Source organism: Poecilia latipinna, unplaced genomic scaffold (assembly GCF_001443285.1).
Source record: "Poecilia latipinna isolate Pla-1442-1.1 unplaced genomic scaffold, P_latipinna-1.0 Scaffold1881, whole genome shotgun sequence".
NCBI classification, from domain to species: Eukaryota; Metazoa; Chordata; class Actinopteri; order Cyprinodontiformes; family Poeciliidae; genus Poecilia; species Poecilia latipinna.
In genome coordinates this window covers 1-71282 of record NW_015114497.1, presented here as the reverse complement: position 1 = coordinate 71282, position 71282 = coordinate 1, and the positions used below count along the sequence as shown (strand labels likewise).

The 71282-nt window shown below is 39.7% G+C and overlaps 3 protein-coding genes across 7 annotated transcripts in view; all 3 read left to right on the top strand.

Annotated features, from left to right (window-relative positions):
* The window catches only part of ssuh2rs1 (ssu-2 homolog, related sequence 1), a 9435-nt gene extending 3181 nt beyond the window's left edge, over positions 1 to 6254 (top strand). For all 5 annotated transcript variants that reach the window (XM_015015079.1, XM_015015078.1, XM_015015080.1 and 2 more), the window contains 10 exons: positions 1340 to 1415; positions 1537 to 1666; positions 1788 to 1848; positions 2212 to 2333; positions 2885 to 2947; positions 3041 to 3123; positions 3224 to 3316; positions 3571 to 3676; positions 5013 to 5120; positions 5219 to 6254. In XM_015015079.1, the coding sequence (XP_014870565.1) occupies positions 1340 to 1415; positions 1537 to 1666; positions 1788 to 1848; positions 2212 to 2333; positions 2885 to 2947; positions 3041 to 3123; positions 3224 to 3316; positions 3571 to 3676; positions 5013 to 5120; positions 5219 to 5359 (983 nt within the window). In that variant the 3' untranslated portion in view covers positions 5360 to 6254. The remainder of the gene's footprint in view (positions 1 to 1339; positions 1416 to 1536; positions 1667 to 1787; positions 1849 to 2211; positions 2334 to 2884; positions 2948 to 3040; positions 3124 to 3223; positions 3317 to 3570; positions 3677 to 5012; positions 5121 to 5218) is intronic.
* A 479-nt stretch (positions 6255 to 6733) lies between these two features.
* Positions 6734 to 22466, top strand: dcaf1 (ddb1 and cul4 associated factor 1). The gene is made up of 25 exons (XM_015015077.1): positions 6734 to 6959; positions 8332 to 8455; positions 8561 to 8637; positions 8731 to 8804; positions 8913 to 9026; positions 10597 to 10734; positions 10889 to 11485; positions 11900 to 12001; positions 12087 to 12245; positions 12621 to 12800; positions 12960 to 13169; positions 13284 to 13453; positions 13530 to 13654; positions 13914 to 14149; positions 14711 to 15795; positions 15873 to 16071; positions 17199 to 17281; positions 17706 to 17790; positions 17898 to 18131; positions 18829 to 18922; positions 19353 to 19457; positions 19669 to 19742; positions 19827 to 19922; positions 20011 to 20302; positions 21418 to 22466. Exons 2-25 carry the CDS (start codon positions 8343 to 8345, stop codon positions 21471 to 21473), a joined length of 4698 nt encoding a protein of 1565 aa, XP_014870563.1. The 5' UTR covers positions 6734 to 6959; positions 8332 to 8342; the 3' UTR covers positions 21474 to 22466.
* Positions 22467 to 25583: 3117 nt separating this feature from the next.
* On the top strand, positions 25584 to 70373 carry LOC106934919 (dedicator of cytokinesis protein 3-like). Its single transcript, XM_015015087.1, has 40 exons — positions 25584 to 26345; positions 34618 to 34701; positions 37886 to 37926; positions 39964 to 40019; positions 42812 to 42908; positions 45219 to 45367; positions 46242 to 46326; positions 47590 to 47631; positions 49488 to 49642; positions 49822 to 49903; positions 50539 to 50599; positions 50686 to 50833; positions 51840 to 51928; positions 52940 to 53065; positions 55002 to 55126; positions 55225 to 55387; positions 55500 to 55606; positions 56780 to 56951; positions 57034 to 57131; positions 58184 to 58267; positions 58370 to 58470; positions 58589 to 58670; positions 59098 to 59268; positions 60562 to 60754; positions 60869 to 60996; positions 61757 to 61903; positions 62022 to 62120; positions 62263 to 62357; positions 62534 to 62609; positions 62738 to 62838; positions 62961 to 63019; positions 63708 to 63856; positions 63960 to 64045; positions 64151 to 64177; positions 64271 to 64366; positions 64440 to 64500; positions 64595 to 64688; positions 68047 to 68195; positions 69829 to 69915; positions 70182 to 70373. The coding sequence occupies exons 1-40, from the start codon at positions 26309 to 26311 to the stop codon at positions 70356 to 70358; spliced, it is 4179 nt and encodes a 1392-aa protein (XP_014870573.1). The 5' UTR covers positions 25584 to 26308; the 3' UTR covers positions 70359 to 70373.
* The last annotated feature ends 909 nt before the right edge of the window (positions 70374 to 71282 follow it).

Genomic DNA, 71282 nt, shown 5'->3' with positions numbered 1-71282 from the left:
AAGAGCTTGATGACCTTTTTTTTTCTTTAAAGAAAAAAACGGTTAAAATGTATATTTTACATTAGAAACAGCATGGCAAACTTGTAGAAATTAATTCTATAGACAATCCTAACAAGTCATAACAATGTTCAGCATTGGCTGTACTCCAAGGTGTGCCACTGGATGAGTGAGCTCCTGACCTTATCTGACCTGTAGGGTTAGGCTGGGTGATTTCAGAAACTCGTATCTTTAATCTTGTTCTTTCGGTCTTGATCCATATCTTACGGTCAAAGGTCGGTATTAGAATGCGGATATATCAGTCAAATAAGAGTAATGCTGTTTGGCTTTGGTGTTTTGTTACTGCGACAGAGTACAACTGTGTCGGCATTAGACAAGATGAGACCCTAACCATCCATGCATACCATCGCTCAAGATTAAGATGCTTTAATTCTTTTTCTGGAGGTTAATGCCAACACTTTTTACTTAAGTTAAGGTACAATTATTTATTAGTCTCCCAAAGGAGAAATTTGTTTAGGAAGCAATGGCTAAACTGCAATACGACAATGAAAACAGCACACCCAAAAAGGACAATAGTCATAAATACATAAAAACAAACAAACAAAAAACAACAACAACAAAACAAACACACAAAAAAAGAAAAAAAACAACAACATAAAAACACAAATGTCAGATTGGCAGTACATCCCCATCACCATCTAATTTCCATTCACAATACAATACATTTTTTACAAGAAGATCTATTATCTTTATCTTATCCTATCTTATCTTATCCCCCCCTCCTTATCTCTCCTTAAGATAAGATAAAGACAGTAGCAACTGTTTGTAACTGTATGCACACTGGAGGGAGCAGTCCAAAACTTTCTTGACGAATACCATGGAGGAACTGAGGCTTATCCTGCCAATTTCACACATTAATAATTGCAAAAAAAATAAAAAAATAAATAAATAAAAAAATAGGATATGTTACTGCTTTTTCAACTGTTTGCCTTTTTGGTGGTGACTCATAAAAAATAAGCAATCTGCAGACAGTCTATTAATACAATGTGACCCGATTATTGAATTTACTGGTAGTTAAATGTATTCAGCAATAAAAGTCTTGGATATAACTTGAAGTGAAATAACACCAAAGAGTAATGGTTGATTCACAATTATGTGAATAAGCATATCCGTTTATGCTTATTCACAAACACTTTTGGAGATTTAGAAACAGTAATACAGTCCAGGTAGATGAAAACTGTTCCTTTACAAGAGGCTTTGGACAATAACATCTGAGATCAAATATTCTTTTCCCGAATAAAGTAAGAAACCTCACTGAAAGGACTTTTAATTTTTGTTACAGGTGGGTTTCTTCCACCTCCCATGCCTGCTCAACCAGTCCCCCAGCCTTCACCTGGACCTGAACAACCACACTGGAAGTAATGCTGACACCATGCCCCTTCTTTTAATTAGGATTAGGATATTTAAGACAGCTGTTAGTTAATTTGTAGATATTCCAATGTGTGTGACATGTTGCATATTATTGCTTCTTGCTTGCAGTATCCCGTCTATAAGTGAAGATACTGCCAGGGATGCCTTTAGCCTGTATGTTTCCAGCAAATGTTGCTACAGTTCTGCGCCAGTAAAGGACGGTGTTATCATCAACATGGAGTCATTCAATACTTACAGGGTAAGAGAGTTTGTGATTTAGAAATGTTTTGAAAAAAGCTGTGAGAACTGAATAAAAGTGAACGGTTGTGGCTCATTAGATTTTTCCTACTCTTTTTTTTAATTTTTTTTTTTTATTGCAGTATCGCCTGGAAACATTTACTGAATCCAGATCTACAGAGTGGAGCCATGAGCCATTCCACGGTGTGTTTCTGCTAATGTCTAATGTCTTCAAAAAAAATAATAGGGTGACTGTGACAGTTGGACCAACGGCCTACACCTAAACCACCACCACCACACAAACTCAACACAAAAGTGGTACACGTACACAGGAAACAAGGAAGAAGCCTTTTTGCCCAACCACACTTGGTCAACCACAAGTTTCCATTAGATGCTTGTCACTATTCCTGCTGTGGGTTCTTGCAGCTCACAATGTGGCATTCTGCCATGTTAATGTAATAAGTGTAAAAGTGTACAGATTATTAATTAAATACTCGGGGCTGTTTATTTTGTTAATTCATAATGTTTTGACCCATATGACAGTTTATATTTGTTAATATTGATCAGGCCAGCCAGTGGACGCCTATGTTCAGCAACCTCCAGGACCGTGGGACCTTCCGGCCAAAGCACCCACTTTTTTTGTGGACGGCGAACAGAAAATGAAGGTTCCCTACACCTCTTCTATGAAGGTAAGCTACACAAATCATGCATGATGGGGGGGGGGGGGAGTTTTCCCTGTAAACATCATTACACATGTATTTTTATACAATTCTTTATGTTTGGATTCTTTCTTTAGTCTTATGGTAACGAAGGCTTCAGTTTTTTTTTTTTTTTCTTCTTTAGCAAAACTTCTTTGAACTGGGTTTTGGCTGAGGGCAATAGGTATTCCTTTGTAAGAAGCCTGAGAAAAAGATTCCCTGAGATGAGGGGGCTGGATCAGAGCTGCTGTGTATGTGACTGAAGAAGATATTAAAGAGAATTGTGTTAAGTTTAACTTCTTCCTCTCCTTCCTTCCCTAAACTCTCTCTAGCCTGCTCTCTGAGGATACATGATTTTGCTGTTAATCTGATTGTCTACATAAAGGCCTAACAGACAAATACACATTTCTCTGATTGACTCGGTGTTTCACTAATTATCAAAATAATATTTTATTACACAACCTAGCTTCATTCTGAATATACTCTACCTGATGTATGTTTCTAAATGACAAACACGTGTGTTGTTTATTCTGTTGTTCTAGCCTTGCCATGATTGTGTGGGAATGGGGAAGAAACCATGCAAAGACTGTGCAGGCTCTGGTAATGTAAGTATTTTCTACTCAGTTAGGAAATATTGGAAGTTCTTTAGTGTGATAAAATCAAAAGTGTCTCTCTTCCCTTTTTTTTTTCTTCAACAGAAAGTGTGTTGGGTGTGTAATGGATCTGGTTTTCGTCATGGAGATGATCGATGCCATCACTGCAGCGGAAGAGGGAGGGAAAAGTATGCATTTTATTCCTAAAGACTTTACGACAATGGGGAATATTTAAAGAACTCTGCTGAATGCTGTATTTGTATTTTGAAAGTTTCTCTTTTGTTTCAGTTGTGCACAATGTCATGGGCAAGGATCAACGCAATGTACCACATGTCGAGGAAAACAGCAGCTTTTGGTCTTCATCTGCCTCACTGTGAAATGGTAGAGTATTGTTAACCATGTTTATCTACCAAAGCTCTTGATTTCCTGATCCATTTGTATTCTAACCCTCAGAGAGAGCAGGGAGCAGAACCAAAAAACATGAGATTCTATGTAGAAGTAGCTTTGTAAGGTGACCAAGCTCAGCCTTGGTGATGGGGGCCTACAGAAGGCTCCTCTATATTAGAAGGAGTTTGCTGAGGTGGTTCCAGCATCTGAAGATGTTGTAAAGTGATCAGTTGTGTTTGTGCTTGCAGGACAAACAACTCTGACAATTATGTTGTTGAACAATCGAGCGGTCTTCAGGTGTCAAACCTTAGTCAAGTGTCAGGCAAGGAGCTCTTCAGGGACTCTCAGTACTTGGTAAATTCTCCTTTTTATTTTGTTTTTGTAAAAAAAAAAATATGGCAACATTATATATTTAGGTCTTTAGAAAGAGGTGAAATTGTTGCCTGATATAAATTAATCTTTTCATTGATGGATGTTGTTATAGTACTATTAAAACGTATTAACTCCCTGTGCTTTCAAGACAATTTAACTTTCCCTCTATACAAGATTAACTACCATTATTAGCATTTGTTTACTTTTATCTGTCTGTCTGTCTGTCTATCTATTTTCCTGGAGGTCCCCTCTGTTTCTCTTTCCTCATTACATGCTTGTGTACATAGCTAACTCGATGGAAATGGCAATACTGACATGGTTAAGTTGGTTAAAGTTGAAAAGCATGTAGTGGTTATTTTATTTTATTTACTATATATATATATATATATATATATATATATATTCACCTCTGAATGGCTAAAAGAAAATTGATGTTTTAGAGTGGCCTAGTCCAAGTCCAGACTTATTTCCAATTGTGTTTCTGTGACATGACCTTACAGTTTGCTCATCCTCAAAAATCCTGCAAAAACTGGCTAAATGAAAATAGTTCTACATTAATGGGTGTGTCAAAATGCCTTCGCAGCAATGTAAAATAAATACAAATGCATTGCAGCAATTGTGCATTTTGTATTTTCTCTTTTTTTGTTTTTGTTTTTACTGATAACATTAGTTTGCTCTAGAACAGGGGTGGGCAATCCTGGTCCTCGAGGGCCTGTGTCCTGCAACTCTTAGATGTCTCCCTGGTCCAATGCACTTGAATCCAACTGCTGAATCACCTCCTAAGTGCAGTCCAGTTCTCCAGAGTCCTGCTAACAACCTCATTATTTGACTCAGGTGTGTTGAAGTAGAGACACATCTAAAAGTTAAAGGTGTCCGGCCTTCGAGGCCTGGAGTTGCCCATCCCTGCTCTAGAACCTGGAAGTCTGTTAACAGGCAAAAGCAGAATAAACAAAGTGAGGCAAATACGTTTTTCACTGTAGACACCACAGTGCACTATTTATTTTTATCTTAACCATATGTCTATAGGGTAAACCAACAAAATTTTAAATATTAGACACAGACTGTACCCTTTTAGAGCTAAGGCCATGTAAGTCATGTATTTTTTACATGCAGCAATTGTCCCAAAACTGTGAAAAACAAGTTGTCAAACAGCTTCTCGCAACGAGACTGACTGCATCCTGTGTGAGAGTGGTGGAAACCACCAGGAGCTCTTGAAGCATAACTGAATGCATTTCCTTCACTTACATTGACAAATGTCTGTGCATGCCCCTTAAACAGTGACACCACTTCAAAAATATTTATTTAATACCCTCTACAGGTGTATCCAGTCATGGGCTTCCCAGACCCTATGATAGTGCAGGCTGCACAGCGCCTTGTTGGGGATCATCAGGGCAAGTTCTCACGGACGTCACGTATTCTACAACAGGTATTCAAAGATGTTATCACATAATGGAGGTTTGTTGCCATACAAAAGGTTCACATTTGTTTTTTTGTTTTGTTTTGTTTTTTCTTTTTTGTCTGCAGCGTCAAACCATTGAATTGATCCCCATCACAAAGGTCACCTACACATGGAAAGGAAAAACATATGTCTACTTTGTGTACGGAAATGAGTTCAAAGTTCATACGGATGACTATCCTGCTACCTGCTGCTGCTCTGTAATGTAACTGAGATGAACATAGCATTCTGATTATATAAACAAAATTAAGAAATCAACTATTTACAAAATCCTTTAAAACATAGATGAGACATTTTTGAATAGGGAGTCAAATTACTGTTGTCAACTAAATAATTTGGAAAAAGCGTCAACTGAGGCAGCAGTTGTGGACCAGCTGCATCACCTCGTCAAAGTTTATCAAAGTTGAAATTAGGCAATCTGGTAATTTAACAAATCCATAATTTTGTGTCTTTGTTAGAAATTGACAAAATATATTTGCTTCCAGGTTAAAGGGACCATTTTGTTATCTGCGCACCATGCAGAAGACAGTATTAATGTTGATACAAATGTGTAATGACACTATTACTCTTAATGATATCTACGAGTTTAAAGGTTTTGAAACCACCTGCGCTGACATTACAAAGTGAGGCAATTTAAGAAAAAGACCACTATGAGGTGCACTGGGAAAGTATCTGTTTTGTCTTTTTTTCCCACCCCAGCAAAGTACAAATTCATGGAGATATTGCATGTTAATCTTTATGTTGTCCGTGTTTTGTTGTTTGGATGGATTTAACAGATTGTCTTCTACTTTTGTTTATGATAGAATTTGTTGTAAAATAAATGAAGAACACCACTTTATTGGAGAAAAAATAAGATTTAATCTGCATTACTTTGCATTTATGTAAATCGATGGATCTTTATGAAGCAATTCACATTTAATATCCATTTCAATTTAGTCTGTAACAGTAACTGGCACATGTATTCTAAATGTAGAGATTTCCATTAAACATTATGCAAGTATTTTACAACAATGTATTTCATGTAACATGAAAATTCTGTTTGTAAGAAAATATTGTGACGCTTATATTAAAATTCTTGCATTAAAATAAAGGCTATTTTTGCAACATTGTGTCGACATTAGTGATGGGGTCGGTCGTGAACGTTTCGGCTATTAGAGCCGGCTCTTCACTGAGAGCCGTTTTTTCATTATGAGGGGCGGGGTTGCAAACACAGCAGTGCAATGAACAGCATACCATAGGAGAAGTGGAGAGAGAGAATGAAAGAGAAAAAAATAATGTTACTATTATGGGTCTTTGGTAGATGTGTTTGCAATGTTCATTTGTTTTTGATTAAAATATACCAAAGTAATAATGTGTACTTTTGTAGCAGAGCAAATGCATAATATCAAGGAATTATAAGGCTTCATTGAATGTAAAAAGGATTTGTCATGCAAAACATCTCTATTTCCCAAGTTATACTGAAATACGAGGCTGGCGATGATAAAGAGCCGTTTGGGAGCCGAAAGAACACCCGGTCTTCTTTGGGAGACGAGCCACAAGAGCCGGCTCTCGGAAAAGAGCAGAAATTCCCATCACTATTCGTCATTAACGGTGGACAGTCGCCTGTGAAATGACGCGAAGAACGTGTTCGCTATCATGCTAACAAACCGTGCACTCAAAGCTACAGTGAAAATATATAAAGCAGTGCCTGAGAGACGGCTGTCGATGCGCTGAGATTCGGCAAACCATAATTAAGTTGGGGCTTGTGTCGGTGGATTTAAGTCTCGGTGTAACTTTGCAAACGAAGCAAGAACAGAGAGGAAAAACGAGGTAAAGTTAGCATGCTGGCTAAATAGCCAGGTTTTTGCTAGTACCTTGTAATGCCGTGTGTGTGCCATTGCAGGCAGATTTGACCGGTCCTTATATTCTGTAGATTCTGTGAAATAAGCTGCACGTTCCGAGGAGTCACAGAGCTGTGACGGAATGCTAAAGTTGTGATTTGAAAGTGTGGTTGTAACAATAATGAGGTTAGCTCTCTTGTTTAGCCACTTTTCAAGTAGCCAAACATCGCAGTAGTGAGCGGCGTTTCCAGCTGCCTGCTGCGTTGTAAGTAAACAGTACCTCGTTAAACAATACACAGAGATACATGGCACGCATTCGGACTGTTGTTTCATAATTATTGTATAGTATAGTTCTTACTTAATTGATATTTTAAGAAAAGAGGCGAAATTGACAAAATTTGACGGTTGTGTTCCCAAGAGAACTGCCGCACCTGCAGCAGAAGAGCGGATCAGCTGCGTCTGTTTTTGGTTTGCAAACATCAGCTGGCAGAACTTCCTGTGAGACCGTCAACATGTTCTGTTGTGTTTATGTAACCTTCGCGTTTTCAGCATCAAATTGAGTAGCGCTGAGTAGAAACCTCCACCAAGATCACTGTTAGAGAACAGCAGATGAACTTTGAGCAGGTTATGTGAAAACAGTAATTCCTGATAAGAAATGTTCAGCTCTGGGACAACATGCATGACCAAAAACAGGAAGTGAGAGGAGATTTAAAAAAGCGTGTAAAAACACAAGTGCAGAGACCAAGAGTGGAGAGTGTCTCGACTGCCAAGCGGAAAAAGGGCATCTCAGTCCTTTTTGGAAATTGAAGTAAGGGGTAGTTGCACAGCAGATGAGCTACTGTGAAAGGGTATTTCTTGAAAATGTGAAAAGAACAGCAACCACAAGAAAGCTTGTCCGACATTTTCTGCTGGGTTACCTTTTCTCATTGTAATTTGCGCAGATCATTGAGCTGGTTATCTTTGAACCTCCCTCTAGTTAGCCACTCATTAACTAACCCATGTGTTTTCTTTATTTGTTCTAATGTGAGATTTTTCCATTACAGTCAGAGTTATAAGGTAACTGGTTTTGAGGGCATCGGGTAGTAAGGAGAATCAGCATTTTCATTGTAGCTCAAATTAGCTCAATATTTAAATTTTACTATAGGCTGAATTATCAGTTGTAGGGAAGACTGTTTCTAAAAAGTTTGCATCAGTCCCTGGAATCTCAGTATGACCTGGAAACTTGTCCAAATGAACCAGCAAAGAGAATATAACATGGGAATAAAGTTCTTTCCTGTTCTCTGTTCTGCTGTAACGTACAATGCACTTTAAATACATATTTCTGGTATTTTACATGTTTTGAGCACATTTTGTCCTTGCAGGTTGCGTCACCATGGCGTCAGCATCTGCCTCCGTGGACTCAAAGGCAGAGCTGACTGCTCTGCTGGAACAGTGGGAGAGGGAGCAGCAAGGCAACACACAGGAGCTGGTCAACATCCTCACAAAGTAAGTAGTCGGCTTGTGTCTGATGTATGTGATGAGCTGTAATACTGTTAGAATGAATTAAAGGGTCTTTAAGAGTGTTTAAGGTGGACTTCTGTTGACCTTTAGAATCTCGGAGCTTGTTGAAAAGGAGACGGAAGAGTACCACAAAGCGGACCCTGACCCTTTTGATGATCGGCATCCTGGTATGAGAAAGAGGAAAACAGATTTCGTAACTGCAAGTCCTCCACGGATTTAAATATTCTGCATATTTTTGACATACCTCTCTTGGCCACTAGGGAGAGCTGATCCAGAAGGCATGTTGGGGCATCTTCTGAAGATCTTGTTCAAAAATGATGAATTCATGAATACAGTAAGCATTAATCAGTAGTTTTGAGTTATCTTCGTGAGCCATATTTAACTGTATTTAGTATCTTGGTTAGAAGTTAATTTAAAACAAAGTAAATGCTTCCTTTAATAGTTGGTGAACAGCTATGTGATGACCAGCAGAGAATTTGCTCTAAATGCTGCAGCTTGTCGCCTGCTGCAGAACATCATGCCTGGGCTGGAGACAGCCGTGGTCTTTCAAGAAAAGGTAAAGTACATCTACCCTCATTGTGTGTGTGTGTGCGCTTGTGTATGCGTATGTTTGTGGTGTATTTTTTTTCATATTTTGCTGAACTTTTAAACATTTCAGTTCACTCAAACTAACAACAAGTCTTTTTAATTGTGTTACTGCTCCATCAAACTGACAGTTGGAAACAGGAAGTAGCATAATACTGTGGCAGCTGTTATTGCTAATCAGTTCATGATTGCGTCGCTGACGCTTCTCAGATTATTTCGGCTATCCAGAAAATGTAAAACCTCATGAAAAACAATCCTGTACTTATTTTTATACTGTTTTGGGTGTTTTTGCCTATTTTTAGATGGTGAGATTGAGAGCAATCAAAGTCAATACATTTTATGAATAATTTTTAGTACTGGCCCTTCTGATTCTTTTAATTTATACTCTCTTAGTTGAATTCCAGGATTTGCCAGACCCCAGGATAATGTATTTTACTGCCTCTATTTTGCTTGAAAAGTTACATTTTGTAGAATTGTGACTGTTAAACCATTGCATTTCATTTCCCTTTTCCTTTTAACTTACTACCTCAACAAGTTAGGAAAATAAATTGACATAGAAGTCTTAAAAGCAGACATATAAAATAATTTAGCTGTATATTAGTGTCCGAAAGCTTTGCATTACTACTTCTTCCATTTATTGTGATTTGATTATTGTCTAGATTTGTGAATTTCTATGAAAAATTAAAGATTGTGATCTTGAGATCAAAGCAACCTCTTAATGTTAATTCAGTTTATTGGAGACCTAGTTAGAGAAAGTTATCTTAAATTGCTGGTTATCAAAGTTGGTACAAAACTGATGTCAGACTTTGTTTTTTAGTTTTTGCATCAAATCTAGAATAAATGAAAATATAATTCACTGTCCCCATAGGAAATTATGTTGTGGATTGTACCCTGTGCATTTTGATACTTTTACATCAACACAAACTTGCAAGAGATGACATCATCTCACCTCACAGCAGTTTGCAATAAACACTGATTAAAAAAAACAACAACAAAAAAACAAGCAAATAACTGTATAATCAGCACTCCACTGTGTTCTTTAGGAACATCATGGCATGTTGGTTATCCAGTTTTTTGTTTTTTTTGCCATTCTTCATAAATGTGCCCCCATCTATTCCCCTTGTTTTCACCTTGGAGTTGTACACTGACCCCTCTTTCTGCAGTAAACATTAGAGGATCAGACATAAAATGTATTACACACACCCAATACACAAACACTTTGAGCTATTGCTGTTTGTATTTGATTTAAGCAGCTTTGTTTAAGAATTTGATGGAGACTCGTAAACTGCTCGCTTTGATGAGCTTCATGTCGTCTACAAGATTGCTGCATTCTGTGTAGAGAATATATGGAGGGTCATCCACTATCCTCTGTCGGGAGGGACTGCTATTCCTCTATCGCCGTTTAGTTATTTCACAAAAACACTTCAGACATCACATATACAATCAAACATAGTGCTTTGTATTTTCTCTGATTCATTCTGTTGATCTTCTTAAGTTTATGTATTATTCACCATATTGCGTGCGTCTTTTTTTTTTTTCAGGAGGGCATCGTTGAAAGACTTTTTAAGTGGGCTCAGGAGGCCGAACAGCCTCTACGAATCTATGCCACAGGCCTGTTGGCAGGCGCCATGGAGAACCAGGACATTGCTGCCAACTACAGAGAGGAGAACTCTGTTTTGGTCAGTAGGGGGTGTCCCCAGTCTCTTATGTCACTTTGTATTGATGCATAATTCAGAAGTTTATAGTGAAAGACAAATGATATTTTGCCCCACAGTTTGTTCATAAGGATTAGTAAGGGTCCATTTGGTTGTTATTTGTGCTTTACTTTTACAGGTGCCTTTGATGCTGCACAGGCTGCGTGAGCTTCAGGATAAGGATGCTGAGAACAAACGGGAAATCAAACGACCCAGCCCCAGGAAGATTCTCGGCGAGCCTTTGCTGCCTTTAGATGAGGAGGCTGTTGATGGAGGCTTTGAAGACAAGCCCTTCTCTCCATGTAAAAATGCAGACGAAAAGGAAGCACTGGGGCCGCAAGAAGACGCCGAAGTTCCCTTCTCAAGCGCCGAGCCTGAAAACGAGCTGTCGTTCCGTTTCAGCTCGCCTCACAGGACGAGCAGCCGTGCCAGCTCAGCTGTTAAAACCATGATGAAGCCCATGTCTGCCCCGGGTTCACTGACACACCCGGGCATGTCTGATGGCAGCGGCTACCTGCGGAGGAGGATGGAGAGAGACAATGCCAGAACCTCAAAACAGAAGCTGAATTTCTCTCTGCCAGAACCAGAAAGGAATTTAAGCGAGCTTTCCAACAGCAGCTGGTCGGAGATGAGTCCCTGGGTTATTGGCAACAACTACCATCTGGACCCTTTGACCCCAGAGATTGAGCAGAGGCTCATTCTGCAGTATCTCACCCCTCTGGGAGAGTATCAGGAGGTTGGTCTCATTCAAATATGAGCATAGGACTTTACAGCTTGTTCAAAACTATTTTGATCATGTTCTTCTTCACTTAACGTATAAATATCAGTGTTTGAAAGGTGAGGTCATATTTGCATGCATGAATGGAAGCAAAATCACCTTTAATACATATACTCTTTATGGTGGAGCGCAATTAAGTATTTTATATAAATCTAGTAAAAATAATTTTGTATAGACAAGAGAATGTATTGCTGTCATGCTGTAAAGTCACCAGTAGGTGTCAGCCTCCCACTTTGATAATTCAGATGAAAGAAATAATTTAAGCTACATAATTGTTTAGGTTCAAGGAATTAACTCTATGTTGTTTAAAATCATTTTGGACGTTTTTAAAGTGTGGTAAACTGTCGCTGTTTATTCCTTTACGGTTTGCAGCTTCTGGCAGTATTTATGCAGATGGGAGCCCGTGAGCTCCTCATGCACTATATGGACCTAAAGCAGACCAATGATGTCCAGCTGACCTTTGAGGCTCTGAAGGTAAATCTTAATTTCTTTCTCTGACTCTTCCTGTTACTCAAACAGCGTGATGTTCCTTAAGCTCATGCAGTTTCCCTTCTTACAGTATCTGGCTTCGCTACTATTGCACAAGAAGTTCGCTGCAGAGTTTGTTGCTCATGGAGGCGTTCAGAAATTGCTGGAAATCCCGAGACCTTCGATGGCTGCTACAGGAGTGTCACTGTGCCTCTATTACCTCGCCTATAACCAGGACGCAATGGAAAGGGTATGAAGGAGATTACCACACAATGCAACTCAGAAGTGATTCAAATTGAAGTAGCTTAATTTTGGAGTATTTCTGTGTCAATGCAGCATTTTGGCAGAGCGAGTTGGTAGCTTTTGAGAAGCTCAGTAATGTCTTCTTACTATGCAGCCATACTCTTGTGGCTGATAGGAGCCAAACGCAAAGTAGTTATATTTTGGTTGCTGTTAAAATTGTTGTTTTTGAACTGGTATTGTTTTCTTATATCGGTCATACATGTCATAAATGCTACAGAGATCCAAACAGCACAGCGTTACTCAGTATTGCAGAGTTCAGTGTGTTATTTTTTTTTTGTTGCTGTCCTTATTTGTATTCAGGACTGTGCTCTCTCCACTCAAGGTGTGCATGTTGCCCCACTCCGTCTTGTCAGATGTGGTTGGTTACACGCTGTGGCTGTTGGAATGCTCGCATGCATCAGGCTGCTGCCACGCAACCATGTTCTTCTCCATCTCCTTTTCGTTCCGGGCCGTCCTCGAGCTTTTCGACAAGCAGGACGGACTTAGACGGCTCGTCAATCTGGTTAGTAAAAAAAAAAAAAAAAAAAAAACCCCTCTTTCCTCATCGTAACTGTGTAAACCTACTCATCTGTGTCATGTGACGAAAATATTGACATCCAAACAGCCAATACAATGTCAAATTGAATAGATTTAAAGTTTGGAATGGATGAACTGCTTTCAGATCAGCACATTGGAGATCCTGAATCCGGAGGACCAGGGAGCGCTGCTGAGCGATGATGAGATTTTCTCCAGCAGGCAGAGAGCCAAGCACACCTGCATGGCTCTGCGCAGGTACTTCGAGGCCCATCTGGCAATCAAGGTGGAGCAGGTGAAGCAGTCTCTGCAGCGCACAGAGGGAGGTGCCCCCATTCACTCACAACCATATTACAAGGTAAACGGAGGATATATTTGTGCATCGGAATAAAAATAATTTTTCGCATTTATTTGCTTTAGTTGTGAAGATGGTTTCTGATTTGGCATTCTGTGTGCTTGCCTCACTCGTCAGGCGGTCAGCTACACCCGTGAACAGGTGGTGGAAATGATGGAGTTTCTGATCGAATACGGTCCACTCAGACTGTACTGGGAACCAGCAGAGGTCTTTCACAAGCTGTCTTGTGTCCAGCTTCTCCTGCAGCTCATTTCTATCGCTTGTGACTGGAGGACCTACTACGGCAGGTACTGACGAGTCCCGTTAAACGTTCGCTAAACTTATTTGAACGCGAGTCTTGAGTTGTGCTCTCTGCTGATGTAGGAGTGATACAGTACGATACGCCCTCGACATCCTGAGTATCCTCACAGTCGTTCCAAAGACGCAGCTGTTGTTGTCTGAACCTGTTGCAGTGCTGGATGAGGGAGGATCCACCGTTTCTACTGTTGGTAAGTTTTCCTAGAGGATGATTTAATCTAAGCCGCTTAGTTATAACCTTGTTGCCAAAAAGGGTAGTTTTACTTTTGTGTTGCCAGTAATCTTAGTTTTGTTTTTTTTTTCTTTTAGATTTTCCTTACTCTGTTGGTTGCTAAGCAACTGTGTTTTGTATTATAGTAAGAAAATCAACTCTAGCCCTTTAACAAAAATCTCTTTATTTAAAAAAAAAAAAAGTAGCAATGTGCATGAACATTTATTTTTTTGTCTTAGGCATGAGTATAGTCCTGGCTGTGGCGGAGGGAGAGGTCTTTGTGAACGATGCAGAGATCCAGAAGTCGGCTCTCCAGGTCGTCATCAACTGTGTGTGTGCGCCAGACAAACGCATGTCCAGCATTGGCAAATTTATCGCGGGGACTCCCCGTCGCCGCCTGCCGCAGCAGACGAAGGCCAACGAGAGCGTGCTCACCAAGATGTGGAATGTTGTGCAGTCCAACAACGGGATCAAGGTACACTTAAAGCTCACCTGACATCTATGTTACTTTTTTTTTTTTTTTTTTTTATGAATAAATGTTTGTTAAAGTATTGACATATCTGATGTTTCCAGATTCGCATCATTACAATTACAAAGTTATTACAAAATAACTTAAAGAACAATATGAAAGCTGTACCCCTTTACCCTGACACCCCTAAAGAAAAACCAGTGTAATCAGTTGCATTAGGGGTCACTTAATTAGTAAATGAAATCTGTTGATGGGTCTCATTAGCATAAAAAAAAAACAAAAAAGATTTGCTTAATTAAATAAATTATCTTTGCATTTCCCATATGGCAGAAGGTACAAATAAACACTTCAATAAAATTGAAAGCGTTTATTTGCTTTTAATTAGTTTGTTCTCTGAGCTGTCAGATATAGAGCATGCTACCTTTCTAAGTGTTGATAAAGCTTATGATTTCTGCTACTATCTAACTCCTTTAAGCAGTATCCTTATGAGAAAGCACTTTCAGGCATGCCGTTTGCTTTGCAAGCCTTTTATTTTCTTTAAACTTACACTTTGTGTCTGTCCTCTAGGTGCTCCTGTCCCTGCTGACTGTCAAGATGCCCATTACAGATGCCGATCAGATCCGAGCTCTTGCCTGCAAAGCTCTGGTGGGGTTGTCTCGCTCCAGCTCTGTCAGACAAATCATCAGCAAGCTGCCTTTGTTCAGCAGCGGACACATCCAGCAGCTCATGAAGGAGCCCGTTCTCCAGGACAAACGCAGCGAACACGTCAAATTCTGTAAGTTTGCAGCGGAACTGATGGAAAGGATCTCCGGGAAGCCGTTGTTGATCGGTACGGATGTGTCTCTGGCGTGGCTGCAGAGGGCCAACGTGGTTGCTCAGTCCAAGATCACCTTCCCCGAGAAGGAGCTGCTGCTTCTCATACGAAACCACCTCGTGGCCAAAGGCCTGCACGACACAGCAAACACACTCACCAAAGAGGCAGATCTGCCCATGACATGCCTTTCACATTCATCTCACTGTTCACATTCAGCCTCCTCTTTCCCTGCTGTTGCTCCTCCCCCTGCTGCCTCCCCCGTTACTACGCTCCCCCGCACCCCAAGGCTGGCCAACGGTGTGGGCTCACGACACGGAAGCCATCCCTCACACTCATCCACCGCGCCGTCCAACCATCCACAAGCGCGCCCCTCCACATCACAGTCGACTGGACCGCCTTCTAGCGCCATACCGTCGACGTCTGCCCCACACTGTAACAACGGCTCGCCGTTGATCGGCCGCATTGTTTTCTCTCGTGATCGGCAGACGCCGTGCGGAGCCATAAACTGCAAAAAGAACCGAGTGCTTCGACAGAAGTCTGATCATGGGGCTTTCAGCCAGAGTCCAGCCATGAAGAAGCAGTTTGACAGACACTTACCTTCTCCTCCTGCCTTGGACAGTATTATCACAGAGTATCTGAGGGAGCAGCACGCCCGCTGTAAAAACCCTGTTGCAACCTGCCCACCTTTCTCTCTTTTCACCCCCCACCAATGCCCTGAGCCCAAACAGAGACGGCAGGCGCCCATCAATTTCACATCGCGGCATTCTCGTAGAGTTATATACCCAAAATACGGAGGCGTGGACGGAGGATGCTTTGACAGACATCTCATATTCAGCAGGTTGGTGTCATTCCTCTTTCCTCGCTGACCCTCCTCCATGTCTGTTCTCGACATTCTCCGTTTCTGTGTTTGTGCAGGTTCCGTCCCATCTCCGTGTTCAGGGAGGCGGATGAGGACGAGAGCGGATTCACGTGTTGTGCCTTCTCAGCTCGTGAGCGGTTCCTGATGCTCGGGACCTGTACGGGCCAGCTCAAGCTCTACAACGTGTTTACAGGCCAGGAGGAAGCTAGCTACAGCTGTCACAGCTCCGCAATCACTCACCTGGAACCGTCACGGGTCTGTAGAGAAATCTGATGTCACACGGCTGTAGCTCAAGAAAGTAAAATATAATTGAAAAATTGATGTTTGTAGATCAGCTTGAAAAAAAAATCCAGTGTGAAATATTTGAAGTATTTATTTCTGTTAATTTGGTAGTTATGGCTTGCATATGAAAGAATTTAGAGAACATTGGATAAGGCTTACAGTGTATGGACTGAGTACATGGTTGAAGCTGCTTTTGCAGCCAACCGGTGGCTCTACTGAGGCCTTAAAGAATCTCATGGCACTAAAGCTGTGTTGGTACTTTTAGCACTTTGGGCAAATGCCAAGACCTCCTGGAAAACTAAATCAAATCTTCAGAAAGTTTATCAGCAGAAGGAAGCATGCAAGCATTCCCCTAAAGTTTCCTGGTAGATGACCAAGTTGACGTTGCACTTGATAAAACAGTGGACCAGTGGAAGTCATGGCTCCCAAAATCATGACTGGCTATAAAAATGCTACATTGGTCTGTAAGCAGCTTATCCATTGATCTCCCAGCTTATGGGAATTAGATTTTTCTTTTTTTTTTGCAAACGTAATGAGGTTACGTTGCATGAAACGGTAACCCCACCTGCAAAGCCATATATTTTCATCTCCTAGGCAACTACCAAGGCATAGAGATACAAGGGCATCATTAATAAGCCCCACCTGACAGTTCAGTCCTCCCACCCATCTGTTGACCCGTTCATCCAGCTCTGGACATCTTGCTTTCGGCCTGCGAGTAACTCCTTGGTCCATGTGTGTCAGTGTGAATCAACGTTTAACGCATCGGTCAAAAAAGCCTCCACAAAGAAGAAAAAATACATGCAAGTCACACCCAATTATAAATCGTAGGACTATAAAAACTATGAAAAGTATGAATTATAGTCTGGAAATTACAATAATATAATTTTTCTTAAGAAATTGAATTTAGGATTTTAATTTGGTGTTAATGTTTAAAAGTGCACCACTTTGTATTTTAAGGATATTCAATGTGTTTCACTTTCTGAATTGAATTACTGGGGGAAAAAAAACACTTTTGAAGAGTTTCTTATTTATTGAGATGCACACGTTTGTTCTATAAAAGTAATTATCGGTGAAATCTGATCATATTTTGCCCTTTTTAGGATGGTTCTCTGCTCTTGACCTCAGCCTCATGGAGTTACCCTCTTTCTGCACTGTGGGGCATGAAATCTGTGTTCATCATGAAGTAAGTCTATTTCCCAGCTCCGTGTGTTGAATATGCTCCTTGTAAAAAAGAACTTGCACTTTCATGGAGTTTAAAATTGCCCAAATCATTACCATATAATTAATGTCAGTCAGCAATTAACTTCCCTCTCTTTTATCCTGGTTCCTCTATTTCTGGATCCTCTCGACTCAGTGCAACAGCAGCTTTATTCTGTTAAAAGGAGCTAACAGACACACTACATGTTGTTTAATTATGCACACTAACAGCCCGAGAGCTACCGTCTTCAGTCCCTGAAACTCTTTCGCTTGGATTCATTTATTCAAACGGCTGAACTCTGATAAACCACTTCTTGCAGTCTGCAGTGACTTTATGGCACTACTTAATTTTTAGGTGCTCAGCCTTATTCTTTATGTTTTAGATTAAATGTTGCTCTCCTTGCATCCAGGCATTCCTTCCTGGGTGACCATTATGTGGAGTTCAGCAAGCTTTCACAAGACCGTGTCATAGGGACAAAAGAACACGTAGCACGCGTATGTATATTCCACGTATTATCAACATAGCCTCACAATATTAAAATAACGACATACATTACAAAGTTGAAGCGTCAATTTTCACTGTAAGTGTTCCTTTTTCCTAGATTTATGACATACAAACAGGTCAGGTTACTCTGACTCTCAACAACCCAGACCTGGCCAACAACTACAAGAGGAACTGCGCCACCTTCAACCCAACAGACGACCTGGTCCTGAACGACGGCGTGCTGTGGGACGTACGCACGGCTCAGGCCATCCACAAGTTTGACAAGTTCAACATGAACATCAGTGGGGTTTTTCATCCCAACGGCCAGGAGGTCATCATCAACACAGAAATTGTATCCTTCAGACACTGAATGACACGCATGAGGTGGAACTTGTAACCACATTTAATTTCCCTCCCCCTCATATCTATTATTTATGCACTTTTCAGACGATGGTAAATGCTGATCTTCTCAGATCCTTTAACCTATATATGATCCTTTTTTTTAAAAATATCGCTGTGGGCAAAATACATCAATACTGATAAGAAGCTGTGGAAAAATCCTAAATTAAACGAGCTTTAAAAATTTTGATACCCATGAATTCTTATAAAAATATGTACTTTTTGACATGAATCATTTCCCACTGTGAATAAATGCACTCTGTTAGGTTAATCAAAATTTTTTCCTTGTGACGATATGCTGCTGCAGTAAGACATATTTACACTTTTTTTTTTTTTTTTTTTTTTAATAAAAAATTACAGGATTTGCAGCATTATCAGATCTCAATAACTGCCTGCTTTACACTGGAGACACTGCTGTGAACGCAACATTAAATAATTCCGTTGGTAATTGAATCTGAAGCTGTTCCAGTGATGAGTTGATGAATGAGGATTTATTTTACTGCTTAGCATTAAATATTTATCCCACTAAGAGTCTGTTATTTCCCAGTAGATGGTTACATAAAGAGGCACGTGATCGTTGTTTAGTGTAGCTGAACTTGTAGCAGACGCAGTTGAAGACAAACGGTATGTTTCTTAACCGCACGTCTCAGTGGGACCTGCGGACCTTCCACCTCCTCCACACGGTTCCTGCTCTGGACCAGTGCAGGATAGTCTTCAACAATAGCGGCACCGTCATTTACGGAGGTACATTCATGAGTTATTTAATGATGGAAGGGCAAAAAGCGTGTTTGGCATGAAGTGTACAACTCTGCTCCCAGTCCAAGTGTGAAATTGTTGAGGCTGTTTGAAAGTCTGGTAATTATCAAGCTAACCTAGACTGTGTGTATTTGTGGAAAGGTGTGAACAGAGCTCATAGAGGTGTGTGTGTGTGTGTGTGTGCGCATTTTGAAGCTCTTGTAAGTCTGACCCACGTAGGCAGACTACTCGATGTTGGCATCAAAAATAAGCACCTTTTCACAGGATAGCGGCCCCTCACTGGAAGAGGCGCAGGCATGCAGAGATGGAGCTGACTGCTGCCTGACCGTTTCAGGCACTCAGAAGCCAGAAATGTGGCTCGCCAGTGTTCTCTGTTCATTTATTTACCATCGCTCTCTGTGGCTCTTTGTGTTTGTAGCAATGTTGCAAGCAGATGATGAAGATGATATGATGGAAATGCAAATGAAAAGTCCATTTGGTTCATCGTTTAGGACCTTCAATGCCACAGATTACAAACCAATCGGTAAGATCTCTCTCTCTCTCTCTCTCTCTTTTTTTTTTAAACATCTGCTGATCTTTCCCAATTTTTAAAAATGTAATTGTTTTTTTTTTTAATGATCAAGCAGTTTTCCTGGTGAAACTTGTTGGTTTTACTCAATCACTGCAGTACAATGTTTATATTTTGGCCCTCTTGTAACATTTGTGGAGATTTACATGCTCTTTTTCTTTTTCAGCCACAATTGATGTCAAGAAGAATATATTTGACCTTTGCACAGATACAAAAGACTGCTACCTCGCTGTGATTGAGGTAAATAATTGATGATTCATATTTTATTCATAAAACAGCTCAAGAAGTTACCATTTAAATAAATCTCATCCTCATGTCCTGCAGAACCAAGACTCTGTGAACACCGACACCGTGTGCCGACTTTATGAAGTTGGACGGCAGCGACTTGCAGAGGAAGAGGAGGAAGATGAGGAAGACCAGGTTCTAACTATGTTGTAATCTTGAAGCAGCACCTCTTCTGCTTCTTCACGCAGTGGAAAAATGACCTTTTGTCTTTCTGTGTTTTCAGGAGGACGATGATCAGGAGGAAGACGACGACGATGACGACGACTCGGACGACGACGTCGACACGGATCCTCTCATCGGCGAGTTGGAGAACGATAATGGAGGTGAGGACGAAGATGATGACGATGGGAACGACGAGTTCTCTCCTTCGGATGAAGAGGTGGCGCGTCTTCTCGAAGATGACGGCGACGGCGGAGATGACGACGACGAAGATGGTGACGACGACGACGATGACGACGACAATGATGATGATGATGATGACTCCGATAATGATGTTGATCTAGACGGCGACAACGGTAAGCCACCTTTAAAGTTAACTGTTTCTAATCTCTGGTTCTAATTTTTCATTTTGATTTTATAAGTGGACGACGGCGAGGAACGATCGATAGATACCGAAAGTCTGTTTTTCTTTGGATTTTGTCGTAGAATATTAGACGGGCATCTTCTCTTGCTATTTGTAGTTTCTTTTAAAACCATTTCTTTTCCCAACTTTTAATTTTTATTTTATTGTTTCTGTTTTGGTTTCTCTGTCTTTGAAATGTTGGATAATTGTGCATCCCCTTTTTAATTTGTTTCATGTTTAAATTGGATTTTGATTTTGACGGAACAAAGAAGATGCAGAAACGCCGAAACGCAGAAACTCTGTTACTCTTCCCTTAATCTGAAAAAGTAGCATCTGCTTTATAATCCCTGTGCTGCTGCTGTAATGGTTGACAGTTAATTTGGATTAATTTAGGCGTTTTCAGGAAAAGCCTTCCTTCTGGTTCTTGAGGGCCCTCCATGAATTATATGGTTTAACAAGAAGTAAGAAAAAATGACCAATCTTGCTAGACAAATTAGCCTTAGTTTGTAAACCATCGCTATTAAGATCTATTACAACCAACATATGCGGCAAACGGTTCAACAAGAAAGAAGCATTAATAAGCTTGGAGGATTTCCCCCATGTATTTCATGCTAATGAGGGGAAAAAAGCTTGATTTTTGGAGAATTACACATATTAGCCATTTACTTTAAGAGCCATAGTCCCGCATCACTAAGGTTTCATCTCAAAGGACTCACTTTAGGGTAACATAGTTGCGGAAATATTAAAATGACCTTACTATCCAACTTCAAAAGGCTTTTCTGGCTAGTTTATAATAATGTATGCAAAGTTTTAATTGAGGAAAACTAAAGTGCTCGTCGTTTCATTCCTCTCTGGTCAGCCTGAAGACTCCTGTTTTAGTAAGAGTTTATTCCAAAACTCAACAAAGTAAAGCAAAATTTGCAGAGGGAAACAAAAACCAAGATGTCATCTCGCTAAGCTGGCGTGTTTTTTGCCGTTTTGGCACTTTCTGCCCTCGCCCACTAACCTACTCAGCAGAAAATCTCTATTCCCAATTTCTGAATCTGTGTTTGTCTATCAAACAAACAGACAGCTCGGACAACTCTGACCTTGAGGATGACATCATCTTATCCCTGAACGAGTGAGGATGTGGGCCATCAGCATCTTAAGAGCAGAGATCCAGAGGAGATGTCACGGTTTCCTCCTCACAGACGTTTGATCTGCAACGGATCAGTCCCAAAAAGAGAAAACCAGCGGGTAATCTACTTGGAGCACTGCCAGCTTAAAACTGTACCGGACACAGTGAGTGTGTGGAAGAACAGAAATGCTTGTAAATGATATAATTTTCTATAGGGAAAAAAAAAACAACAACCTTGAGCTGCAGGGTGAGCGATGAGATCTGGGCGAGGAGGTGGTGAAAGAAAACATTAGCTCTCACTTTTATGGGCTTTTGATGAGCCTCAGCATTTCATATGAACTTCAACACTTTGTAAACATCTGTTTGGCCACAGGTAAGAGTTTATAGATGAAAGCGTTGAAATCCACAAGTCTAGGACTGTTCTTGGTTGCTTGTTTGGTCAGGCCGACTTAACTAATCACCAAAAAGTCGTGACGTTTTCCTCAAACCTTCAGGGTCCTGCCTTCAGCTTTTATTTTCAGCAAATCTGTACCACGCCACACACAACAGTGCCATTTCACATGAACTCTTGATGGTGTGAACACTGTAGTAAAATCATTTGTCATGCAAACACTTTTTTATATTATTTTTCTTTATTTGTTTCCAAACAGTATTTAGCACAGTGACTGATTTTATTAAAAGACTGGTCTGAACTTAAATGGTTCTCCTAATTTTCTGGAGCATTTAAAATAAATCTGCTACACAATTTAGCAAAAGAAATGAATGTTGCTTTTCCTTTTACAGTAAAAGAAAAAATCTGTTATTTTGTGTATAAAAAGTAAAAAAAAAAGTCTGGCACATGCACACTTTTTGTGCAGTCATATTTTCCTCATGTTTTTGCTTTTAGTTTGGTTTTTAATTTTATTTTCCATTAGGAGACTTTTTGAGGTTCTTGAGATTTCCTGTACAGATTGTATGTATCGAAAGTATTTTTACTATAAATAAAGTTGCAGAATTTTCTCTTTTGTGTACTTATGTGACTTATCTGGTATGTTTTAACTTGTCTTCAATAGTCTAAGCTTGCAAGTTCATTAAGACTTGCAGTAGTCTTAATGAACAGGGAGTTTTAATTTTAGTTTAGCCAAATTTGGGCTATTAAACAAGACGTGTCAGAGTTTAAGAAACTGAGTTTAGATACGCAACATATGGCTCAAAACCTATTTTTAGCCATTCTGAGAAGAACTTGGTGCTGTGTGTTGTCCTGCTGCATATCAAAGTGCACATGATGAACTGAGATGATATTCTGGGCTCTTTAGCAACATCCTGGATACTGTTTGATATTTTGGGTAATGGTTCTCACTGTGATTCTCTTCTGCCCAACAGCCTTAGAAGTTGCTTTATAACCCTTTCCTGATTTGTTGTATTTTCAGATATTTTTGCATACTTGTTATGCAGGTTCTATGGAAGTAATTTCTATACTGAACTTGTATGTCAGTGATCAGGCCTGAGTGGGATTAGGGCAACTCTCAAAAAGTTGATGTATGATTTACCAGGAGAGGATCACATTTTCACCCTGGACCTGATTTGGTTTGGATAACTTTTTACCCTTGATAAATTTAAAACCTTTTTCCATTTATTTTGATTATAGTCAAAGTTTTATGATCTGAGGCTTTCAACTGAGACAAATATATATATATATATATATATATATATATATATATATTTGCTCTTTGTGCAAACCGTGTATTTACTCAGCTGCGATGGTTTTCAATTCCTTTAATCAATAAACCTGATGCATACGTTACCGACCGAGATTCTAAACTTAGCCGGAGACGTGGCATTGTGATTGAGGAAAAAAACTGACACAAATATAATATTCACCAATATTTACAGAATTGCATGCCGTCTAAATGGGTGAGGTGGGAAGAGATGCTTTTTGGCACCTTTTCTGTTTGCTGTCCACTTGATTTGGGAGTGCTGAAACTGTCGAGCAGACCGTGCTTTCAGTGGGCAGAGAAGGGACTAAAATGTAGGAACGGCAAGTAAAAATATGCATTAATGTTCTTTGTGCCACATTTGTACCATCTGCACGCAGCAGTTTCACTATAGTACATCCTCTGCACCCGTGATGGAAGCTAGTAATTTGTTATGTAATTTTAAACAAATGCTTATTGTCTGGGGTGCATATTTAGCTTATGAAACGCCCCCTTCTCCCCCCCTGCTTTGTGTGTGTGATTGGGAAAACCGCCCACAATGTTCCACTTGAAGTAATAGACAGATGGGAGTCAGTCACAGCGTCTCTCTGATGGGGAGAAATTACCCAGCTGAATGCTGCCCTCCCTCCCACACTGCATCAGACTCACTGCACTACTCGGCGCTCGCCAGATCACCCTGTTTTCCCTGAGCCTTATCTATAGGACGAGCGTGCAGGGGTTTGCAACTTTTACAAGTCACGACTCCGCGGATTAATCAGGTTTCGTTTGAACTTCTCATCCCATGGAGCTGCCCACAAAAAACACAAATTGCAAACTGTTCCAGTGCAACTTTTATCAGAAGAGCAAGGTGAAGTAACTTATAGATAATTCCCCACTCTGGAAAAGGGCCAACTCTTGGCCTTTTGTATTATTATTATTTATTTATTTATTCAAAATGCATATTTCTGTATTGCAAATACACACTGTCTCATTGCATAGTCATTAACACAGCCATGTTTTGCTAAAATCACAGCTGAAATCTTTGTGGATATGTTTATATCAGCTCGACACATCTAGAGGATAAATTTTGCGCATTCTTCTTTGTAAACTTTCACAAGCTCAGCCAGAGTGGACGGGCTGTATGAAGAACATCAAGGCTTGCCACTGATCCTCATTTGGATTTGTGTCTTGACTTTGAATGTGCCATTTTAACAAATATATGTGCTTTGACCTAAACCCGCGCCATTGTAGCTCTTTAAGTTTCAGTTCAGTCCAGCTGGAAGATGCCCTAATATCAAGTCTTTTGCAACCTTATAACAGGTTTTCTTCCAAGATTGCCTTTTTTCCCCCTTTTTAAATCTCCATTCAACTGAGCAGCTTCCCTGTCTTTGCTGCAGAAAGAGATTCCCTCAGCATGATACCACTACCACCATGTTTCACCAGGGGAAAGTTTTATTTAGTGTTAGTGTTTAGTCATAAAACTTTCAATTGTGGTTTCATCTTTCTTTCACTTATTTGCTGTGTCATAAACTTGGCTTGTGGCAAACTGCAAGCTATCCCTCACAGCTATCTCTCTCAACACTCTCAATACAATGGTACTAAAATGGCATTGGCCTCTCCTTAGCAGATTTGACTCTTACTCTTAATTTTTTTCTTCCCTGAATACCACATGTGATATCAGACACCGATGTTGGATGAGAAGGTCCAGCTTGCAGTCTGTGTTCGGATTTGTCCTGATGGTATTCCTGTCGGTCTGAGGTCAGAATTTTTTGCAGACCTGTCCTTCTCCTGACTAATACCTTTGTACCGTGTGAGCTGTCTGAGCTAGTGTAGCGTCTACTGAAAACTATTAATTTGGTCTGAAAAATCTACTAATGATTTTTTATGATGATTATTATTATTTATGGAAGAAGCAACAACATTATTAGTTTTATCTAACATTGTATTTTTTAAGTTGAATTAAGCACATTTTATGCCTTTTGTTACATTTTTGGTTCTAAATGAGATGTAGTCCATCTTTTTTTTTTGCAACACCATAACCTGACATTTTAAAAGTGAAGTGTACATGTTGCACAAACGAAGACATTGAAAAGATATCTAATAATAAATGCTAATCGCTAGTATGGATTATTTATTGTAAGTGGCACCTCAAGGATAAATGATGATGATGTTGTGAATAGTTTCGTGTAAAATTCATCCTCACAAATCATTAAACCAAACTTGTCCTTAGAAATGAGTTGCACCCCATCAGTGTGGTGGGGGATGACTGCACTATGACAAAGCATCGCTGCTATATAGTGGCTCTGCTTCTTGGAAATGACTCAACCAGGAGGTGTTTCCCCACATGGTGGTCTGGCCTGATGTGTAACACCGGGAGCTACTTTATGGCCAAGCAGCTGCCAAAGTAACAAGTCCAGTCAGTCACACAAAAGGCAGAATGCCAGCCAGTATCCCTCCCCGCTGGAAGAAAAAGCGGTTTGTGATGGATGGATAGAAGGGGCGCACGGGGAGGAAAAGAGGAGGCGCATACATTTGCAAAAGCTTTGACACATCAGTGTTGACAAAACAAGTCATGTGACGACCATGAAGATGGCGCAGCTTATGGTATTTTTGCTGTTTTCTCAGTAATTTCCTGCCGCAGCTCTTCAGCTACATCCAATATGTTATAATTACCGAGCGATTAGGCCAATTGTCGCTGCGCGGAAGCCCCCAGCCGAGCAGCAGCCGAGGAGGAAGCGCGGAGAAGCGACTCGAAGAGGCTGCGAGGAGAGCCGAAACCCCTTAATACAGCGGCTGCAGTAACACCTTTTTTTTTTCTTTTTTTTTTTTTGTGGCAAACAGAAAAACGATCACCGTGTGCGTACGTGCGTGTGCGTGCCTGCGTGTCTCTGTGTGTGTCTGTGCGCGTTGCATGAGGTGGACAGGGAGACTGCATCAGACTGGAGACACACGCCGGGACATAATAGAGCAGAGACACTGAGCCTTTCAGCCTTTTCCCCAGCGCATATTCCGCTCGAAACATGTAGTCTGGACAACCACAGGATCAGCCGAGACTATTTCATTTGTAGCTGCTTCTTCTGTTTTTTTTTTTTTTGTTTTTTTCCTAGCAGCATCATCTCACGATAACGACATAATGTGGCTTGTTCTACCAGAGGAGAAATAATCAAATATGTGGATACCAACAGAAGAGGAGAAAATCGGAGTTGGTGAGTTAATGGCACTTTTTCTTCGTCGTTATAGCTCATTAGATAGCTCTGGTTTTCTTTAAAGCTTCCCATATACGTCGCTCCGCCAGTTGTGGCAGAAAGAAGCGCATAATTTGCCCATTCTTATCTCGAACTGACCATGGAGCGCGTTATTTTCCATATTAGCAAGCCAATTACACCCAGTAGTAATAATAATAATAATAATAATAATAATAATAATAAACCCACAGCCACTTATAATGGCTGATATACGCGGCAGTGACTGCATTGGAAGGGAAATTGCGTGGGATGATACAGCTTACAGACCCCACCACCTTAAAGATGCCGTCGCAGGCTGAAGGCAGCTTCAGGTGGGGCTCCACTCCTGTTTATTAGATTTTGTGATTTTGCAAAAAAAAAAAAAAAAAAAAAAGAAAAGAAAGAAAGAAAGAAAGAAAAAGGCGTGAGCTTGGCATTTCAAACCTCCCCCACCACCACCACCACCTTCTTCTCTCAGACGAGTACAGTAGCGATGTGGAGGACGAGAGACGCGATTCGTGTTGAAACCACAAGGGGGCATCGTGACTGCGTCCCTCCAACAGGTGTAGGCAGGAGTGATGCTGGAGTCTACCTGTGGACTGAAAAAAAAAAAAAAAAAAAAAAAAAAAAAAGCTGCTTTTCTGCTACTGCGGCTGCTGCGACACTGTTTTACAATCAACACGCACCAGGAAATGGATCTATAGGAGAACATGTATTCCTATAGATGAGCTGCTGGGCCTCACGTTTAAAAGGAAGATCTTAAATCCACCTATTTATAACTGACGATGCCTCCGTGTCTTTATAAATCGTCTGCTCGGCCTCGCTATCGCAGCAAAGCTGTGCAGAGCGTGTGATTACACTATAGAGGGTTTTCATTAGGAGAATGAGTCATGTCCAGATGCTCCACAGCTTGTTAGGGCTACTCACGCTGGCTCACACATGATACTCCCCCTTACATGCACACGCCCACGTATGAGCACTTTTTTATTTTTTTATTTTTTTTTATTTTCTTTTGGAGGCATCGCATTCGTCATGAGCGCTTTATAAAGAGCCTCCAAACACCACATAGAGTCGCCGCTCCCGATCCTCCGTGTCATTTTATTTTGTTCGTCCATCTGTCGCTGAGGCACTGCGGCTCATCTTCCCGAACGAAGATATATATTTACGTGGGCTTTATTGAAGCAAAAGACGGCAGCAGTGCGTGTTTGTGTCAACGTGTGGGGAGGGAAGCAACAGTTCGGCGCAGCCTCCGCATCAGTCTGCGCGGAGTGACCTGGCGCTCTCCGCGGTGCCGAAACCGTGGACGGAGATGACGCTGTCCGCGGTGCCGAAATGCGGGGAAGTGAAGCGAAGCCCGCCACGCAGAGAAGTACACACTGTACTTTGCTAAAGGCAGCACGAATCACCACCGAATTCCCCTCCTCTGCTCGGGTAACATGCGTGACACACGAGGATCAATATTTTCCCAGTACCACTGCAGAAGACAGCCCACACAGGTGGATGGGCAGCATGCGCCGGCACCGTCACCGGCCTGCTATCAGTTCCCTCTCCCACCTCACCTCTGATATCACTGGCACCATTCTGCACACCTCCACAGCTTATTTTGCTGATTTTGTCATTGCCTGTTTGTTGCCTTTCACACAAAACGCCCAGCACGGATAACCAACAGAGCCGTGGTTCAGTCAGCGGCCTTGCTAAAAAAAAAAAAAAAAAATCATTTTTTCTCCTACTTTTTCCAGTATAGTCCCGCTTCTGAGTAAAAGAATCTGCACTACGCTTTTGATTCTTCTCAGTTCATGGCGAAACATTTGACCGGGGGTCTGCAACCTGCTGCTCCAGACCCACATGTGGGTGTTTGGCTCTTCTTCTGTGGTTCTTCCAAATCCAAAAAGGACATGCTTTTGATTTTGGACGTTTTTGATTTAGGAGGGTTTTTATTTTTATTTTATTTTTTAATTTCCGTAAGTTCTTATGCAAAATCTGCATACTATATCCACAACAGGCTTTTAAAACCAACTAGCTTCAAACTATGCTACCTGTCTTTCTTCAGTTTCCACATTTCTAGAAATGGTTCACTTCATTGTACAAAGTTGTTCTCTTTTCCTCTTGTTTTAGACAATTTATTTTGTTCTAAAATCTAAAAGTAGAGATGGATTTTAGTACAATTTTCATAGTAAAACATTTGATTCTGTACATATTTAGGAAATTTTTTTTTTTTTGCAACTCTCGGCAAGTTTTATTTTTTGTAGCAGTGGGGATAAAAGTGGCTCTTTGAATGTAAAAGGTTGCTGACCCCTGGGATAGACTATCATAATCTTCACTTCATCTCATGGTTTGTGTTTTTATCTATCTGTTTCGCACTGATGAGACATAACATTTTGACCACTGACAGGTGAAGTGAGCAGCACACTTCATCTTTTCATCGTGACACCGGTTAGTGGGTGAGATATTCCAGGCACACCTTAAGGTTTTTTTTTTTTCCTGCTTTTGCTTATTTGCTACATTAAGACAACAATAACCCGATGAATTACATAAAGTATCCGTGACAACCTGGAACGTTAAAATAAATAAATAAATAAAAACATAACTGTGCAACACTCTTGATGGAATCAACCACAACAAGCACTAGAGATAACAGGCAACGACTCTTTTGTATCGTAGTGGAGAAATTTTGACCCTCTGACTTTCTTGAGCATTGAGGTTTCATAGCTGCTCACCAGTCAGAGTGGAGGTGGAACACCCTAATAGCTGTGGCCTCTTTCAAAAGAACAACGATGCAAAGCAAACTTGGTTAAGAAACGATTTGAGGAGCATGAAGTGGATTTCAGGTTTTGACTTGAGCTCCAAATTCCCCAGATCTCAATCCAATTGCGCCTCTACGGGATTCCTGGATAGAAGATCTAATCTATCTACTGTTACCTCACAATTTACAGGACTTAAAGGATCTTCTCCAAATATCTTGGTGCCAGACGCCACAGCGCACAGATGCCAGAGACTCCAGTGGAGCCCAGGCCTTGACACCACAGGGCTGCTTTGGCAGCTAAAATTGACACCCCATTAGTCAAGCGTTCATACTGTTATTCTTCATCCTTATGTTATTCATTTTAAAATTCAAATTCTTTGCCTCAACTGGGGTGGCTTCAGTTTTTGATTCTGAACCACCTGTAAGCATCAACATTTCTTCCAGCTTGCATTAGATAAATAGTCGTCTTTAATTCAGCAGCCTCCCACATGAGAGACTGAAATGAATCAGATGACTCTGGCTTCTGCCACACAGATATCACTTGAGCAGCGTCATCACAAGCAATGCAGTCGATGCGGCATTTTATGAAATTAGCGAATCACAATAATGCCATTCTTGCACAAACTACGACACTGAAATACAAACTGTAGGTGCTGCTGAATATTTTTTCTTCTGAGAGTTTGAAAAGAAAAGAAAAAATCTTGCATTTTCTTCCACAACTTGTCAGTATTAATTGGCAGAGTCCTTTAGGTCAAACCTCATATTTTTAACCATGTTGCAAATGTCACAAAAAAAATGTATTAAAGACATGCAGCTCTGAGGGGACAGCAATGTGACAAGCATATACAGATTTGATAGTTTATAATGTTGTGCTGGACTTAATAAATTGACCAAGATTGAATCAAGGTTAATGGATACATTTCTGACAACTTTTAATTGTGAAATTTCAAGAAAATAGTACTCAGTACTCTGACAGCAGTTTTTTTTAAAATTATTATTCACTTTGGTTTATTCAAAGATAGCTGCAGGTCCTACTTAAATTTCAGACCTGACATTATAGAAAACGAGGTGATTGGAGTGCAACCCCCGCGCCCCCTTTTCTTTTAAACATTTTTGGAAAGGTTTTTTTTTTTTTTTACAAATAAATTTACTGAGAACAAATATTAGTAATCAGTTATACATGTCAGTAAATTTCTGTTCAGCACTGAAAAGATTGACGGGACAAGATTTGCACTGATCAGCTTTCAAAGGTTGAATAAGGACATGAGATTTAAAAAGGAATAATGTTTATCTTCAAATAATATTAAAATATAAAATGAATTTTCTTAGTAAACAAAAACGAGTGTCTCTGTCATGCTTATGTCCTGGGACACCGGACAGTTGTGGATTTTTAATTGTCTAATATGCAAAACGTTAATCAACTTAAAAAGCAAAACAGGAGTTAGTTACATAGATTTAAGAAAAGTTCCTAGAAATGCAAACAGCTGAGCAACTAGTAATTTAGTTGCTCAGCTTAAAATGATGCTTGCGCATTTTAAGCAAGCATCATTTTAATGCTTGCTTAAAATAATTTAAGCAAGCATTAAATTATTTTCCTCAAATTAAAGATTGGATTTTTGTCTAGACTTTGATTTGAGATTATACCTCTGCAAACAAAGATAAATTAGTTTAAAACTTTTTTACACATCTTTATCAGGGGTGCCAAAGGATTTGTGTTCTTTAGGATGTTTGGTTGTAATTTCTACCAAGATGATTTCAGGAGATTTTTTTATATTCTAAATGCTAATTTTAAACTTGAAAAGCTGGGCTAAAAATGCGTATATGCTGTGATGACTTTCATTTAATATTTAAGAGAAAAATTGTTTCAAAATGAAATAATTCTTCCTCTTTTAGGTTCTTGTTTTGCTCTCGAAAACATCACTTTACAATTATTAGATGCTCTCCAGCTTTTATGTTTAACAGAGAAGGAAAACTTGGATTGACAGATATCTTCTGTCAACCCAATTTTTTTCACGGCCACTGCTATTTTCCAAAATTTAGGGCCAATATTCAGCACCCTGTATTTGGCAGATCATTTTCTTAAAAAAAAAATAAATAAAAAAAGATTTCTTTCCAAGAGTGAAATCTGGGATCAGAATTTTGCCATCTTCTCCTGTCATTAAACATTGCTTAGATGCAGAAATAATCTGACTGAAGCAGTAGCTTCTTCCTCCTTCTCTGCCTCTACAGAGGTCTGGTAGTGGAGATATTTAAGGTGACTTATGTGAATCACACTGGCACATCAGCCCTGTTTGCACACAGTCAAAAAAGAAAGGTTTCTGCGTGCAAAGCACTTTATTTTACTGTTTTGTTGCTCTAAGACAGTTTTTTTTTCCATCACATTTTCCCCCTCCAATATGCACCAGATGGATAAGCAGTGCTGCAAATCTTATTCTAAGCTCCAGCTTCAGTGACAATAAAGACAGCAAATTTGGTGCTACTTCCAACTGGAACTTGCATAAAAAAAAAAAAAAAAAAAAAAAAAAAAAATTGGTGCCTTGCACTTTTGCTTTCTCCTACATGGGAGCAGGAATAAAGTCATACTCATAGTTAGATGTTTTTAACAAATCAAAATGTATTTATATATCACCTAATGACGCCTCACATCGACCAAAGTGCTTTGCAAAAATAAAAATAAAAACTACAAAACACTATGAAACAGAAATAGTGCTAAATAAAAGTAAAAAAAAATGCAACCATGTTAAAAGAAGGGAAGGAAATACAAATATACTAAAAGTTAAACAACAAAAACATTTTAAATAAATGGGTCTTAATGTTGGCTTTAAGCCAAACAAATCAGGGGTGGCCTGCAGCCTATTCCAGGCTGTTGGACCAGCAACAAAATAAGACCGCTCCCCCCCCCCCAACCTAGACTGAAGCAGTTCCAGCATATAGTGACTGGCCTCTACAGTAAACCTTTTGCTGCTGCTGGTGCGAGGCCACCGAGGGCTGTACAGGCAGACAGCAACAGCCTAAACCATAAACGGGGAACCTAGACATCCTCCCTCCCTAGCAACATCCAGTTCATCCTGAGGCTTCCCAAGTGCTTCCTAGACCAGACATGATATATCAGCCCTTCAGCAAGTTCTGGGTCTTCCCCGGCGTCTGCACCCAGTGGGACCTTCTAAGGGAAGCGGCTTTAAGAGGCTTCCTGATCAGATTTACATTTAGATGGTTACAGTAAATCAGTGCAGATGTTCGCATACTTACCCCTGTTGATGGAGAGCCAGCCAGTGCCTTGCAAATGTTTTCATATTTCATAAGCCCAAAAAAACAAAACAACAACAAAAAAAACCTGAAACATTTAGAGTTAATTTGTATTCAGTTTTTCTTTATCCTGATTAATAAATAAAAACTAAACCTAGCAACTGCTAATTACTTATTTAATAGAGGCTACCTATGAGTAAGTAGTGAACAAATACCTCATAAAGAGCAAGACACATCACAGACAGGTCAAGTATAAAGTGGTAGACAGGTTGAAAGCAGAGTTTAGTTTGCACTGTTCCATCCATCACCTGAAAACATTAATATATCTACAAACCTACCGAGAGTTCAGCTAAGTACACCATACTGTCAGTGGAACATGGTGCTGGCAGCATCATGCTGTGGGGTTATCAGAGACAGAGAAGCTGGACTGCAGTCAGAGTTACGACGGACTGGTTTAGATTAAAACACATTCATGTGTTTGAATGGCCTAGTCGAAGTCCAGACCTGCATCCATCTGAGAACCTGTGGAAAGACCCATAACTTTCAAACTACAACATGACTACTATTCCCACTGTCACCACAGTTTTTCATCCACCTCTCTGTCCATCCATTATCTTCTGCTTATAAAACAAAACAAAACAAAACAAAACAGAAAACTCCATGGATATTAATACTTTGCATGACAACATTTCGTGATGGCCACTGAGGGAGCAGTTGAGCGCAGGAGGTTCCTCCTTCTGCTCACTTCAGTCAGTTGCCGGTTACACAACAGTAGCCATCGGATCCCATGTGACCGTCGAATTCAGCTAAATGCAGATACAGTCTGGACTGAAACGCTGTTGCTCGGTAGAAATGTTTGCTTTTGCCAACATTTTTTTTTTTTTTTTAACTCCATGTCCCATCAGTCCGTCCAACATCCTACGTTCAACATGTTGAAGTCTAATGAAGAAATTTGTTTGGTTTTTGTAAATCTCCACAGGCAAAATTAGCTGTGTGTGTGTGTGTGTGTGTGTCTGTGTGCTTGTACACAAATTGAAGTGATGAAAACACGAAGCCCATATGGTGTTTGAAAGCTCTCTTAAATGTCTCATCTTCTCCTGGTGTGACCTGTGCCAGAGAGTGTTCAGATGGTGAGCGCGAAGGTTTGCAGTTCAAATGAAATAAAGGTCACTGAAGAGCAGGGCGCTCAAATAGGAGCTATTCAGTCATGGCTGGAAAAAGGGCTGGTGCAGAACGGAAAAGGTGACAAGAGTCTTCTTGAGGACATTTTTACCTCTCTTTCTTTAACACATGCCCGTCTAAAGTCAGCGTTCGTAAGCTTGCTGATTTGTAAAATGCCCAGATCCCCGCAGCAGTTACAGTGAAGAAAGCCCTCCAGTTTGTGGACGATCTGTTCCCATAGTTACCCGAGCGCAGGAACTGAACACTCGTTTCCCTCCAACAAGCAAACAGAGCCGAGGACAAGCCCCTCCTTTCTCTCCTCCCCCTCACTAAGTCCCCTGGCTAGTTCGTTACCATAATGATTCACACCAAACTCTCCTTTAAGGGCCTCCATTTGTAGGGGTTTTTTTTTTTTTTAAATCATCAGTGGCGCAGCATCCTTGTCAAACACGTCTGTCTTTACTGAGGCTTCTGTGGCGTTTTGTTGCGTAGCTCATGTTTCCCGAGCCGCAGTGCTGCACAGATAAAGGCAGACTCCAGAGGCAGTGCAGTTGTCAAGGCCTTTACTGTAGCATATACCCTCTGAAGAATAATCATGTCATCAGCGTTTGAGTCACAGGATGCTTCTTTGTATGGTCAGAGGCTGCGGGATCCCACAAAAACGAAGGTGTCATGGAGGATTTATGCTAATACCATCCTGTGAATAATCGCCGTTAAGCCTGATAATCTAGCACCTTGTGTGGGCTCTATTCTGGGAGGTAGTTAATTTGACGTAACATTGCTCAAAATCAGGTTGCTTAACAATTAATTACCTCGTAGAGTGGCAGTTTGTTCATCGGGCACTGGCTTCAGTGTGGCGCCGTGTGTGTTTATATTTTTGGATGAATCGGTTTAATAAAAAGCTGCACCGACTGCATTCCTGCAATTAAAAAAATAAAATAAAATCTCTGTGGAGACAAAGTTATTTCTCAGTTAAGCTAAAAAGGAAGATTTAGTCTATTACCAGTAGAGTTACTGATAACGGCTGCACAAAGTTTTCTTACCGGTTTTGTCTGTCCTGTTCAACACCCCCTGACCCCCCCCCCCCTTTTTTTCTCTCCCCAGGGGTCTGCAACTTCCGGTCACCAATATGTCAGGCTCTCGTCCTGGAGCTGGGAGAAACCGTCCAGATTCTGGAGAAGTTTGACGGTAAAAGCACTCAAATATTCAGTGAAAGCATTTGAGTTTATGAGATGATTTAACTCTGACTGTGGGCACTAATAAACAGCTGAGTGAATTATCGTATCCCCCTTGACATTTTTCACGTTCTGTCGTAAGTAAAAACACCACTTAGTTTGTGCTGATGGAACAGCACAAAGTGTAATCACGAAGAAAAAATATACAGGTTTGGCATGCGTTTATATTCAGCCGCCTCTAATTTAACGCCAGTGCAACCAACTGTATTCAGACATTATCTGGTTAGTGAACAGGATCAATCTGTGTGTGATTATAAATATATCCATCCTGCGAAGGCCTCACATGTTCTGTGGAGAGCATTTGTAAACAAAATGTTCTCTTGTGTGCAGTTTGCTACATGCCAGCAAATATGGGGAAAAATGGTGCAAAGGCCAGGTGAGACCAAAACATTATTTAAGGTAGAAAACAAAAATCTGAACGCCACCCTAAACGCACTTTCCCCGCAGTGAAACATGGTGGTTGGCAGCGGCATTATGTTGTGTGGACACAAATCAAAAAGTAGGGAGTCACTCTTTAGATTTTGAATTGCCGAAAACTTTCAAAATGCATCATTTTCCTTCCTCTTCATAATTATGTGCTGCTTGATATTGGCCCGTCACATAAAATATAAGTTATGAACATTTAAAAAACAAAACAAAATATTAATAGGAATAGCATAATTTCTTCTCACTGCACTTGTTGTTTGATCATTAGAAGATGTTACCAAAACTGACCAAGTTGAGAAGTCAAACCAGAAAACAAACTAATACATCCGACAAACACTTACGGATTTGATAGCGCCATAATATTCTATCAATGAACAACGATCAAAACGTTTCTCATCAGAAAACTTTGAGTGTTTGTTTACATAATGGTTGTGGTTTTTGACCAGGTGGTCCAACAGTAACAACGTGTGACAGAATCATAGTGAGGATGTATATCATAGCTGCTGGTTTGTCCATGTCATTACTTGTGAATTGGAGGCCTCAGAAAATAAATCTGACTAAATTGCTAAGCTAACCTTTTTACTTGATGTTTATATATTAAAAGTGTATGCCTCAATATTTACGAGTATTATTTTCATAAGTCTAAGGACCAGCTTTAGTCTGGACAGTTAGACACTGCTTATGTCACATGAATGGGATTATGTGTCAAAATTTTGCACTTGTACCCAGATCAAGTTTACTCTGTGCATTCAACTCAGCTTCCAGGGACTATTCTCAGTTCCTTTCAACCAAATTACTAATACATTTACTTCAGGGTCTAATTTCCAAATAGAATTTTCTTTTAGAAGCTTATCATTTAGCAATAAAAAGATAATGACCTTTATTAAAAATATGTCTTCTTTTGCTTGTTTGATGTGCTTAGTGCTCGTCCAAATAAGCCAGTTCACTGTAGGTAGTATCACACAAGTCATGATGACTAACCGAAAGTCATTCTCTTTTTGTCCCAACTCTGCCAATGTTTCAAATGATGCACAGAGGTTGCTTCTTCTTCTTCTTCTTTTTTTTTTTTTTTACAGTAAACTGGAAGCACTGCTCTCTAGTGATGAGTCACCTTTTGGCAGGAACAGCAATTACATGGAAGAATCAGACACTACTGGGAAAACAGAATCACTTCTTTCAAGGAACAGGACAAAAGACATGCTGGCCCACATAGTGGCCACTCAGATTCATGCATATCAAACCCTTAAAACCTTGTTTAATTAAGTCATTCCTCGGTCAGACACGGACCAGCACAGCTCAACACAGCAGAGTCGGGTTATGGGTTTGACCCAGCTCGAAGAAAAACAACAAAAACATTCTCAAAGAAAATTGCAAAGAAATATAAAGACAATAAAAATAGTCGGTTTATATTGACGTTACATCAATATTTTGGTCAAAGTAAATGTTTGACATACTAGCACTGTGTTGTGCTTACAGTAGGTACAATGCTAATGCTAATGAACAAACACATTCTCTATTGTCATCTAAAGTCATTCACACAACTGACTCACATTAACGTTACGCAGCTTTCTGTGGAAAAGATCCACTAAAGTTTCACCAGCTTGTTGGTGGTCATCGTTCAGGATGACCACCTGAGAAGTCGAATGAAACTCCTTTTAATTTCTCCTCTAGCCCAGCAAACTGAGTCACAGCTTTTGACCCAATGTTTCATTAATACACCTTATGTTCCAGCCTCATTTGGATTAAAGAAATTATATAAATGTTAAGCGTATGAGCTAAGGGAATAAGTTTCCAAAACTTGACCACCTTATTTCCGTTAGTTATAAACACAACAAGTTGCAGCTGTTTCATGCATCTGTTTAATTCCACACAAAACTGCAAACTCCAACTTACTACTGTGGTCGAATTATTTTTATGTGTGTAAATAATAGTGCAAAGTTCTTGTAAATTACAATATATGGGTCAAGTAAAAAAATGCCTTGGAAGACATGTGGAACCTTGAGTCAAGTTCTCTTTGTCAGTCTGGAAGAAAAAATAAAACTACATTTGATGGCACAACTCAAAGCAGACAAATGTTGCAGTATTAAAAAGAACTAATGGAGCAGGCTTAAAAAACCAGGGCTGTCAAGTCTCACACATTTCACACTTTTTACACTCTGTCACTTCTCACATCCATTTTCTCCCACGGTGAAGAACAAATTCACGACCAAAAACATTTTGTGGGATTTAAAAGAAGAGACTGACACTACTTTCTACCCAACAACTGCGAGCCATCCGGCAATGGCAACACATCAACTAAATAGCTCAAAAACAAAGAACAGAAGTCAAAACATTAATAGTCCCACTTAATGCTGCTGAAATGCTACACAACTAGAATATGAAGACATGCACGCTGATAATGGCTGTGTTTTAGATACGGCAGATTTAAGTGTGAAACTGCAAGAAGCATCCAGAAAGCTATTACATTTAATGAAGCTTTGCTAACAGATGAAACTAGCATATGTTAGAGATCTGTCTGTTCCGTCTATGCTTTAAGAAAACTTAGCCGCTTGCAGAAAAAAGTACAATAATATGACCTTTATCTTCCAAGAAATAAACTTTTTCTTTCACTGTAAAAAAAAAAAAAAAAAAAAATGGGAAGAATATTTTCAGTTTCATTTTCCTCTCAACAATCTTGCTTCATGTTTGTCCTGCTTCTCCCTTTTCTCTAGGTTGGTACAGAGGCTTTTCCACCAAGAAGCCATCCATCAAGGTAGTTAAACTGCAATCTGTTTTAAATTTCAATTTCAACTAGATTTTGCAAATAATAATGAAATGTTTAATCACTTCTAATTATAAAAGCTCGGTTTCTCTGCTTAGGCTGCTGCTCCTATGACACGATCCCAGATTAAGTGGAAGATAATGATTGGATTGATGGAAATATTGCTCAGTTACACTTATTGTGTTTAGATTGTCAGCAGCAGCAATAGTCGTTGGACCAATGATTTTGTGGAAAGCATCTATTTCTTAAAGTAGGGTTTTGTTTTTCTTGTCTGCTACATAAAATTTGAGCTCAAGTGTCGAATTTTCTAAAAAAATGCAGACATTATAGTTCTGCAATAAAAGATCATTTATTTAGAAATAGTTTTTTCTGCACTTTCAAGGGGGTTGCAAGTAAATGTCGGAGACTTTGTATCATAAAAATATTAATAATCCTCACTTTACTTAGTAGAATGTATTTTCCTTCTGTGACACTGTGATGTAGGGACTTGAAGCACAGAAATAAATCTGTCTTTGCCACAGAGACCTTGTGACCAGATAAATTACACTGTAAAAAAATGTCTCTTCATTTCCCGCAGCTGTGGTTGCCAGAATTTTACTGTACGAATATGGTAAAATTTTGTCATATTTATGCGGTAAAATTCTAGCAACCACAACTGTATTTTACTGAAAATTGGAGAGAATTTTTTTTTTTTTACAGTGAAAAGAACGTAGCTTTCATTTGACAAAAATAGAAGTTTCCTAAACCACACTTCAAAAGTTGCATTTACAAAACCATAATTTTAATCACCAGCCTTTGATGTTATATTTCAATGCAAATAGCAAATTTCTTTTTCATATTGGGGTAGATTAAGAGAAAAAAAAAAAAAAGCTTACTTTAGGAAGAATAATATTCCCAGTACCATATTTTTCTGGTGCTAACATGAGCTGTCGTGGGGGGGAAATACTTACCTCTGAAACTTGAAATTGTACCACAGAATTGGTTTGATAGGGGAGGGAAAAAAAAGAACAAGAATGAGCATCTTTTCCTTAGTGACTGTTGCAATCCAGATGTAACAATACCTCTTGCATTGTCATGTCTTTGATCAAGCAAAAATAATGTTTGAAGACAAAGGAGCCCACATTCAATTCTTGTAGTTCTCTCATTGTGTATATAATAGTTTGACAGAGGCAGAGCAGTTTGGTACTTTAATGTTCAATATGAAGATATTGATAAAGAGTTTAATGTGAAACCCAAATAGCAGAGTTTTTTTTTTTTAATCCATCGAAGGGCTGTATACATTTTTTTCTGTCTGTACATACTTGGTTTGAGTCTAAAGTATTAGAGGCTGAGCTGTTCTATTATGTGCTGGACTGTTTTAAAGACAGCATAAAAACTGTCAGGTCCTGGTAAATGTAGGTGTTAGCAGCCACATGCTGTCCTTCTTTACTCCCATCAGCTATTTACAGTTCTCACCAACACCCCTCCATTTTGTTATGTAGTCTGCCCACATCCATTCGCCTGTGCAGTTTCACTGTGCTGAGAGAATTTTTCCTCCTTTTTCTTTTTGTTCTCGCTTTGGCCAATTCTTCACATCTGGCAGATTAGAATACAAAAAAATAAAGGCATGAACTTCAGCGTCTGCAGCTGGGAACACTCAATCTCTGAGGCCTTTCCCCTGCTAAGCTGAACCACAATAGGAATCCTGCAGGCCGCTGTGCCTCCTGTTTCTGCGATTTGTAAAAGCAGTTTGAGCTTTTCATGTTGTTTCCTTTTGTGCAGAAAATGTAAACAGGCAAGAGAAAATGTCAAAATATGAAAAAAAGAAAAGAAAGAGCTGGAAATCTGAACTCTTCGTGTATGTTTTGGGTCATTAGCTAAAATGAAAAAAAAAAAAAAAATCCATTATTATTTCTTTTTACCAGTGCAGCACAAAGCACATTAAGCTGCGACTCTAACATAATAAATGACTATTTTGGTTTTATAAAGCAGGGGCATTAATGTAGGCCTGTCACTTTATAACAGCTCTGCTCTTTTATCCATTCACAGGGTATTTTTCCTGTCAGCTATGTCCACTTAAAGAAATCTACAGTGACAAATAGAGGGTAAGTCGCTTCATTCATATAAATCTTTAGAAGAGGGCATGCAAACGACAATCCTCTTGGTTTTTGTTTTGTTTTCCCTTTCTGGTCAAAACTGCTTGTTAAAAGTTATCGAGCTTTTTCCTGCTAACCAAAAAAAAGAAAGGTCAGACTTCCAGGTTTTCAGATTCTCAATGTATCATGTGACTAAATCTACACAATAAAATATGTCTCAAAATATTAATCTGAAAAGCACAAAAGTGCAGTTTTGGACAGAGGATGAAAATTGAACTCCAACATCAAGAAGAACCGGACCAGCTTCTGATAGTGAGTGTGGATGGATCATGTTTCCGGTTTGTTTTGCTTCTAAAGACACATGGGGCATTTTATGGGTTCCACCAATCAGAGTTAAGCAAAAAGTAAATATAATGTGTTGTATGTCAAACTGAGATTAGTAATCCACTTTGTTATCTATTCTTGAGTATCATTATGAGGAAAGTCACTGGTTTGCAGATAATTTTAGTCATTTAACACTTCAGAGACCAAATGCAGTTCATTTTATTTGAATAGCACCATTGTCAATTGGAATCAATTGTCACACATACAATCGATTCCAGTTGAACAGAACAGCAGCTTGCAGTTCCACCAGTGTCAGCTCATTGATGTTGACATCACTATGGGCATAAATTATTTGGCCACAGTTGCACTGATCAGAGTACGAACAGGAACAAAAATTAGCAGGCCTTTTCACTCTTTGACTTAATTTGACATCACTCAACAATCTGAGGCTGGCTGTTCTCTGGGACATTTGATTTTGTAGAAGTTTCACGTCACCTTGAAGGAGTATCCACACGCTTTGTTCAAGGGGTAAGAACACTTTACAAGGCACTGTAACTTTGTCCTCTAATTGTGCTGCAAGAAAGGAAGACTTCTCACTCAAACAAGTAAAAGTGCAGACTTTCAGATACACATTATTATACTTCCTCGCTGCGGGAGCAGTTCTTTGGGAAATCTGCTCTTTGGGAAATTTGCTTCACTGTTTAATGAAGTTAATGAGGTGACACACCTACTGCATCTGCGTAGTTTTCCCAAAGCATCCCTGCCAAAGACAATCAGCCACCCACACTGTGTTACAGATGGAGATGCTCGCCTGGTACTATAAACTTTATGCAGTGCTACATTTAATTCTCTGCAGCACACTCAAGAGCTTTGCGAGCAAAGTGCAAAGCACCACAAGAGATCTGACCTTTACTGATGTGTTTCCTGTTACCAAATTACTCATACTTTCTAGAAAATAAATGAATCAAACATTTGGAGAGGCCTCCTTTTTGTCACATAAACGTATCAGAAAAGTGAAAGATGCAAGCTATGGACGAACAATGCTAAATGTTTGCTGTGGTCAGTATAACATTCTGAGCGACCACATAATGAATGTGGAAACACGGAAGGAATATCTGTTTTTTTTTTTTTTAATTTAGCGCATTGTTAAATATTCTGTCTATAACCAGACTAATTCATATTTCTGTCTAGAGATATAATAATGTTTTGCAGCATTTGTGTTGGAATACTGGGTTTCATTGGTTGATAGGTTACACAGAAAAGCCTGTTTTAGTTTTCTTGAGACCAGAGTTAACATTTCAGGCAATGGTGAATTCCACAATTTCATGATCACTGTGTGTGCATATGTTAGAAATTATACCATAAATTTGGAGGTTGAGACGTAAATCACGTAAATCGGCAATTTATGCAGGGTCAAGTTTAGATTTTTTTCTCTTTTAACAATAAACACCTTCATTTAGGAACTGCATTTTGTGTACTTATGTTGTCTTTTAGGTACATTTGAAATGGTGTGAAAATGTGATGTCACCTTTTGACATCACTCCATGTTTTAGCTTAATGACTGGACTGTAGCTCTGGCTGTATGTTTAGCATAATTGTCCTTAAGGAAGGTAAACATTTTAATATGGCAGATTAATATGGCAGTTGGTCAAACCCTACGAGGCATTAGCAGTGCTTCGGTAGATAGCTTATACAACAATGTAACCACTGGAGAGTAATCAGTGTTGATTAAAAAAAAAATGTTTAAGCAAGATTGTGCCCATTTATTACAATAACACATCTTTAAGTCAAATTGTCTCAGAAGTACCTGAATGTAGCACAGATAGCTGTGAGGAAAATCTCTTTTCCTCTAAGTTGCATTTTATGTCATGTTTGGACGCTGCAGGTAGAAAATCTGTCATCAGCTCATTTCTTTCCTGTACCAGAGATGTTTGTTGATGTTGTTTGAGGTTCGCAATTCAGTTAAGTGTAGAGCGAGCTATATACCTTAGAGCTGAGAATCCGCCCTGTATTGTTATCACTTCATAAGGTTGTACTTTAGAGTGTTTCCCACATAAACAAACGTACTGAAGTTTGTACTGTGGCAACAGTGGAGAAGCTTATGGACTATAACTTGGAGGTTACTGTATCTCGACACACACGCACACACACACCAAAGGGCAATTCACAGTCTAAAACATTCATGGTTTTAGACTGTGGGAGGCAGCCGAAATCCTTGGAGAAAATCTACTTGGGGAGAACATGCAAACTCCATGCAGAAAGATCCCAGGGTCTCGGTCCCCGGGGATTTGAACCCAGGACATTCTTGCTGCAAAGCAACATTTCTACCAGCTGCTCCACTGTGCAGCCCTATTTCTTCACCAATTATTACCATTTATGTCTATGTTATTGGAACACTTGGAGTCATAACACGCAACATGTGAAAAGCAATGTGTAATTTAAACATTTTTTTTTCTTCTTCTCCATTTTCACCCCAGGCTGTGTGAGACAGTGGTGCCTCTGGAGGATCCCATCATCACAGAGACCACCTCAACGCTGCAGGAATGGGGCATTCTGTGGAAGCAGCTCTATGTGGTCAGTAGCTATGTGTTACAGCACATTTTGCAAAAGAAAGCACATAAAACAATAACAGCGAGTACGGTTTTAACTCTACTCAGATATCCAAGGGAGCTAAAACATCAAGGGCAAGGAAACTGCATAAATTGTTGTGTAATTTGCATTTCTAGGCAGGATAGGGGGTTCTGATGGAGGCGTTTTGCTTTACCTAAACTGCAGAACTAGGTATTTACATAAAATATTACAGTGGAAGTCCCTTAAGTTTCTGTCTCACAGCATATTGATCTGACCAATGGGCTGAACTTTCTTTACAATAAATATTTGAAAACTATGTATCTATATTTACAACATGGGACTAGAGCTCGTGTTTGGGCAGATAAAGGCCGCCGTGTCCTATTTCATGGTGCGTCTTTCCGGCATTGATTGATCCTGGGCTGCTTCATGCAGCTACTGCATCCTCTTAAGATCCACTGACTCTAGTCAGGCTTTACTTGTTTGGGGGAAAAAGTGATTACTGGGAAACCAAAGCATCTTTAATCCCACTAAGTGTCGAGGGGGCAGGCAGACGTGGTTGGTGGGGTTTAGAGATTGGAGCTGAGTGGCTACGTTGCAGAGCTGGCTCTGAGTTTTTACATAACCTTTCACTGAGGACTGCTCATGCTCTGAGCAGCTAAGCAGCCGGAGGCATTGGTGTGATGATGTAACTTCCACTGAAGCTTGACTAATGTGAAGCCTTGATTTAACTGTGCTCGTTTTGTGCCCACCCCCTGAGTGGAATGGGCCGTGTTGCTATCCATAATAATAGGATGTTGCACTGGGTAGATGTTTGTAGGTTTCACCTCACTGTTGCCTATTAGGTTTGATGGTGTTACTTCAGGGAGCAATGACCTAAGCATAACTGTGTATTTCTTACAATGTGCGTAATTAGCCCTACAGAAGCGAGGCCCCAAAGGACTCATCAACCCTGACAATTTTCTTTGTTTTCACCAGCCAGCAGCCTATGAGAACATGCAGTGTTTATCCTCATTAAACTTACATGGCCATTGTGGAGCACTTAATCTTTGCATTTATGTAAACAAACCTGGGTGCTAATGTGGCTTGACGTACCATTAGGGAAAACAGAACATAGAGAAATTAAAAGTGTTGTCCTTGGTTTATGAGAAATGATGATGAAATTATGTTGAGGTCAGAGCAGACATGTAAGGGAAGTTTGTTCTGCTTAATTAGTTCATTAACAAAACCTGTGGGCTCAAAACACAGTTATACGACTTATAGGACTTACATATGCTGGCAGAGGAGTGGATCAGAGCATCTTAAACGAGGCTTTATTGTCTTGATTGTGGACACAGACCTACTTAGATGCAGACATGTTGCCAGTATCAGCTTCTTTCATACATGCAAACCAGGACTCTTCCCATCTACTTAGAAGCTATCACCTATAAGCTAAACAACAGAGACCTAACTATGGATATACAGTGTCTTTAAATATGGCACCCTATGGAACAAAAAAACTTTAAATACTTGACAGAAGTTTGATTTTGTGTTTGTTGAGTACTTTTGGTGTCGGTTTGCACATGTGAATTAATATTCAGCAGCATTAAATGTTTGCTGCTGCAAAATATCTGTCTCATCTGAACAAAACATATGATTACAGTATAAATCCCACTTTCAGCAAACTCAACAGGCTGCAGTTTGTGATATTTTGACAAAAGGTAATTTATTTCTAGCATGCCTTCCCAATTGCTGAAAAACTATCTGATGTGACTCAAACAATTTAGCAAATGACTGTGGGCTACGTTCTTCCAAAGCGACGTGAAAAGGATGCCATTTGCGCAGGTTATCTTGGTCTAACGCATTGTTTGACGGTCTAGAGCACATATTTCAAAATCAAGGTTCGGGGTCCACATCCAGCCCGCCATAAGTTTTTCTGTGGCCTTTAGTCTCAAGAGAGCCACATAAATAGAAATTTCAAGATTATAGTTTAGTGCTTAAATACTATCCAAATTACATCAATATTAAAAGATGTTCAATTTTAAAATGTACTCATCAGATGCAGAGTAGTCTATTAATATTTTAACAATTTGCTTTTAACAATACATTCTGTCCTTTGAGGACATTCGTGATCTTGACATGGCCCAAAAACAAAATTAATTTGGCACTTCTGGTCGAAACCATTTAAGAGTGGCCAAAAAGTAAAAACTTCTTTGGGTAAATTTATATTATATAGTGATCCTGCTGCTGTTACATAATTATAGTTTCCTGCTACCATTCTTTAGCTTAGTTAACCTGTTTATGTCTTAACCGAGCCGTCTTCGGCTTCTTTAATAGAAACACAAGGTGGATCTGTTTCATAAACTGCGCCATGTGATGAACGAGCTCATCGACCTGCGTCGGCAGCTCATCCAGGGCCACCTCGCTCAGGACCAGACTCGTGAGATCAAGAGGCACATCACCGTACGGCTGGACTGGGGAAACGAGTGAGTAATAATTTGACAACTGTGTTTAATCAAGTGAGTGTGGCAAATTGACGGCATCCTCGACTGTAAACATTTGTTCCTAATTGATGGCTCCAGAAGAATCAGTTTTTATATTTTGGCAGCAGGGTGATGTACAGCGCAGGATGTGGGCGTGCGGCGGCACCTCACTGATGGAATTTCATGGTCATTTAGAAGATCAGTGACTCTGAAGCTGCTTATAGTCAATGCAAATCCGCCTGCAGGAACTTTACAGTCATCTTCTTCAAACTCCAGCTGAGCTTTCTCAGGGATCTGTAAGAGAGAAAAAAAAAAAAGATATGAGGGATTCAGCTCAGGAGCATTAGTTTGAATAAGATTGTACATTAATACACTCTTTTGTCCAACTGAAGTGCCTGAAAGAGCAGAAAAAGTCACAGAGTCTGTGATGTGTCATACTTTGCTTGTAGCATCGCTAAAGTATGCAATGAGCAGGGATCAGAGACTAGTTCTGATCTGATTTTATGGTTAAAAAAGGGTAATGTCTACATAGATATTATTTAAGCCTTTGAAGCTACAGGATCTTGCCTACTTTAGGAAATTCATTATGCTGTATAAACGTAGACTGTATATGAATGTTAATGCACCATTAAATTTACATACTGTTCCAGGTTTATTTCCATGAAGTCTTAAGTTGTTCACTTCACCAGACACTACAGCACACTTCTTGGATGTTAGTCTAGCTTTTACTGTAAAAGAGGGACTAACACACAATTAGCCTGGTGGTCACAATGTCATGCCCGATCAGTGAACATGTCTAACACCTGTAATGTGCTTTCTCTCTCTCTCTCTCTCTGTCTCTCTCTTTGTTTTATTCCCATTGATTATTTTCTATCAGGCACCTCGGCCTCGACCTCGTTCCCAGAAAAGAGTTTGAAATGGTGGATCCGGATCAGATCAGCGTGTCGGAGTTATACAAACTGGTAAAAAAAAATTACTGCTCATCTTTCACATGTTTCAAATACATGTCCGCTTCTTGGACTGTGAAATGGTGATAAAGTGTCCCTGCAGCTTGCATTAAGTGTATTTATAGCAATGACTAAGTGACTAGCACACTATGAGCTCTTGTACCTACAGTGTACCTTTGTGCTATTGCACCACTGGGATTTTCAGACAGGAAAGTGTTGTTGGATGTCTAGGGATGTGTGAATGTACTGATTATCAAACCATCCATAAGAAGATGACTCAAAAACAAAACAAAACAAAAAAAAAACAGTGAGTGAGAAAGCACGATTTTGCCTTCGGAGCCATCTCATGTTCTGTCAGCTTGTGCCTTTATTGCATGCATGTGATTCTCGCAAGTTTGATGGTTTGCTGTGAATGCAAACATAATGCAAAGTGACAGCCCCAAGTGGAGCTATAGGAAAGCCCACACATAAACATTTTTAAACATAAATTACATATTTTCCAAGCCAAAAGCCACTTGAGAGACATGCTTCTATAAATAAATGGCTCCAATGTAGTTTGGTTGTAGTGATGTGGGACTTCCAAACCTATACACAAACAGGGAGAGAGAGAGAGAAGACTTACTGAAGCAGATCCAATTTTAGAAACATTACAGCACAGATGTTATGAAATCTAATGTAATTCTGCTAGAGACTGTTATCTAGGAGGGAGATCCTTTCTGGTCAGTAGCTGCAGCTCCATATGCTGGTGAAAACATTGTCCAACTGCCCTGCAGCCTCCCATTATCCCATTGCCATGTTTCTCAGCTTTACACGCAGAATGTTTGTGCACTAAATGCTCTGTGCAGAAACAACAGTGTAGCTGCTCGTTGCCAGAAAGCCTCCTGACTCTGGTGATGAAAGTGAGCTTGTCTTTGGCAGGGCACAAGGCCTTGGCACCTCTTCGGATATGGGTGTTCTCTCAGGCTGCCGAGCAGAGAGCGCTTCGCCTGTGAGTGTATGTGTGGGGGCGATGCCGGCTTTGTCCTATTCCCCTGCCCACATGCTCACGTTTCGCCTCGTGTGGGCTTCTCTTTGCTCTGCAGGAACACTAGTGTAGCCGTTGTGCAGCATACGTAGGTGAAATCTTGTCAGATTTGAAGAATCGAGAGAGGCATCATCAGGCCCTTATAGTGCTTCTGAGGCTGCTGTAATGTAAATAAGTTCAGGGCTGTGTGGGATGTGTAAAAACTGAATAGAGGGATCTAACACTTCTTTCCTTTGAAATGTACTTTTTTTTAGCATGTATCCAGCAGACACTGTGGTCAGCAAAGCACAAACCAGGTACAGTTGTTTTTAACGCTCTTTATTTATCAAATTGTCACACTTTTTATCCTCTTCATCTCTTCTCAACTCCCATTTTAAATCTGTTTTCCGAAAGAATATGTAACAAAAGAATATCCATATCACTTCTAGACTTCAGTTTTGGTTTTCCTGCAGCATGTTACTGGTGGCCTCTGAGTTACTCAGACCAAAGGGTGAGGGGCATTGATTCCCACTGGGATCACATATGCCCCAGTTCATGCCCCCAACTGAGAATACTTTGTCCACTAAATTTTTCTGGTGTGTGAGCATTCTGTGGCAATATGCAGCTTTGTGATCTCAGTTTTCTGTTTTTGCTACATGTTTTGTGTATGCAAGTCAAACGTGGTGCAATATTTTAAGCTGTTAGGTGTTTTTTCTTAAATCTACCTTATACTGTGAAACGAAAGTAAAATTAAGAAAGCTTTATCGTTTATGATTGTTGTCGTTTGTAAAAATCAAAGTAATACAGAAAACAAAACTGGAGATGCACCAGTCAGCCTTGTCCATCAATTTTCAACTTTAATAGGTTTAAATTTTCTTTTAAAGTTATGTATACATGGAAAAAGATGTTTAATTTTAATTATTAAATGTAACAAACACTGATGATAAAAAGTAAAATTAGATGCTCCAGGTTCTTTAGTTCATTAGCATTTTGCAAAATGCTAATTAAAATGCCCCAAAGAATAAGCCGTTTCTTGATAAATATATATATATATATAGTTCTTTCTTTATAATCAGACAGCATCCCTAAAGTTAAAGTTGCACCAATAAGTGCTTACCGGAAATAATTTCCAATTTTCTTTTAGGTCTGACCAGTAAATTCTGATTTTTGTCCATTTGATTTTCTTTCTTGTGCTTGAATAGGAAGCATCACCTTCTTACATATTTTACACTGCAGCAAATACAATTTGAACCCCAGCAAAGTCAAGGTACCACAGCTTTTTTGGGGATTTTTTAAAAACCCTGTGGTGCAAGTATCACAGCTATGTTACATGACATACATCACACATAATGTGCCAGTACAGAATCGATGCAAGAACTCACCCCAGGATGTCAAAAGCTCAGAGCAGCTCAATTTGATGAACTCTGACCTATTTTCTGATTTGCACTTGGAGGCAATCATGTGTGTAGGACTTTAAATCTTCATGTCTATATCTTTCCAGTCTGGAAAATGGAAAGATTATGATGTCATTACATACAGTATGTAATTTCATACTGTATGTATGAATCTCAATGCGTAAAAACTTAACAAAAACAGTTAGCTTAACAAAAGCAATGCATTCTTCAAAAACAGAGCAGGGCTTATTATTGCACAAAATGTTCATATTTCCATATTCTGTTGTTTTGTGTTCTTTAAGAAGTACAAACTAACTTGTAAAATGAAAAAAAGAAACTGCCTGGTTATCACCACTTATTCATCAAAGCATGTTTTTCTAACCTTCAAATGGTTTTTACTGATCTCAAATCAAAGCGAACCAAAGAACAAGGAGTTTGATGATGCATGTACAAACCATATGAGGTTGAATTTTTACGTTCTTATGCATTTATTTAGCAGTAAAAAGAGACTGATTGTTCCATCAGGAATAGCTGCTCAAGGGAAAACTTTCTGACTGATTGGTGCATTGCTGCTCAAAGAAGTCCTTAATCAGAGCGTATCATGTTTCCATGAGTAGCTGCTTAATTAAATGGCTAATTTGGGCAAAACTCACTGTACAGTATGGCAGAAAAGAAAATACACATGTATTTATTTATTTCATCATATAAAAAGGACAAATGTTTGACTGTCTTTGGCATAAACTTGACTTGTTAGCGGTCACTTTCCTCTTAATTACCAGGGTGACAGCATGAGGCAGCGTCATGGCGATGGTTGTCGCATCCCTGTGTCACACCACCTCTTCATCAATCTGAAGAGCTTCACCTACAACAGCATCAGTGAAGACGCAGACGTCTTCTTCTCTCTATATGACTCTCGTGAAGCCAAACAAATCAGGTACACATACCAATGCCAATGCTAATAGAGCAGCCTCCATTGGCCCCACAGTACATACTGTATGTGTGCATAAGCTGACAGACACAGTTAGACACACATGCTGTCTCAGTCCAGCAGATTGACTTAGGCACTTTGTGGCTGACAGACTCTCTGAAACTGTGAATTGGCTTCTCTTGCAGTGAGAAGTTCATGGTGAAACTGAATAAAAATGGAGGACCAAAGAATCCAGAGAAAGTTGATCGCCTTTGTGCACTCTTTACGGTGAGAAACTTTCTATTTTGACATTTGATGCCTTGTGAAAATGTTCCCAGACCTTGAAAATGATTGTATTTTGTCATGATATATTTACACGCCATATATATATATATTTTTTTTACATTCAAAAGGTGGCTGAGGAGATAAGTGAACCTGTGTATTTAGGGCCTCCAGACCAGTAGAGGGCCTCAGAGCTCTCAATTTTTTAGACAATATGTATCTCAGAACTTTGAGCTAAAGTTAGCAAGAATGAGCAAATTTTGACTTTAAATTAACGTTAACTTGTACAGCATGTTGAAAACATCGTTCACTGGGTATGACTACAACATTAAATGAGTAAATGGGAAATAACCCAATCCTTACAATACATTTTCAACTTTTACCGTCGAAACACATCGCTAAACAGGCTATATAGGGAATTCATTGTTGGCCTACTTGTTAAATCTATAGATAATATTTGCAGGTGGGTCCTCCAAATCAAATTATGTTGAGGATTCTGCCCTGTCAACATTTGGCCGGCTTCTGCATTAGTCTCATAAAATGTATTGAAGTTTGATTTTGTAATGTGATAAAATGTGAGGAATATTTTACCATTTCTTATTCTAATAATCCAATATATTATATTATTTTTTCTTCCATAGGACCTAAGCAGTAAAGACTTGAAGAGAGACCTGTACATTGTTGCACATGTAATAAGAACTGGTAAATACAAAGAACAAACTCACTTTCTGGAGGATTAAGATCTTGTTGTATTCCTCTCAGGCACTGTCTCCTTGTTTTGTTTCCAGGTCGTATGCTGCTGAATGACTCAAAGAAAGGCCCCCCACACGTCCAGTATAGACGACCTTATGGATGTGCCGTGCTTGCCATGAGCGATGTTTTCCACACCATTACAGACCTCAAAGAGGAGAAGGACTTTGTACTCAAAGTTTACACGTGAGTATGCAGCTGAAGTTACTTGTCTGCTTTTTTTTTTTTTTTTTGATATCCCTGATGAAAATGTTGTTCCTCTCAAGTTTGCTTGGCTCACTTTGCAGTTTGGCTGTGTGTCCTTTCGGAAATAAAAGTTATAAACTCTCTGCAGTAATTAATGCATAAGTGTGGATTTTGTTTTGTACGTGTGTGAAAGCCTGTTTCTTCAGTGTTGGTGCTGGTGTGTTTTGACCGGAATGATAATGAAGTGTCCTTTGGAAAATCAATAGCTCCTCGCCCTGGGTTGGATATAGGGCACCTGGCATGTTGTGAATCTGGCTTCTGCTGTTAGGCTTCGCCACAGATAGCTGTTCCTTTCCACCGGCCAAGAAAGTGGAGGAGGGAGATGGAGAGGAAGAGGCAAAGAGATGGAGCGGGATGACAGAAAGATAATTGAGCAAAGTTAGAGGACAAAGCAACATAACACCAAGCTCAGCATATTTTCTCATCAGTCAACAGCTTAAATGTCACCTTGTTGCCTCCTCTGTGGGTCAGAGGTCATTCACGCACTTATTCCATTTAGTTGCATTAGGACAACACCACGGCACCGCGTGAAAGAAAGATTTCTTGAACAGAGAGCTTATGTCTTTATTGGATTTCTCTGGCAACGTGAAGAGCTCCTCCTTTTAAAAAAGTAAGCAGTGATTCAGTGCTGCTGCCTCCAAACTGTCGGCTCCTATAAGGCTCCAGTCTGTGCATTTCCTCGTGCCTTTCCCAGGGGCCTTTGGGCCCTCAGTAATGAAAAAGGCTGGTAGAGAGCTGGCTGTCAGGTTTGCTTAGTGAGCTGTGCATTTGGGCTAATGTGCTGCTTGATAGCAACTCCCCCTGCTGCTACCTTTTCTCCAGGAGGAAGTCTGCTCTGGGACGCATGCTGTTCATGTGGTCCCCATGCACACAGTCCTAAAACCTCCATCTGGATTTAGAAGCGGGTGAGCTGTAAACAGCCCTGTCCGACTCTCTTTCTCCCCAGCTGCAACAACGAAAATGAGTGGTACCAGGTCCACGAGAACATCATCCGCAAGTCCAACACCAAGTACTCAGCTCCCAGCACCAATTATGGTAAATGTGTTTTCTGATCACAAACCTTCTAGGTTATTGTTAGGAAACATTTCTTGACTCGTCAGTTATGTACTGTGCACATTTTTCCACCGATAGGTTTAGTCTGAGATTATCACACTGTAAAAATACAGAAGAGATTAATATTGATTTAAATGTATTTATAGAGAACAAACTGAATCTGTACATTTGGGAAACTGTAAACCTTTTATTTTATTACAACCACCCTGACAACTACTACTGCAGTAGTTACTTAGAAAAACAGCTGTCCAACTAGTTTGGATATTTGCTGACATAGCAGATAGTTGATTAACAACCAAGTATCAACATTTAAAAACATAAAATCATAGAGTTTATGCTGTAGATGGACACAGTTGAGCTTTTTGAAGCCAGTGAAAGAGTTTGTTGACCCTGTGCTTTTTCTAATTACCAGCAGGGGGTTATAATACTGGTAGCAAAAAGAAGTCAGAGCACATCTGCTGCATTGGCATACCTTTAAATCACAAACCAGCTTGATATTACAAATAGTTGTGCCTATGTTTATTCTTTACATTACCATTTGTAAATTTTCTTTATAGGTGTAATTAATTTTCCCATTTAGAGTGAAAGTGGTAATTAAAGATTTGGTTTCCTTCTCTTTGACAAGTCGTTGCCATGTGTGCGCCGTGAAGACTATCTGGGATCAGTTGCAAATATTCAATGATTTCAAATATTAATTAATATTTATATTTAAATTCTTTCTAAGAATATGGCAACAATTGATAATAACTTAACATTTTCCCCTCTCTTTGTTCGGGCTCTGATCGCATCTCTATGGCCATTTCTTCTCTATCCTGACAACATCCTGACTGTTGTCCTTTAAAAATCCCACCTCTTTCTTCTTTTCTGTTCTTGTTTTATCTTCCTCAATTTTTTTACTTTCTTATCTTTATTTGTCCTCTTTCCTCAACCCTCCCATTCACCCTCCCACATCCACATGTGGCCACTAAAACCCCCCGCTGCCACTTTCTGCAGGCCTCATCATTTCCCTGCAGCTGCTGCGAGGTGAGCTGGAGCAGATCAGACGGGAGAACCAGGCTGTGTTCAACAGGGCGTTGGCGCTCACACGCAAACTGGGTTTCCCAGATGTCATCTTGCCAGGTAAAGAGGCAAAGAGCAGCAGGGGGTAGGGGGTGCAGACAGGAGGGGGAGCCCAAAGGCCAGATGGCTCAGAGGAAAGGAAGGAGGGGAAGGTCACAGATGCTGGTAAACAGGAAGCACTTGAATGTCGAAGTGGATAGAGCAGGAGAGATGTAAGACAGAATTGGGGAAAACAGCAGGAAACAGAGATCTGCAGAGAGGAACGTATAATTGGAAACAGTAACTTGTGTTGTTTGGTTTAGATTTATGGAGATTTTTTTCCAACAATGCATGAGATTAAAAGCTATAGCTCAGCTGCTAAGCTTATTTACAGAGCTGTGAAAAAGTATTTGATCCCTAAACCCAAAGATTGGTTGGTGTAACGACTGCCTTCAGGTCTTTACAATAAATCTTTCATCAGGCCCAGACCACCATACAACCACCACTATGTTAGACTGTAGATATGATATTGTGGGCTCTTTTTCTTGCTGTCTCCCATACTGTATCATCTCTCTCACTCTATCAGCTTCCTTCAGTGATGTTCTTTTTCTGAAGTGCTGTGCCAGATGCAACATTTTTAAAATGTTACACTTTCCTTGTTTTGTCCGTCGACATAATGGTATTTCCAAAGTCTTAAAAGGTCATCACAATATTTTTTTGGTAAATATTAGACAGAGACAAAGTCAAGGTTTTAACCTCTCTTATGGAGACCATTTTTGTACAGTCTCCTCCTTGTTGTTGAGTCACGAACACTGACCTTAAATAACTGGAGCAGCTGCAGCCTCCAGTGCTTCAGATGTTCTCGGTTCTTTTCTGATATCCTGGATCAGTTGTCAATGCACTAATGTTGGTAGGTCAAACACTCCTGGGAAGGCTCTCCTCTTTTCTATGATTTCTCTTAGAATAATAGCCTTTTGTATCTTACAGCCTTCATAGCTTTGTGATCCTTTCCAGACTGATAGTTATTCATGACATTGTCATCTTTTCTTGACGTTCTTTAGACTGGGGCATGATGTGCTGTTGTTTTTAGATATTTTAGCCTACTTCATGTTGTCAGACAGGTTCTGTTTAGGTGAATAGTCATGCCTGAGTGTGGCTTGTGAAACTGGAGCTAGCTTAAATAAATGTGGTTTATCACAGTTAATTGATGAGGTAACATGGGTAAACTAACACTGATGTTTTCAACTACGTTGCAGATTTACTCAGGTTATGAAATTATTTCGGTCATCCAAAACATGTGTGACCAATAAATAGACAAAGAAAATCTGTAAAGAGGCACAAAGGGCACCAGTCCTCAAGCTCAAAGACAGTGAGGCTTGAGTTTATCTCGGAGTACAGCATTCGTTCACGATGTGGTTCTTTGTTTGTACTGACCATCTATAATTCGTTCCTCTCCTTTCCACTCCTGCTTCTCTCTGCTTCACTTGAAATGCCTCCCCAATATCTCTCCTTGTGAGTCATCTGTCCCAAAGGAAATGGCCTTGATATAAATAACAATAATCAGATTTTATAAATAACAGCAATATCTTTCACCAGTGTTGCCTCTGATGTTTGTCTCAATAAACACTGATCTTACAAAAAGGTGCTGAGGCAGTCATGAGGCCGCGCGTGCTTCAACTCAGCAGGGTCATCTTGAATTAAAAAGAACAGTGGCGCAGAATGTGATTCACGAAGATTATTTATTCATGTTGACCACGCGGAGTTCACGTGTGGAGCAGATGAAGGAGACATTTTCACGGTCTACTTTTTTGGGAGAGGTTCTACTTCCCTTATGTAGCTTTAATCCAGTTTACTTTTTAATTACATCTAATTACATTTAATTACAAAAAAAAAAAAAAAAAGAACATCAGTTGTAGCTCCCTCTGGAGCTATAAGAGGCTCAATATTATGGGATGAATGTGTAAAATTAGTGCAGTTGCCTTTAAACAAAGCATCTCCAAACTTTTAATTGCCTCAGGTGATACACGCAATGACCTGTATCTGACCCTGGAACGAGGGGAGTTTGAGAGGGGTGGCAAGAGTGTCCAGAAGAACATTGAAGTCACCCTGTATGTTCTCTACGCTGACGGGGACACGCTCAAAGTATGACACACACGTGCATCACTTCTCATGTCCCATATCATCAGTATGTGAGTAAGAGCGAGCCTGACCTTCTTCCCATGCTTCTTTTCCCTCTGCAGGACTGCATCAGTTTGGGCACCGGCGAGCCGAGCACCTCGGAGTATCGCTCGTTCGTTCTTTACCACAACAACAGCCCTCGCTGGAGCGAGATGGTCAAGCTGCCCATCCCTATCGACCGTTTCAGGGGGTCCCACCTTCGCTTTGAGTTCAGACACTGTTCAAGTGAGTCACAACTGTAGCTCTGTCACAATCAAACCCTCTGGGGAAAAGAAAAAGCAAAATCGGCGCTATCCAAACATGTGCATGAGGCATGATATCATGTTCTTCTTTTCAGCTAAAGACAAAGGAGAGAAAAAGTTGTTTGGTTTTGCCTTCACTCCTCTGATGAGAGAGGATGGGACCACACTCTCAGACGAGGTCCATGAGCTGTATGTGTACAAGGTACGGCGATGCCATAACACTCACATTGGATGTATATTTAGCTTGAATTAACTTGTATCGTCTTCACATCTTATACTTTTTTTTAAATCACGCTTTGCAATGGAAAATATGAACTTTAAAAAAAAAAAAATCGACTTCAGATCCTTTCTGCTCTTCCCTCTATGAACTCAACAGCCATGTATGACTGATCCAAAAATATCTCACAACAAGCTTGGCCCAGGGCTGTTGTCTGTCATTTTCTTGTGTTATCTGTCTTACCTTGTGCAGTCTGATCTCTCTCAACTCTGGACACTTTGTTCTCCAAAGAATGCTTAGAAAGACGGGCAGGTGCTAACATGCTAGCATGTATTGTAGCTCTAAGAAGTGGTTCAGAAACACGCTGAAGCCATAAAATAAATAATTGTATATCTATAGTAGTTGCTGTGTAATTACTAACACTATAAGAGTATTCAAGTGATTAACATCTACGTTTTAGATACCAAATAATTCCAGTTTGTTGTGTTTGTTTTTTTTTGGAATCCTAGATGATAAATATTTAAACGGTGCACTTACTTGAAAATGTGTGCATTGCGAGGGTTATTACCTTTTTCTGCAGTTAGTCTGTGGTGTCCCACCAGTTTTCTGCAGAAATGATCTGGTTCATTGAATAAACTAAATGGTTTTGAACTCACATGCGACTCACAAAACAGGTTCATTGAGTTTATGGCCAAAACCAGAGAACCTGTTACTTAATAACTGCTAGAACTAAAGACGTCACGAACAATTACCTGCTTATTTTTATTTTTGTTTATATAAATGAAAGTGAATTGTTGCTTCTATTTCTGAATTAATAATAGATAAAGTACAGGCTCTTGGTCTGTTGAGTGTAAGTATTCTCTGCACTCTTTCAATGTGTGCATATATTAGGATTTTAGATGAATATCTATTGCTTCTTAAAAAATGTATTCTTTATTCAATTTATGTTTAAAATGTATTTCAGTGTCACATTTCAAATTAATAATTAATTGTCTTAGTTTTTCAGTGACACACTACTAATATGCTGAATTTGCCCTACAAGCAACTATGAAACACATCAATAAACCAAAACATTCATGAAGTTCCTATAAAGGTCGTTTTGCTGTGAAATGTTTTTCCAAACTTGAGCAGTCCTTTCCCATGTCCGTCCTTCATTAGTGTGATGAAAATGCCACATTCAGCAACCAGGGGCTGTACCTGAGCCTCCCCTGCTGCAAGGAGGACTTCAACAGCTGCCCCAACCTGCCAGCCAACCTGCCTTTCCAGAGGAGCCCTAAAGAAACATTCTGGGTCTCCACCATCCTCTGCTCCACAAAACTCACTCAGAACGGTAATTTACCAGCTAACACACCAGTCCTCCATATTTCATACTTGATTCAACTCGGCAAATGTTGGTTTACTTTAATTTTTAGTGGACCTCCTGGCCCTCCTGAACTGGAAGGCCCATCCGGACAGGGTGTTGGACATCCTCGGTCGACTGCGACAGATCAGCGGAGAGGAGATTGTGAAGGTCATCACACCATTATTTCTGAGACGATGAGGAATGAATGGATTATTTACCTTCTTTCTTAATTTTATGCAGCGATTCTCGCCATCACTGGCATTCCTGGTAAAAAATGTTACAACCTCGAGAAACACGTTTATCTGTTTTACTGTCAAACAATCTGAAACTGAAAAATAAAAAGAATAATTGAACCTTTGAGTACAGTGGGGAATTTTACATGAAATAAAATGCAGTACATAGAATTATTGACATTCTTGCTATTTATATGTTTTGAAATCTCCTTTTGTCGATAGAAGAGCACTTAGACTAATCTTTAACATTTCCCAAGAAAGTAATCGTTCACCTTTTTTCTTTGCACAATCTCTCAATCGATTATGCAGAGATTTTCTCTCATACTCTTTTTCTCTTCAGCTCTGCTCAGGTTTTCTATGAGATTTATATCTGGGGGCTGCGAAGCCTATTGAAGAAGGTTAATTTTGTGCCCGGTGAACCATTTGTGATCTGAAGTGGCCATATGATTTAGATCGTAATCCATCAGAAAGACACAATGAAGACCCATTTCCAGTTTTCAAGTAGAGTCGACCACATCTTTTATGTAACCAAGTCGTTTAACCCTCCAGCAGCCTTAGCGTGACACTCAGGAAGAGAGCGGAAAACGTCACGGTCAGACAGCGGGGAAGTGGGTGAGGGGGGAGGGGCTTGTCCCGTCAGACCGTCAATTTCCAAAACCACACCAAAAAAAATCTTGTAAAAGCACAGGGTCACACAGGGTCAGTACGACGAATGGCTATGAGAAAGTTGACATCAACATTCAATGATTACTGATCGGAAACTCACGGACACTGATGGGATTAAAAAAAGTGTTTTCTACATCTTTCATATTCTGAATACATGGAAATGCATTTAAGACTGCTGTTAGGTCATATTATAATTTCAGAATAAATGAAAACGTGTTACATTTTAAACCGAAGGGGCTATAATTTTTTTTAGGTTCTTTTGATTCTGTTTTAGATCATGCCACAGTTGTTTTGACATTATTACTTTTTCCCCCATCGCAGTTCCTGAGAGATGTCCTGGATACACTTTTCTGTCTTTTAGATGACAACACGGACAAATACGGACCGCTCGTTTTCCAGTCTCTGGTAGGGGCATCCAAAGAACGCAGCTGCGCTCACACTTTAAATCATGTCTTGTGACTTTTCTGCAGAGGAGATGGGATGTAACGTGTATATCTGTGTGCTCAGGTGTTCATCATTAACCTGCTCAGGGACAGCCGGTTCTACCACTTCAGACCAGTAATAGACTCCTACATCCAAAACCACTTTGCCGGCGCTTTGGCGTACAAGTAAAGCAAATCTGACCCTATTCTTCTCTCAATCTGCAGCTTGTTTAAAACTTTTTTTTTTTTTTTTTTCATTTATGATGTCTGTGAAGTTTCTTAACTCCAGCTAATTTGTCTGCAGAGAGTTGATTCGATGCCTGAAGTGGTACATGGACCGCTCGGCTGAGGTAGTCCGGCAGGACCACATACAGGAAGCGATGAGGGTAAAGTATCACACTCGCTTCCTCCTTCTTCCGATCAGGCTCCTTCAGTGGGGATTAATTAGCTCCGAAAGAGGAAATGGTCAAACAGAAACGGAGCTGATAAGAAGTAATGCAACACCACAGGAGGAACTCGGGGAGTAAATTCCCTGCACAATTTATTTGAAAGGAAGTCATTGTGAAGCTCTGCGGGTATTGATGGGAAGAGTGCGGCCTTTTCATGTGGCCTTTGTGACAAGATAATGGTAAAAGATATTTCACCGCGCTGCCCGATTGCAATCATTTCTTTCATATATTGATTTTTAACCTTAAACTGATTTGGTGGTCAGGCCTGCTTCCTCTGCCAGGGATCTAAAAGTATGAGATGACATGTACGGTGGGTTATCTGATTGTTTGTCTCCGTCCGTATCCTGCACTTAATTCACCACAGGCACTGGAGTACCTGTTCAAGTTCATAGTCCAGTCTCGCATCCTGTACTCGAGGGCCACCTGTGGGATGGAGGAGGAGCAGTTCAGGGCCAGCATCCAGGAGCTTTTCCAGTCAATCCGCTTTGTCCTGAGTCTGGACAGCCGCAGCTCAGAGAATCTTGTCTTCACACAGGTTAGACACATCCTGTCAAACGTTTTCACTGTTTGGGGTTCAAAATACACACGGTACAAATGTGTAACCGCTTCGGAGGTGACAATGCTATTACAAGCACGGTGGTACATTTCAAGTGTTTGCATTTCATGTTTCCGGCTGATTTATCGTTGAGTATCGCAAATAGAAACATATTCCTGTGAGGGTTGTTTTATTTATAGTAGCATCCAAATTGTCCAGATTAATTGGTCTATCATATTCCTCTTGACTGTGATCCTCATCTGAAAACTTGACTTTGGATCTCTGAGCATTAGTGTAGTCCTTTTTCTTCTTAGCTCAGGTACAATGTCTCTGACTTTGTCTCTAGTTCAGGAGTGGTTTGACATGAGGATGGTGACAATTGTGTCATACTTTTTCCTTCTAGTCAATTTTCCAACAAGATTTAGTAAAAAGGCAACATATTATCAATGGCATGTTGTTGCTTAGCCTCCTTGTGAAGAATCTCAAAGACTGTGAAGGAAGCACACTTCTCCATAATCATGTCGACCATAACATGACATTTCTGTTTAAATGCTTTCTATTGATATTCTAGTAAACTTTAGTTGTTTTTTTATTAGCTGTAAACCCTAATCAGCACTTAAAGTTGATCACTTTATGTGTATAAAATTATTATTTTTTTCCTTCTCTACCATAAATGATCTTTTCAGTGATATTCTAATTTCACAAAAAGTCCTTTTCCTCTTTTACCAGTTGTCATTTTGTTATATATTTCCTTTGGTTATGCTGTTGTTATAGAATGATTTTTGTTCATTTGTGTTTTGTCGTATTAGTGTTGGTGTAATTTTTATTTTAGATATTATTTTAACTGAGGCTTCAGTGCCTTATTGTCACTGTTGCTCTGTCCATGGCTTGATCCTGGACACTTTAGAGGCGTGACCAGCTGCACGCTTTTCTGCGGTCATAATTCCTGACTCTCCTCCTTTTCAGTAAGTTACAGCGCCCCCATGTGTTGGATCCACAATGCAGCAGTTGATGTGAAGCCATCAGCCCTCTCCAACAGGATGTTTTTTTTTTTTTCAGAAACTGGTTTTGTTTTAAACAATATAGATAAACTATAGTTTTGGCTTTTATTGAAGAAAAGTCATGTAGAATCAGTAGCAATCTGCTTGTTCTACTTATTTTAAGTATTATAATGTTGCTGTATATTTTATATCTTTTTAAATGTTAAGTGTCATTGTTAGGGTGTTCATGCAGACACTTTTTCATATGTGTGTGCTGTAAATGATTTCTTAGTGTCGCCCTCTGCCCCCATAGGCTGCACTGTTGAACAGTTTTCCAGACATCTTCGATGAGCTGCTGCAGATGTTCACCGTTCAGGAGGTAGCTGAATATGTCAGGGGCACACTAGGGAGCATGCCCAGCACAGTGGACATTGGTCAGTCCATGGACGTGGTCAAACTTCAGTCGATTGCTCGTACAGTTGAAAGCCGACTCTTCTTCTTTCCTGGTGAGACAAACATGAAGGATTTAGGATCTTTTTTTTTTGTTTTTTACCTCACAATAATCTTGCTTTTCGCCTCATCGCTCTCTGCTTGCTTTCCCCCACTGCTTGTTGCCTCAGAGTCCCGGAGTATTCTGCTGCCAGTCGTCCTGCATCACATCCATCTACATCTGCGCCAGCAGAGGGAGCTGCTCATTTGTTCTGGGATCCTGAGCAGCATCTTTTCAATAATCAAGACCAGCTCCATGGTGCAGTACACTTTACCAAGTCCATAATTACAGGGTTACTTAGTTCTACTAAGCTTAGTATTCCAGTGTGTGTAAGTACAGAGAACTATTGAACTTTATTTAAAGGTTTTCCAGGTCCAAATAATTATGACACATTAAAATAGAGATCAGAAACCCTTTTTTATTTCCATACGCTATTTTTCATCCTACTGCTACCCTTCCTTCTGTCCTTCTTTCGATCTTTTACTTCCATTTGTGGTACTAAATTGAATACGTAGTACATGCATACATAGTTTTCAAAGCATCTGCAGTCAGAACGATCATGTTGCATTTATCTGACCTTTACGTCATCTGACTGCATTTCCAAATAGACTAGTCTACAGAAGTTGACATCAGTGCTCCACGAAAGGCCATTGCTAGTAGTTATACTTTAATTTTTTCTCAGCTTTTTCCTTCTTTTTATGAAGAAGGAAAAACAACGTTGAGCTCAACGTTGGCTCAACGTTGAGCAACGTTGGCTCCCGTTGCTCAACAACTTTTAAATCGATTCACAGATGGATCAAATTAATCGATCCATTATTACTTTTGAGAATGCGGGTTGCTTTGGGGTCATAAACTGTTCACACAGAAGTGTGACTGCAGTAGTAATAAATTACTAGTCTGATTGCCCATCAGAAGACCCGCTGTGTGAATGTAGCCTAGGCGCCATACTTTATCAATCACATACTTCATGGTGGTTTAAAGTTTTCCTCATCCTCTTTTAATTTGACTGTCTTCTCAGGAGTCCTCTGTTCAAGAAGAAGTGGAAATGATGGTGGAGAGCCTTCTGGATGTGCTGTTGCAGACTCTGCTGTCCATCATGAGCAAATCTCATTCTGTGGAGACATCCAGAGGACAACGCTGTCCCCAGTGCACCGCGGAGATAACGGTAAGCCTTCACTCAATCTGCCCCTTTGAAGGATGATAACAAAACTCCGCAAACTTTAGTCATTATTTTGAGCAGGTTTATTTATGTGTTTTCGTACTTGTTCTCTCTCTCTCTGCAGGGGGAGTACGTTTCCTGCCTCCTTTCTCTCCTCAGACAGATGACAGAGATCCACTTCCACCACCTTCTCAACAGTTTCCATAGCAAGGAGGAACTAAAGGCGAGAGAGTCTAAAAGTCTGATAACGTCTTTGCTCAGTTCTCTCAGTTTCAGACCTGAGCTGACATCAGGGAAAGTTTGTACTGCCGTCTGTTGGCTGCACACTTGGACTGAGCAGATTTTTGTTGCCTCTTTTCCCGCAGGAGTTTCTGTTGAAGATTTTCTGTGTTTTTCGAAACCTGATGAAGCTGACTATCTTCCCCAGAGACTGGAGCGTCATGCGTCTCCTAACCAGCCAGTAAGTATTGCTTCTTTGCTTCTGTTGTACGGTTTTTATCCCGCAGATGGTGAGTGAACAAAGCCAGCTCTCTAATCCAGAGACTCATCCGAAGGTGATGCTTGTGTTGCAAGTGTTTAAATTCGCCTTTTGGCAGCCGGCTTGTTTTTACTTTACACTTTGTCGTATTTCTGCAGCGTCATCGTAGTGACGACTCAGTTTCTGTCTCCGGCGCTGCACAAAAACTTCTCCGAGGGAGATTTTGATTTCAAGGTGTGTCTGTGCATTTGCAAACGATGAAAACCCATAACTCCATAAAACCACTAGATATTTTATGCTTTTTATGTAATCATTTAAATGGTATTACTTGCTAATTATGTGGATTTCTCTTTGTATTTTAGGTGTGGAACTCCTTTTTCAGCCTCACTGTCCTCTACATCAACCAGCCCAGTCTGCAGCTGGAAGCACTCCCTCCTGCCAAGAGAAAGAAAACCCTGGACAAGTAAAAGCCTCTCTCAAATTCTAAAAAATAAGCATGTGCATTATTATTATTATTATTATTGTTATTTTTATCAGATTTCAAACAATGTATCTTATTACTCACTTCTAAATCTCCTTTTGTAGGCATGGGGATTTGAGAGTAATAATGGCATATGAGCTCTTCAGCATGTGGCAGAAATTAGGTGGGTCAACCGTCGCTCACTTCATCAATAATAATTTAAGTGAGGTATGTGTAGTACATTGCAAATGTATTATGATTTATTTTTAATATTTTGCTTCCAAAGTCAGGCTTAGTCACAAATGTGGAGCAACAATTCTTTATGTTTTATTGTATTTTTCACTACTTCATGCAGAAATAGGAGTCACTCAGCGGTTACAAAAGGCTAATGCAGTTAAAGAATGAAGCTGTTTCCTGTCAACACATAGAAATATTAATATGAAGAGAAACTTTAAGCAGCATCTTTAGGCATTTTGTTTGCAGCGGTCTTTGACAAAAGCACCATTTAAGACCAATTCTTTAGGAGCTTCCACATTGCTTCACAGCAGTATTTATCTCCCTATATCTTAGGCTTGACGTTTCTTCTTTTCTTATTTTGTGCTTTTGTTCTCCACCTATTTACATATTTAATTAAGCTTACCCATGTTGCACTGCATTCTGTTACAGTCACAGAGAAATTATAACATTTTAAGGGATTTTCAAAACCCCTTAAAGATCTAAGGATCGGTATCATTTTACAAAGTCTTGAGGCCTCATAAGAACAGTTTAAAGAAATTCAGTGTGGCTTAAAACACCATTGTGTTTGTATTCTTTATATGTTTAGCAGAGTTGTTCAACAAACACCTCTGTCTGTATCAATCCATTTCAACTAGGTGACAACAAGCCACACTTCATCCCAGGAATGATGGGACCCTTCCTTGGTGTCACCTTAGTTCCTCAGACCGAGGTCCGGAATATTATGATCCCAATTTTTCATGATATGATGGACTGGGAGCAAAGGAAAAATGGGAATTTCAAACAAGTTAGTATAAAATTGATTTGTTGTGAAATCCAGAGTGTGTGCCCTGTCCTTACGTAGCTCTTTGTCACACAACGCACCTGTTCCTGGACGTTCGTAACTCCAGGTGGAGGCAGAGCTGATGGATAAGCTGGACAGCATGGTGTCGGATGGGAAAGGCGATGACAACCACAGAGAGCTCTTCAGCTTGTTGTGAGTTTCAAACAAATGCTCAGTGAGACTATGAAGGAAATATTCTGTTTCTTTAAGATTTTTAATTTTTTTCCCTGTTGTTTTTTGTTTCTTTTATCACAACAGAACACAGCTGTTTGGTCCTTATCCAAGGTGAAGAATAACTTTTGCACTTCCAAAAGCTGAACGATGCTGGCATTTGCTTCCTGTACTTAATATCTGTGGTCAATGTGTGTTTTCCTCCAGCTTGCTGGAGAAGATTGAGCAGGAGACATGGAGGGAAACTGGCATCTCATTTGTGACATCAGTCACAAGACTTGTTGAGAGAATACTTGATTACAGGTATGCTAAAGTAAAGTTACGTGCTATAATGATGTTGTTTTCAGGGCTTTAAAAAGGGAACTTGCACTTCCAGGGACTGCATGAAAGGGGACGAGATGGAGAACAAGAAGATCAGCGGTTCAGTCAACCTTATGGTGAGACATTCATTACACTTTCGATCTTATGTGATCATTTCGTAAAAGGGGAAAAGTGACCTGCTTTTTATTTCTTGTTCTACTGCAACATCAGAACTTCTACAAATCAGAGGTGAACAAGGAGGACATGTACATCCGCTACATCCACAAACTAAGTGACCTGCATCTTCAGGCAGAGGATTTCACAGGTAACCTTCAGACTGCAAGTACGTTTTTGTCACATAGTTTGGTACGACTCAACGCTCACTTTGATACTAGCTGCTGTAGAACCTTTTAGCAGCTGATTTTTTATGGTACAACTACGTAATTTCATTTTGATTGAAGGCGAGCTCTGCTTTATTGACCCTAAAAATATTGTGTCTGTTGATATCAAGAGCACAATAGATTCAGCGTTCCTATTGCACACAAAGGGAAAGGGAGTAATAACTAAGTGTGTCAGTCAAGTTTCAAATTGTGGCATTCAAAGTATGACATTTGCACTGGAGAAACGTGATCAGTGCTACTGAATCAGTGGTGCTAATCCTATTGATAACGGCACCTTACAAGTGTGGCCATTTACAAATAAGAGTGTTGGAAAAACATTAACTTGCCGATGGGAAACAAAATCCTTTTTGTAATTGAACTGTTGTATCAAACTGAGAGAGAAATAAATGAATATTAATAGATAATTATAAAATGCACAATTCTAATTTTGACCTTTGGCATTTAATAACAAAGCCAAAAACAAAAGCAAAATAAAGTAAAATAAAAACATTCTATGCAGGTGTAACTTTTTTTCACTTGAACTTGGATATCGAATAGATGTCTTTCTTTTTTTTTCTTCTTTCTTTGTCTTCTCTCTCTCTCTGTCTCTGTTTTTCCTCTCTCTCTCTCTCTTCATGCAAAAGGAAGATGGGGCATCAAATTATAAAACCTGGTTTCAAACCCCCATTTTATTATTTGCTCCCACGCAGATGAACATGTTAATAGATAGGAGACTTCCAACCTTAAAAAATCAAACAAGAGTACAGAGACTCCCTTGATTAAATTCATGGCCTAAATGTCAGGTAGATAATTATGTGCTTCTGGCATTTACTCTTTCATTCTTGGATTTATTATTTATTATTACTTCTTAGAAAAAGATTTACTGTGCAGTTTGTATTTTATAATCCCCCCTTTCAGTCCTGTAAGCAGAAAATCAGGGGAACTTTGCAGCTTATATGCAACAGGCTGAGGACGTGGCATTAAAGAGTGCTACTCACAAACTGTAGCTGCTTCCATATGAGTCATTAAAGACACGTCGATCCATTACACAGCTCAAATATTATCAACACTATACATGCTTGTTGGCAAATATAACATTATGACCTTGAATTTATTGATGCTTATTTTGTGAAATACAGTTATTATGGTGACATAATGAATGTTGTAATATTTTCCTATTTATTTCCGGAAATTAGCACATTTATATGTAAAGAATAGTAATTAGATGTAAACAGTGTTATTTCTTCTCTACTACAATTAAATAAATTTGTCCTTGAGAGTTGCACAGGGTGCCATTAAAGTACTAGTAAATTAGACATTTTGCATATATCAGTGTAGCAACCAATATTTTGCTATTTTTTTTAAATCTGCTGTAACATTTAGAGCACAAACATTGATTAACTGTTACAAGTTTTGTTATTTTGATTTATTTTGAACTATAGAATAGTTTTCATTGATTAAAAAAAAGAAAAACTAAACCTGGCACGACACAAGTGGCATGACATCCTATTTGCTCTGATATAAAAACCCGTGACTGCTCACCGGATAAGAAAGGCTAAGAAAGACGTTGTGAGTCCTGTTATCTTTAATCAGCTGAAATTCATGTTGGCAGGTCGATTCTTACCAGAACCAACCACAAAATTCTGATTGCTCCATGTCTACCATGGATGTTGCTCTTCCTCCTCTCTCTTTTGCATGCGTTAGTTGTGGCTCTGCTGACTTGATATTTTGCTGCAATCTGCACTTCTGAGCTGCACTCTAATGGCGTGTGCTTTTACCTTGCGACTCTAAAGCTGTTCCAGAGTGCCTTACTTGATGTGTCAACACACTAAATGACACTCATGCAAGTTTTCCTCATGACTGGGCCTGATTTTCGTTTTCCGTGTCACTGCTTGAAACACACATCAAGGGATCCGGGGCACAAACACAGCCAGAAGTAAGCCACATGGTGAACAGTAAGAGACACAATGGTGGGGGATGGGAGCTATTCCCTTAAGTGAACAGTGTGGGTCACGAAGGGTGGCTAACAAAACACATTCAAGGCTTGCAACACAACAGCACTGGAATATTTATAGTATGTTATATTTTTTATGACTGCGTATTTTATGCATTGAACCAATGACAAAGGCAAACCACAGTCTGTCACTCTGAACTTTTAAAACAACATGAGGGCTCTTCATCAGCTTGGTGTTAATTTGAACACAAAACATTTTGAATGTAAACTCTTTCAAACAGACGGCATTTAGTCACGTAATTCGCCAGAATAAAAACGTTGGTGGACTTTTTTTTTTTTTTCTTCCCATGAAATGCGGATCTACAGAATAGGCACGTTCTCAGATTAAAAATAGACCTTTGGTTCTAATTTAAGCACAAGCAGTTCTGTTGTGTTGAAACAGCTGAACAGACCTCCTCCCACCCGGGCGACAGAAGGGAAAGCTTCAATTGTGTGCCTTGATTGGTTCATTCAGATATTTCCTACAAGTAAAGGGGGCAAATGTTTATTTTTAGAGGCACCAAATTATGTCTGGTTTCATCTTTCAAGCCCTTAGTGTGTGCGTAGAGGAATGTTAACCGATATCTGTCTGTGCAGATGTACAGTGGTACAGTTGTTTTTGCTGTTGCTTTGCTTTGTTTGAATGTTCTTGGTTCATTTCTAAGCTTCTCAGGCTAAAGTTTGCATATTATCATTGAATCTTTCTGGTTTTCATGTACTGGTTTCTTCATGTCAGGTGTTCATAGAAGCAAAAAGAAGCTTTTAAGACATAGGTAATGTGCATGCGATGCACTGCTACATTACACATAAAGGTACATAAAAATAAATAAATGGTAAAATATTAAATGAGGATATAAATTTCCTGTGAGGAAGCTAAAGCTTGGGTGGCATTGGACCTTTGGAACGCTACAGAAAATCTCTAGTCTTGGAAGAAGTGGTTATTGAGATCTTGTGTGCTAATGGAAATTTAAATGTCCATAAAAATAAAAAAAAAGTCTGATTTTGTTGTGTGTTTTGAAACATATTGTAATTTTAACAACTTTCTGATCCTGGAAATGAAATATTTAAACATCCTTAATGTTCTTTCCACCTCTACTTTCTGTCTTGCCAGCATACAGTCATGTTGCTCAGGCCATCTTGTGTATTTTTGCCACTGACTGTGTTTCAGGTCGTACACCATCTGTTGCTGAAAAAAAAATGCTGATTATAAATTTCTGCTTTTCTTTACTCTAAAAAAAACATCGTCTCTTCATGTTACTTTGCTGTATCAAACATAGTTATGCATTTGTTCACTTGTTATTCGTTAACAGAGGCAGCGTTCACTCTGCTGCTGTACTGGGAGCTGCTGCAGTGGGAGGACCGGCCTCTGAGGGATTTTCTCCACTACCCCTGTCAGAGCGAGTGGCAACGCAAAGAAAACCTGAGTCGTAAAATCCTTCACTACTTCAACAAGGGAAAGGCGAGTGACTTTTGTTTTGTTCTGTTTTCTGCAGCTGTGTCTTTTATATCTTACATTTCTTAATGATTTAATTGCTCTCCAGTCTGAGTCATTTTACTGTCTCTTACTGTGAGGAAAGGGAAAAAATTGCGGTGACGTAAATTTGATATTTTTTTTCAAACCAAACATGATTTGTATTTGGTTTGAAACACAAACACAAATCAATAGATTTGTGTGGTTAAATAGAAAGGAGAAGGTTGAAACTCAGGGGTGCCAAAGTCCAATCCTTGAGTGCTATCATCCCACTTCTCCAGCACCTGAATCAAATGAACTACTTGTTAGCAGAAACTCTGCAGAGCTGAATTACTGCTGGTGAGGGAATTCAGATATCTGACTCTGGTGTTTTTGGAGGAGGGAGGCAGGCTGGTAGGTCTCAAGGACTGGACTTGAGAACCCTTGTTGCTGGTACTGTTTCTGTTTAAGATTCTTTGTCTCTGTTGTTGAAGGGCTGTTACATTTTCATCATGAACGTGCAGCTGATCATTAACTTTTTCATTTTTCCTCCTTGATCATTTGCCAAAGGCTTACATGTTACGAAAACAACATTTCTTAGTGGATTATATGCTGCAGAATTGCATTGTTCACACAAGTTTAAGTATCTTTTAAAGTAAGTCCAGTTTCTTAGTATGACACTTACAAATATCTAATCATATAAACAACTATTTAATGCTTGATTTTAATGTTTGAACAGGTCGATATGGAGCTAATTTCTGATGTATTTGTATATGTTGTAGGGAGCTATGTAAATGACTCACATAAAAGTTTTTGCACTAATCCAGTGCTTCATACTGAGGAAGAGCAATCAGTTGAAATGTAATTTTCTTTCCCAAACCTCTCCTCCCTGGCCGGTGTTCATCCGCAAAATTAAATTAGTTGACCGGCCCGTATGCTCTGCAGAGGAAAATGCCCAGTGGACCCAGGTAGCAGCTGAAAAGAAATAAAACTGTCATCTTTCATTAACTTATTGCCTTCTCCTGCAGTTATTGCTATATATGAAGGGGAAAAAAAATTATAGAGACTCCTCAAGCAGTGAGTGTTAAAATTTTTTACTGGATAAAAATAGCTCAATGTGTTGGTTAAAAAGCACCCAGCAAGTTGGTACCAGAAGGAATGTAAAGATTTGGAAATTAACCTTGCTGCTTTCCCTTGGTACAACTCAGAAACTGCTTTTTGATGAAATTAAGGAGAGCAAAGAGTTAAAACTCCAACGTATCATTGGTTCTAGCATTTTTGTGAAACTACACCATCCACAGCCAACCCCAATGGAGGGTAGCGCAGTGTCAATTTACAATTTTAGAATATAAAATCTAATTACTTCCCTCTTTTGCCATGAACAAAGATGCTTCTTACATTGCCAGTTAAAACATGTTTGTTCTTCATTCAATCAAGCTGCTAACAGTGGGTGGAGTATCCAGAAATTTTTCTCAAGTAAAAGCTTCTGTTTGATCAAAACCATCTTCCTCAATCCTTACACGCAACAGACAAATATAATGACAACATTGATCATTTTAATGGTGTTTTTTTATTTTTATTTTTTATTTTTTATTTTAGATTCATTTCTCATTCTTCCATTATCTCTTTTATATCTCCACAGTGCTGGGAATATGGGATCTCTCTCTGCCGGGAGCTGGCTTTCCAGTATGAGACTTTATATGATTATCAGAGTCTCAGCTGGATACGGGTAAGTAAAGTGCCTCACGCTACGCGTTTCTGCTGCTGCTGCTGCTGCTGCTGCCATCAAACAAGCATCCTCTGTGATGCTGTAAGGAAAGATTTTCAGCTCCCTCTGTCACCGTGATGCTCGGTTGTGGGGTGTGAAGTGCAAACACAACGTCCCAATTACCTGAGCACGCCCACGCGCCTCTGGAAGAGCAGAGGATTCAGCAAAGTGTGTGATTAAATTATTATTCATCATGGCTCCGCTGCTTGTTTGTCTTTGTGTCACAGAAAATGGAGGCAGCGTATTATGACAACATCATCGAACAGCAGAGGATCGAGCCGGAGTTCTTTAAGATGGGCTTCTATGGGAGGAAGTTTCCTTTCTTCCTCAGGGTAAGAGACTGCAGTGGTCGGAAATCCGCATTACAGCAGGAAACCGTGTCTGTTATTCCCACATGTAACTAATGGGATAGTGGACATGTCTGCTTGTCTGCTGACGTGTAGAAAAGATGATCTGCAACTTGTTTAAATCTAATGTTAAACTTGTTTGCAGCTGCTGCGCGGTTTTGGCAGGAACACATAAAAGAAAATCCTACAATTTGTTTTTAAGGTCTTAAACAGCCTCGCTCCGCCTTATTTAATACAGCTTCTCACCTGGTCACTTGGCTCTGCTGACCAGCTGCTTCTGGTCATTCCCAGTGGAAGCTTTGAGGGATGAAGACCTTCGATATCGAGACCCCTAAGTTAAAGAACGCTTATAAATTTGACAGGCCCTTTCACTGTCCAGTTTTAAAACTCGTCTAAAAATATTTTACTCATTTGCCTTTAACCCAAATGAGACTAGATTTTACTTTATTTTGATCAGTTTTACTGCTTTGTTTGTTCAGTAGAATTTTTAAAATTCATTTAATGTTTTCTTTTATCTTATCTATCTCTCATGTTCAGCACTTTGTTTCAGCTGCGGCTGGTGTTTATGCACTTTGCAAATTAAGTTGTTGATGTTTATGGTTGGGGTTTGGCTGCAGCCAGTTCATTGGAGGATTGAAAATAAGTAATTGTTTTAAATTTGGTGCGTGCAGTCATTAATAGCCGCTTCTTAACTGCTCTAGAGAAAAGGTTTTTCATTTTAAAACTACAACTTTAGTGTGAAATATATTATGTCAATGTATAATGTTGGCTGTTTTTCTTTTAATAGTAAAAAACTGAAATTTGTGAGTATTGCTAGCTCAGCAGCTTGTGCTGCTGGTGCTGAAACAGTAAAAAAAAAAGATGAGGGGAAGTTAATTTCAGATCCAGCAGGCTTGTGCTACAGATTTTAAACAGAGTAAGAGGTACAGGGTTTGTGTGAGGTTTGAACACTTCCCTGCTTTTTTTCTGCAGAATAAGGAG

Bases quoted from the DNA above. Each gene is read 5' to 3' on its own strand.
- LOC106934919 (XM_015015087.1), top strand. From the start codon at position 26,309: ATGTGGATACCAACAGAAGAGGAGAAAATCGGAGTTG. The intron at 49,904-50,538 runs GTGAGAAACTTT...TTTCTTCCATAG, and splicing joins GCCTTTGTGCACTCTTTACG to GACCTAAGCAGTAAAGACTT. The intron at 60,997-61,756 runs GTGCAGTACACT...CTGTCTTCTCAG, and splicing joins TAATCAAGACCAGCTCCATG to GAGTCCTCTGTTCAAGAAGA.
- dcaf1 (XM_015015077.1), top strand. From the start codon at position 8,343: ATGGCGTCAGCATCTGCCTCCGTGGACTCAAAGGCAGAGCTGACTGCT. The intron at 12,002-12,086 runs GTAAATCTTAAT...CCCTTCTTACAG, and splicing joins TGACCTTTGAGGCTCTGAAG to TATCTGGCTTCGCTACTATT. The intron at 18,132-18,828 runs GTATCCTTCAGA...CGCACGTCTCAG, and splicing joins TCATCATCAACACAGAAATT to TGGGACCTGCGGACCTTCCA.